The following is a 60,948-nucleotide window of genomic DNA, read 5'->3' as shown; positions in this document are numbered from 1 at the left end:
AACCGTGAGGAATTGTGTCTGATGGATGAACTGGATCTTATGCACTTCTATCCCCGGTAACAGCCTAGTGGGTGAATCCATGGCCGTAGGGACTACCTCGGTGTATATGTGTCGTATATCCATGCCTTTCATCAGTTTTTCCATCCAATTTTATGTCATGTGCCCAAAAATGACTAGATCCAAATCTCAGGTGGACCACACTAAAGAAAATAGTAGTCATCAAACATTAAAAACCTTTCATGAGCTTTTTGGATATGCTACTGATATTTGGGTTTCCCTTTCATCCAGGTTTGTATAACCTTATCAACAGGTTAGATAGAAAATAAACATGACGGTGGAACTTAAGAAGATTTTAATGATAGGCATTGTTTTCTGTGGTTTATTTCGCTTGAGATTTAGACCAGCTTCATTTTTTCCCGGGATCTTGCCCTAAAATGAGCTGTAAAAGTGTGGATATACAACACATACATAGACTCTTTCCTGAATTGTTATCAGGGACTCACCTAATCCACGCCCATTCCCCTAAGGCGCTGATTAAATACTGACAATGTCAGTAGCTAACTCGCTATTGAAGTGACGTCACCAAGCTCTGTGGACCTCACCATGATGCATGTGTTGTATTCATGCCATCCAACCATTCGTAAGATCATTTTATTGTTCACTCCCCAAGTATAGGGTTGTGATGTAGTAATAAACTCGGTAAGACCGAGGTCGAATCCACAGGGACTGATACCTGTACGTTATCTGAAACCAAGTAGAACTAGAACTAGACTAAGATGTGATCTAAACCAAATAGAATTTAAGCAATAATTGTGGAAGAATTATCTAAGACTTTAAGGAATTCAGAGAAAGGGAACTAGGGATTCAGAGGATCCACTTGTAGAGATCAGGGAGATCGTATGCCAGGATCACAAATTATGGAAATTTACTGAACTGCCATTGATATAGGTTTCAAGAGATGAAAGGTGTATGAATTAGAATGGATTCCATCACCAAACCATGCCCAGGAGACAAAGCAAACAACAGAATTAATCTAATTATCAATCAATCAACATGCCATGAAGGTCAGGAAGGTACTGTCATCCTACCATGCCCATGGGACAATGATGAACAACAGGGCTTCCTGACTTCATAAATATAAAAAAGAGGAAAGGAATATTCAAAGCCATTGCACGCCCATTGTAATTTCAGTCACAATATGCCATTAAAAACTAAGAAAAATATTCCTTTAATAATCAACTATATCAACTTCAGTTTAGAAATTTAAATTAAAGGCATAAAGTAAGTTCTCCCATCTCGCTACAAGCTTCACCTCTTAGCCCTAGCTAAGAGGATTAGCCGCACATGAATGGGCTGGATCCAAAACAAATACAATAGAAAGAAAAGAATAGAAAAGAGAAAAAAAAACAAAAATTACTTTCCTAGCTCCCTGTCGAACATCCCACGTTGAAGCCTTCCAAAACGAGCCCTCCTGTTGCCTCTCTCTCTCTATCTGACGTCCCCTATTCAAGCATGACCTCTTCTCCACGTTTGAAACTCTTTTTATAGCTTTTGGAGTGGTGGAAATCGGATTTGGGAAGCTATCGCACGCGCAGCGAAAGCCTTTTCGCAGCCAAGTTCGGGGCTTCATAACTCTCGCGTTCCTTGCATTATTTCTGTAAAATCTGTGTCTCTTGGAAGTGTTTTGGCTGGTCTACACGATGGACGGTTCAGATCTACCATATGATCAAAGATGGTGGGCCACAACTGCCTGGAAAGTCTGATTTCGCGGACGTGCGTAGCCTTTCGCACGTCCGGCGCTGACGTGATCGGTGGGCCCCACAGAGGTATTTTCTGGAAAATCCACCCCGTCCATTGGATTCAGGACGAAATTTCGGTCAAGAATGGGTGGTTTTGAACGTCCATTGACGCGGCCCAGAGAAGAAATCACCCCAAAAATCGTTTTGAACGTCGCAGGACCGCCTGTTTGTGACCTCTGTATCGCGCACGTGTGCTCGCATGGGTCCAAAAGTTCAGTAAGGTTTTGTAGTAGTCGAGGCCCTCTACACGATGGACGGTTTGGATTGTCCGTACGCATGCTCTGTGGGGCCCACTAGCGTCCGTAAAAACGGACAGCGTCCGTCCATTTTACGTGAAACGGCAGTTGCCGTATTTGAGAAGGAGACTCGCTGTACGTGGATTCGGTGCGGCTCGCGACAGTTGTGTACTTTATGTACACGCTGTATATATGGGGCCCACTGTAATGTATATGCAAGATCTGATTCATCCATTTGTTTCCTCATCTTATTTAAACCGCCCAGACCAAAGTTGAGACAGTTCCAGATATCAGGTGGGCCCAGAATCAACGGTTTATGGGCTGATCTGTCAGTTGGGGCACTTTCATAGTGATCCGATGGCTGAAATTTGATATGTACGGTTAATTTATGGCCCTCAGGCCATGTATGAAGTTTTGAGCCAATCAGATGGCGAGAACTATGTGATCTTGCATTTTCACCAATTTTGGGCCTCTTTAACGTGAATAACTTGATTTTCTCGGATCCCTGGTGTGTAATTCCATCGATCTTGGTCCCCTGGAGTCCGTCCCTTGCCTTGGGTGTCATCAGAGCGTCAAATCCATGGTTTAAGCATCCTTTTTCAGTTCATGCTTGTAAATACACTCTGCATCACAAACACGATTAAATCAGGCTATTAAACGGTATCAATGATTGTAAATCTATGCAATAACTGGGTCTGATATGCAATATTTGACCCTCAACACAACCCCCAACCAGCATTTTGCTAGTCCCGAGCAAAATATGCGAAAAATAAGTTGAGAATTACAGAACAATTTTTATAAACTCGAGTGATTTTTGTAGAATAATCCAGATATGAGAATTCTCAGATTCATGAATGTTGGATATTACTTTCTCTTAGACTCAAGCACACGGTAAACTTCATAATCAATTTCAAGGTATTATTCCATTAATTAGAAAAATTCTAATCATTGAGATCTATGAGCATACAGTGTAATCTCAGCTTATCATCATTAAAATTCACTTCTCTGTTTCAGGATATCATTGGTAACCAATAAGAAGATTCATGATAACCAAAACTTGCCTCACAATCATCTTTTCATTCCTTCACTTTTGATTTTTCCATCAAAAGTAACGCCAAGAAGGGGAATCAAATCCTCACCTACAGGGAGCAAACCTATGATGAAGACTGTACACCCAATTTTTTTTTCATATTATTCATAAGGAATTAAATCTACACCTATAGGGAGCAAACCTATGGTGTAGACCATTCGCCCAATCCTTTCAATTTCTCGGGTTGGTTCCTTTCAAGCTTAGTGATCACCAAGTTAATCCTTCAATATCAAACTGAAACCTTAACGTGAAAGCGAGATGTGACATGTGAGATCATAACTCAATCAATGTTTACAACTTCTAATTTTGGATTAACAATTCAAACTTAACTATAATCCAAGCGTCTTAAATTACCAACATTACGTATCTTGAAATTCCAAGTGCCCTAGATGGCCGTCAAAAAGCCCTTCGAATTCACAAGAAAGTCCAGAAAAATTTTAAAAATTTCATAATTTTTGTTCAAGACTAAGAAAATGCTGATTAGGAAACCTAATCTCCCACCCCCAACCTAAAATCTACATTGTCCTCAATGTAAAAAAAAATAAGCATGCAATGCACATGGGACAACAAAAATATAAGAGGAGTGATGGAAAGATAGTACCTGGACGAAAGAATCAAGAGGTTTTCGATCGCAGCATGGAATCCGGTCAGCACGAGAGAGAAAGTGACACAAAACTAACAAAAATAAAATCCTACCTATACCACTTTCGCAGGTGCTCTCGATTACATTTAGCGCATGCAACAAGCCTTTAAACCCCTAGGTTACCCCTAGTGGACGAGTTGTAGTCTCGTGAGGGTTTGCAGTAATGTTACCCACAAACATTAGGAAAATGAAATAAGTTGAAAAGCTGGGTTGCCTCCCAGGAGCGCTAAGTTTACCGTCTTCAGTCAGACAAAAGCAACTACCATAATCCTATGAAAGCGATAAACCTACCTATACCTCCATCGGACTAGGAGATCAGTCCTGGATCAGTCAGAGGCATGGACATGTCCTCTAAATCAAATTTCTCGACAAATGGCTTTAAACGATGTCCATTTACTTTAAACTCCTTGCCATTGTCGGGATCTCTTATCTCCGGCCCCATGAGGATAAGCGAAAACAATGTAAGGGCCGGTCCAACGAGATCAAAGTTTACCGGAAAGAGATGTAATCGAGAATTATACAAAAGGACTTTATCGGGCGTGAATGATTTTCGTAAATATGTTGATCATGAAACGCTTCATCTTGTCCTTGTAAATTCTCGAATTTCGTACGCATTTTGGATTTCTTCAAGTTCATTCAATTGAAGTTTGCGTAGCGAGCAGCGTTGTCCATTGAAATTAAGATTTTTGACCGCCCAGTACGCTAGCTCCACAGGAAGTGACAAGCTTTCCCATAGACAAGTCTAAAGGGAGACATTCCAATAGGAGTTTTAAAGGCAGTACGGTATGCCCATAAGGCATCGATCAATCGGATTGACCAATCCTTACGATCCGGGTTAACCGTTTTCTCCAGAATGTGTTTAATCTCCCTATTGGAAATCTCAGCTTGTCCACTTGTCTGTGGATGGTATGGGGTGCTCACCTTATGAGAGACACCTATTTCTTCATTAAGCTCTCGAATGGTCTATTACAAAAGTGTGAGCCCCCATCACTAATGATGGCTCGAGGCGTGAATCGAGAAAGGATGTTCTCTTTCAGAATTTAATGACCGTGCGATGGTTAGTTCGAAATGGAATCACTTCGACCCATTTAGTGACATAATCCACAGCGAGCAAAATATACTGATTTCCAAACGATTGGGGGAATGGTCCCATGAAATCGATGCCCCAGCAATCAAATGCTTCAATGATCAGAATGGGGTTTAAGGGCATCATATTTTGATGGGACAATGCTCTTAATTTCTGACAACGCTCACAAGCTTTGCAAAACTCATGAGTATCCCTGAACATAATGGGCTAGTAAAAGCTACACTACAAAATCTTGGTCGTAGTCTTTTTAGCAGAAAAGTGACCATCACAAGCCTGTGAGTGACAGAAGGAGATGACACTTTGGTGTTGATTTTCTGGCACGCATCTCCTTAAGATTTGGTCTGGGCAATATTTAAACAAATAAGGATCATCCCAGAAGATTTGTGCACCTCGATGAAAATTTTCTTCTTATCTTGCGCAGTCCAATGTCTTGGTGTGAAACCAAGGTGAATGGGAGACTCTAAACAGTTGTTCATCAGGGAACATATCATTGATATGGGTCGCCTCAAGGGAATCAGAGGTAATAAGGCGAGAAAGGTGATCGGCCACTACGTTCTCTACTCCCTTTTTATCTTTAATTTCCAAATCAAATTCTTAAAGTAGAAGGATCGTATCAATCGGGGCTTAGAATCATTCTTAGAAAGAAGATACTTAAGTGCCGCATGATCTGTGTAGATAATGATCTTGGATCCGATCAAGTAGGACCTAAATTTGTCCAAGGCGAACACTACCTAAGAGTTCCTTTTCCGTAGTCGAGTAGTTCACCCGGGCAGGATAAAGTTCTACTCGCGTAATGAATGACGTAGGGCTTCTTCTCTTTCTGGCCTAAGACCGCCCCAAGAGCATAATCGGAGCGGCGCACATAAGCTCAAAAGGAGGGCTCCAATCGGGTGGCATGATAGGTGCACTGGTTAACGTGCCCTTAAGCTTGGTGAAAGCTTCCGGGCATTGCTCCACTCGGACGGAGCATCCTTTTGAAGAAGATTACATAAAGGACGAGAGAGAAGACTAAAGTCCTTTATGACTCGCCTGTAAAATCCTGCGTGTCCTAAAAAGGATCGCACGTCTCTGCTGTTCTTGGGTGGAGGTAGGTTAGAGATAAGATCTATTTTTGCCTTATCTACCTCGATTCCTTTGCGAGATGATATGCCCAAGGACAATTCCCTTCGAACCATGAAATGGCACTTCTCCCAATTAGTACCAAGTTCTTCTCTTCACATCTTTTCAACAGCACACATTTAAGACTTTCCAAGCACTTGATGAGCAACCCTAAAGAGAAATCGTCCATGAAGACCTCTAAATATTGCCCCACCATGTCGAAAAATACTAAGCATACATCGATGAGTGGGGGGGCATTACATAGTCCGAATGGCATCCTTCGATAGGCAAAGGTGCCGTAGGGACATGTAAATGTGGTCTTTCCTGTTAGGGGCTATCTCTATCCGGTTGTAGCCCGACCGTCAAGAAAACTATAATAGGAATGACCAGCTAACCTTCCAGGATCTGATCAATGAATGGTAAGGGAAAGTGGTCTTTCCTGTGACGGTATTCAACTTCCGTAGTCAATGCACATTCTCCAACCGATAGTGACTCTAGTTGGCACGAGTTCTTTATTAGCATTGCGATGGTGATTTTGGACTTCTTAGGGACCACTTGAGTTGGACTCACCCAGACTATCGATATAGGGTATATAATACCCACTTCCAATAGTTTAAGAACCTCGGTTTTAACCACTTCCTTCATGTTTGGATTTAGTCTACCCGAGCGGTTTTGCATTATCCTCAAGATATATGTGGTGAGTACAAATCGAGGATCGATTCCTTGAGGTCCGCTATCGTCCATCCGGGCTCCTTTATGCTCAATGAGAGTAGATATAAGCATACTCTCCTTTTCTTGCTCAGGGTGGAGTTCACCACCGGGTATGTCTCATCTTGACCCAAATAGCATATTTCAAATCAGGGCAAAGGTTTTAGGTCAAGGGGCTTGAGGTTAGACGGTAGAGGCACTACATCTTTGTGGTAATTCTTCAAATTATGGCCTCCATCGGTTAACTTCACGTACCGGTGCAGCAAGGCGCACGGCTCCCTAATCATGTCATCATCAAAATCATGGGAGTGGGCCGGGCACGTCTCTAGATGGTCGGAGGATAAGTCAGAGGTGTCGTATCTTCCACAAAGAGTCAATCATGTTAATGTCGGAAATCGTCATCATCCTCCGAGTTGCCCGTTATTAAAAAAATGTTTGACTCCAATGTCAAATTTCCAAAAGACATAGTCATGATACCATTCCTACAATTGATAATTGCATTTGATGTGGCAAGGAATGAGCGACCAAGAATGACAGGGATCTGAGTGCTCATGTTATTGATGGGTTCAGTGTCCAGGATGATAAAGTCTACAGGGTAGTAAAATCTATCAACTTGGAACAACACATCCTCAATATCCCTCTTGGTACACGAACAGAGCGATCAGCAAGTTGTAGTGTGGTTAGGGTGGGTTTTAATTCACCTAAACCTAACTGTTTGTATACCGAGTAGGGAATCAGATTGACGCCCGCTCCTAAGTCAAGAAGTGCGTGATCAATTCGATGGTTCCCGATTACACATGATATGGTTGGGCTCCCGGGATCCTTTTCTGTGGCACGTCTTGCTTAGGATGGCACTCACTTTCTTACGAAGATTTTCTTTTGAATAATTTTCCGCCGCTTGGTCGTGCATAAGTCTTTAGGAATTTGGCATATGAAGGTATTCGTTTAACGCATCAAGTGGAGGAATGTTGACTTTCACTGTTTCAACACCTCTAGGATATCCCGAGAGTTAAGAGAGGTTTTGGTGAAACCAACCGTTGGGGAATGGAGCAACCGGCTTCTCTAGAAGTTGGTTCCACATTTTGTGGGACATCACCGGATCCATCATTGTTGTCCTCTTTTGGTTCTTGAGGCTTTTCGGGCCTAAAAGAGTTTTATCAATGATCTTCCCACTCCTAAGAGTGGTGATGGATTTAGCATGTCCCATCTGATTTGAAGAGCTTGGATCATTATTCTCGTACTGCGGTTTAGGATTGGGGAGAGGTTGTGCAGGAAGCATCCCCTTTTCTATAACCGTCATACGAGAATCTATCTTTGGCATAAAATCTGTACCCGCATTGCTTGAGCCGGCTCTTGTATGGGATTTTGAACCGGTTCCTCTTGAGGTTTCACTTGATTTGGATTTTGATTGAAGAAACCTGGAGGAGTCGCCGTTTGTCCATTCCTCCAACTAAAGTTTGGATGATTTTTCCAACCAGGATTGTATGTGTGGAGTTAGGTCCAGTAAAAGGTCTTTGATAGTTATTTACGGCATTGGCTTGTTCATTCAACACTCCTCGGAAGGCAGGTATTGTAGGACAGTTTTCAGTTGTGTGAATGTTGCAATCACAGATGCCGCAAACAATTTCATTGACCTTATCCTTCTTTCCTTCCATGGCCTCAACTTTCCTTATGAGCGTAGTCACTTTACACTTGAGATCATCCTCTTCTTTCAAGAGGTATAATCCACCTTTCTCCTTTAATTGAGTCGGCCTAGACGTGGTGTTCGACTTTGGGATAGTCCCAAGATTGTGTTTTTTCAGTCAAACTGTCGAGGTAGTCCCATACCTCGTCGATATCTTTATTAATGAACTCTCCATTACACATTGTCTCGACCATTTGGCGCATGGAAGATGTCAGTCCATCATAGAAAAAATTTGTAATGCGCCACGTTTCAAATCCGTGTTGTGGGCATGAACTGACTAAATCTTTGAACCTTTCCCAACATTGAAAGAATGTTTCATCTTCCTTTTGGGCAAAGTTCATGATCGCTTTTCTGTGGGTAATCGTTTTATGATGTGGGTAGAATTTTTTTATGAAGTCCCTCTGCATGTCGGTCCATGTGCCAATGGATCTAGGACGTAGTGAATGTAACCACGTCTTAGCTTTCTCTTTTAAGGAAAAAGGAAAGAGTTTCAGCCTAATTGTATCCTCAGATACATTAGGAAAACATAATGTAGCTATTATCTCATCGAACTCTTTCAAATGTAAATATGGACTTTCGGATTCAAGTCCATGGAATTTGGGAAGGAGTTGGATAACTCCGGGCTTGATGTCCATTTGTCCTGTGTTTTCAGGAAAAATCATGCATGAGGGCATACTCACTCCCGCCGGTTGTAGAAAATCTCGTAAAGTACGAGGCGGGGTGCCTGTTGCACCTCATTCTCATCTTGGGTATCCTCCACCCTGGGTGGAAGTGGAGGAGGTTGGTCTTCAGCCATAACTTCAATTAACTCCGGGGATTTCGAGTGGTGTCTAGTCCTGCGATGGATAGTCAACCCCTCAACCAATCCTCCTTCGCTCAAGAGACCGAGTGTTAGCACGGGCCCACTTGGGCATGAAAACACTCACCCTCGATTAAAAACCTAATCCTAAGAAAGGAAAAGAAAATCTAGAAAAAGAGAGAGTTGGAAAGAAATTACCAAATTGGACTCCTAAGTTAAAAACCCGCAAAATAAAACAAAAATAAGTTAGATTCCTAAAAAGAGAAGAAAAATAACAAGAATTAATTTCTAAAAGGAGGTATTCTTAAAAGAAAGTGGAAATTTCTAAAGTAAATTAGGAAAGATCTAACTAGAAAGTAGATTATTAAAAGAGAACTGAAAGATAGGAAGTAGGGAAAGAGCTTACCAAATTAGAGATTTCTATCTTAAAGGCCTACAAAATAAGAAGGTTAGTTTCTAAACAAGAATCCTAAAAATAAATGAGGAAACAAATTAGATTTTAAAAAGAGTTAAAAATAGAAAGTGAAAAACAAAAGAGAAAAGTTTCGAAAATTAGAGGATTTTTCTAGAAAGGGAAATAACTACCCTAGTTTCTAAAAATAAACTGCTTCCTAAAAATAGAAAAAAAAAGAAGAAGACTAGAATTAAAATTTTCAAAATTTAAACCCTAATTCTAAAAGGTAGAAAGAGAGAGAGATTAGGAAGGAATTACCAATTTAGAACTTATGTCAGGATCCTACAAAACAGGAAAACAGGTTAAGTTCTAAAAATAAAATAAAAACTTCTATCCTAAAGTAAGTAAAATCCTAATCCTAACCTAATTCTAAAACTAATTAATTTCAGAAAAAAATCCCCCGGCAACGGCGCAAAAACTTGTTCACTCCCAAGTATAGGGTTGTGATGTAGTAATAAACTCCGGTAAGACCGAGGTCGAATCCACAGGGACCGATACCTGTACGTTATCTGAAACTAAATAGAACTGTAACTAGACTAAGATGTGATCTAAACCAAATAGAATTTAAGCAATAATTGTGGAAGAATTATCTAAGACTTTAAGGAATTCAGAGAAAGGGAACTAGGGATTCAGAGGATCCACTTGTAGAGATCAGGGAGATATGCCAGGATCACAAATTATGGAAATTTACTGAATTGCCATTGATATAGGTTTCAAGAGATGAAAGGTGTATGAATTAGAATGGATTCCATCACCAAACCATGCCCAGGAGACAAAGCAAACAAAAGAATTAATCTAATTACCAATCAATCAACATGCCATGAAAGTCAGGAAGGGTTACCATCATCTAACCATGCCCAGGAGATGATGAACAACAGGGCTTCCTGACTTCATAAATATAAAAAAGAGGAAAGGAATATTCAAAGCCATTGCACGCCCATTGTAATTTCAGTCACAATATGCCATTAAAAACTAAGAAAAATATTCCTTTAATAATCAACTATATCAACTTCAGTTTAGAAATTTAAATTAAAGGCATAAAGTAGGTTCTCCCATCTCGCTACAAGCTTCACCTCTTAGACCTAGCTAAGAGGATTAGCCGCACATGAATGGGCTGGATCCAAAACAAATACAATAGAAAGAAAAGAATAGAAAAGAGAAAAAAAACAAAAATTACTTTCCTAGCTCCCTGTCGAACATCCCACGTTGAAGCCTTCCAAAACGAGCCCTCCTCTCTCTCTCTATCTGACGTCCCCTATTCAAGCATGACCTCTTCTCCACGTTTGAAACTCTTTTTATAGCTTTTGGAGTGGTGGAAATCGGATTTGGGAAGCTATCGCACGCGCAGCGAAAGCCTTTTCGCAGCCAAGTTCGGGGCTTCATAACTCTCGCGTTCCTTGCATTATTTCTGTAAAATCTGCGTCTCTTGGAAGTGTTTTGGCTGGTCTACACGATGGACGGTTCAGATCTACCATATGATCAAAGATGGTGGGCCACAACTGCCTGGAAAGTCTGATTTCGCGAACGTGCGTAGCCTTTCGCACGTCCGGCGCTGACGTGATCGGTGGGCCCCACAGAGGTATTTTCTGGAAAATCCACCCCGTCCATTGGATTCAGGACGAAATTTCGGTCAAGAATGGGTGGTTTTGAACGTCCATTGACGCGGCCCAGAGAAGAAATCACCCCAAAAATCGTTTTGAACGTCGCAGGACCGCCTGTTTGTGACCTCTGTATCGCGCACGTGTGCTCGCATGGGTCCAAAAGTTCAGCAAGGTTTTGTAGTAGTCGAGGCCCTCTACACGATGGACGGTTTGGATTGTCCGTACGCATGCTCTGTGGGGCCCACTAGCGTCCGTAAAAACGGACAGCGTCCGTCCGTTTTACGTGAAACGGCAGTTGCCGTATTTGAGAAGGAGACTCGCTGTACGTGGATTCGGTGCGGCTCGCGACAGTTGTGTACTTTATGTACACGCTGTATATATGGGGCCCACTGTAATGTATATGCAAGATCTGATTCATCCATTTGTTTCCTCATCTTATTTAAACCGCCCAGACCAAAGTTGAGACAGTTCCAGATATCAGGTGGGCCCAGAATCAACGGTTTATGGGCTGATCTGTCAGTTGGGGCACTTTCATAGTGATCCGAGGGCTGAAATTTGATATGTACGGTTAATTTATGGCCCTCAGGCCATGTATGAAGTTTTGAGCCAATCAGATGGCGAGAACTATGTGATCTTGCATTTTCACCAATTTTGGGCCTCTTTAACGTGAATAACTTGATTTTCTCGGATCCCTGGTGTGTAATTCCATCGATCTTGGTCCCCTGGAGTCCGTCCCTTGCCTTGGGTGTCATCAGAGCGTCAAATCCATGGTTTAAGTTCCCTTTTTCAGTTCATGCTTGTAAATACACTCTGCATCACAAACACGATTAAATCAGGCTATTAAACGGTATCAATGATTGTAAATCTATGCAATAACTGGGTCTGATATGCAATATTTGACCCTCAACATTTATGTCATTAGAAGAAAAATGGTATATATCTAAAGTTCAAGTGGACCCACCATAAAAAACCGTGGGATCAGTCACACACACCGTTAAAACATTTATAGGGCTGACCATGATGTATTTTTTAGATCCAACCTATTCATAAATTAACATAGAGATAGATGAAGTGAAAACAAAAATATAAGCTTAATTGGAAACTTCTGTGCCCCTAAGAAGTTTTGAAGGTGGATGTCACTGTCTCCACTGTTTTCTAGGGTGAGTTCCAATTGAACTTTATATCTATCTCATTATTTTTATCATGCCATAAAACAATCTCTCGAAATTGATAGACGGTGTGGATATAACACATGCATCATGGTGGGGCTCATCGAAATTGATGAACGGTATGGATATAACACATGCATCATGGTGAGGCCCACGGAGCTTGGTAACGTCACGTCATTAGCGATTTTGGTATCTAGTCCGCGCCCCCTTCTCGCAGAAATTGCATGGGCTGATAAGGGCGCGTGCATCCACACAATTATTATTGCTACTTTCAAAGCATCCGCTCGTACCTTCGGACTCGGATTTCCTGCAAAAGCCTTGAAAGGAAGTTCCTGCGCTGGGGAACTTAGGTGGGGTCCACTGTAATGTTCGTGAGAAATCTACCCCGTCCACCCTGTATTTTATATCATTTTAGGAGATCAGATAAAAAATGAACTGGATCCAATATTCAAGTGGGATGAAAACATGAGGATTGAAAGTACACAGTTTAAACATGCGTAGGGCTACAGAAGTTTTGAATCAGGCTAATATTAATATTAGTATTTTCCGTTCATCCCAGTAGGAATGACGTTACGAACAATATTAATATTAGTATTTCCCTACCCACCTTTTCCTTTAGTGCGGCCCACTTGAGTCTTGGATCCTTCTAACTTTTAATTTTGACTACTAAAATGATCTCAAAAAACGGATGAACGGAGTAGATTTCTTTTTAAAAAATCACCATGACCCCACCTAGGTTTCCAGCGAAGGAACTTGGCTTTCGCAGGAAATCCGCTTCCGTGCCTTAGATGGAATTATTGGTATATGACCATTCCACAGTAGGCCCACCAGACGAAAGTTCCAGAATTGGAATCATCGGGAAAAGTGCCGGAGAAGGCGTACCAGTCACGATGGCAATCGTCTCGTGTATTTCAATAACGCTATTATATATTCCTCTCCTTTTCGGGTAACTGTAAAAGCACGTCCAAAGAGAGACGCTTCGTTTTGTAAGCTATCTATCTTTATAACCTGATTGCGATATAAAACAAGGAAATGATGTGACCCACCCACCTGATTTTGCTTGATAACCTATATTTACTGGCCACCAATTGGACCGGTGGGATTAGAGTCCATTTCAAAAACTCAATAATCCAACATGACTCCATGTCCAGCCTACTCAGGTTGACTTCATGGCTCCATGAGTCTTTATGTACGGCCAAATCAGGTCAGGTTGATGTTAACCACCACCAAAACGACAAACCTCCTGGGACGGATGAAACGTATGAAGTTAGGATATTAAACCAGTGGACCATGACATGCCAACATGCTAAGCAGCCAATGGCCCTGACAGCCCATTCAATGGTGGCACTCACTCTAGTATCTTTCTTGTAACGTGATGGCTGGGCTAGGATTGCCTAAGCAATATTTTTAAGTCACGACTACTTTCATGTTAGAAAAGTTTCTTTTGGATACACCGAAAATAAAAAATAAAAAAAAATAAAAATTATCACTAGGCTGGTTGAATCACGTATAAAATACGCTATCCTTAAAGTGTGATTCGCCTTCTTATCAACTGCTGATGGGTTATAGGCGAATTACTTCCAAGACAAGACAAGCCTTATATGGATCCAGCGTGTAGCAATCACGATAGGTCTACTATGAAACAATTTAACGCAGTACATTTATTCTGGCAGACTTAGACGATGGAGATGATAACAGTATTTTAAAATGAATCTATGGACTGTATCTGATTTGATGGGAGAAATGGTGTGTTGAGATGATGAAATCGGACTGGAATGGTCCAGTTTATATATGCCTCAGGTTTAGACCCGTTGCTCTGTGGTATTCAATGGTCCAGAACGTTTGAAAAACGTTTCTGGCTGTTGTTCATTAATCTCAGACGTTTCTGGTCATTAGATCTGTAGATCTGACCGTTGGATCATCCTGGTCCGTCCGTTTTCGGACCGTTGTGGCTTTTAAGTTAGCCATCCGTTTAAGAAACGGCTAGACGTTTCGGATTTAAGATCTGACCGTTCTCAGTCACCTATAAAACCCAGACTCATTTTCAACATTTCAGATTCACACTGCCTAAGGCTCTGACCAGACCCATCGCACCGCGATCGCACCGTCTCGCGCCGGTTCGCTTAAGGTCGCGAGGGAGCGATCACTCTGCGACACGATGCGCACGTGCGAAGTGCAAAGTGCGTCATCTAGCGCCACTACAGCCACACTGCCCACGCCCATGCCCACGCTCACGTCCGTGCCCGAGCCCGAGCGCGAGCGCACGCGCGTGCATGCGTGTTCCAATGCTTCGTACTGGAACACGCAACCCGTGTTTCATCTCCTCCAAAAAGCTCCAAGTAAGAATACTCTTTTCAACATCTCATATAAACCACAAAACTATTCTTTGTATTTTCGATGTGTGACAAAGCACACACACCGCACTTTTTAATTAAAAAATTCAAAAAAGTATTTTGGTGAGAAAATTCTGAAATTTTGAAAATTTTGAATTTTCATTTTTATTATTTTTAAAACCACTGATTTTCAACAATCTCCCACTAATTTTTTAAAATAATGAAAACTCTGCCAGAATAATAACAGTTATTATGCATAAAGAAAGATATCTTGCAATTTAAATCTTTCCTTAGTGTAAGCATTTTAAAGTTATTTCAAAATTTCTAGTTGCCGCAGCATTGAACCAGTTATTCATTTATGATATAACCGAAAATACTACACACATAATAGCTTATGCGTTAGGTGTTCCTTTATAATCTCGCTTAGCACTTTTAATGGCTATGTGCTTATCCTGTTTTATGAACGATCCCGAGATAACTCTAAGTCTCATGAGAAGCGACACCACTTCTACATTCACATAAGTGAAATCCTTCTAGTGTTTTCGTTTAAAAACACTTGTCCTGTTTGACTGGATTTCATTAAGAGTTTAATACTCATCCCTCTTTATAACGGCCAGCACTATCATTCTGGATGAGGTTATCAATTTATTTAGTGCTGAACTTTTCACTTATCAGTGAATTGTTGTTACCCATTAAACCCAATATTTAGAGATTTTCTAATTTAGGGTTGGATTTCTTTCATTGGTGAAACTTTAAGTAAAAAGTTTTAACCCCCATCCCTCTAGATGTTGTCCTTACTACCTCTCTCTTAGAGGTTTAGTAAAAGGATCAGCCAAGTTATTACTTGACTTTACATATGAGATCGCAATGATTCAATCTGAATTAATTGTCTTATATAGTCATGTTGCAAACTTATGTGCCTGGACTTTCCATTATAGGTACTGCTATAGGCTCTTGCTAGAGTAGCTTCACTATCACAATGAAGTGAAACAACCGGTATAGGCTTCGTATAAAATGAGATTTCTAAAAGAAGATCCATTAACCACTCAGCCTCTTTGCCTGTAGCAGCTAAAGCTATGAACTCAGATTTCATAGTTGAGTGCGTTATGCAAGTTTGTTTCTTGGATTCCCAAGATACAGCTGCACCTCCTAGGGTAAATATCCACCATGTAGTGGACTTATTGTCCCGTGTACTTGATATCCAACTTGCATCGGTATATCTTTCCAACACTGCTGAAAATTCTGAGTAAAATAGCCCTAGTTCTTTGGTTTCTTTAAGATAACCTAGAACTCTACTAATTGCTTTCCAGTATTCAACACTTGGATTACTTATAAACCTACTTAATTTACTCACAGCGTATGCTATATCTAGTTTTGTACATTGCATTGCATACATAAGACTACCTATAGCACTAGCATACTCTAATTGTGCAACTGCTCTTCCACTGTTTTCTTTTAATTTGATACTTGGATCAAACGGGGTCTTTGCCTCTTTAATTTTCAAGTGATTAAACTTATTTATTATTTTCTCAATATAATGAGACTAGCACAATGCAAAACCCCCACTATGTTTTTTTAACTTTGATACCTAATATGGTATCCACTTGTCCAAGATCTTTCATTTTAAAAACTGAAGAGAGAAACTTTTTGGTTTCAATTACACCTTCTATTTTATTACTGATTATTAACATATCATCTACATACAAGCATATGATTACAACATAATCATTACATACTTTTGAATATATGCATTTATCAGCAATATTGTGTTCAAAACTATAAGACAGAACTTTAGAATCAAATTTATCATGCCACTGTTTTGGTGCTTACTTTAATTCATACAAATATTTAACAAGTCTACATACTTTTCTTTCATTTCCTGGTAGAACAAACCCTTCTGGTTGCTCCATGTAAACCTCCTCATCGAGATCACCATTTAGGAATGTTGTTTTCACGTTCATTTGATGGATATGAAGATGATGTATGGATGCAAGAGCGAATAAGATCTTAATCGATGTTATTCGAGCTACTGGTGAATAAGTGTCAAAATAATCAATTCCTTCTTTCTGTCGAAAACCTTTAGCAACTAATCTTGCTTTAAAAGTTTGAATTGTACCATCTGTGTGATATATTTTTTTTTTAAATACCCACTTATAACCTATTAGTTTAGAACCTGGAGGTAGATCTATCAATTCTCATGTTTGGTTAGATATTATAGAATCCATTTCATCATTAATGGCTTCTTTCCAAAAAGCAGAGTCTCTTGAAGACATAGCTTCACTAAAGGTTTTAGGTTCATCTTCTATAGTCAAAACCATAGGTATTTTCCTAATCACCTTCTCTCTATCACCCTCAACTAGATGAAAAGAGAGTCGTTGAGAGTTTATTTGATCAGGATCAAGACTCTTTTCTACTCTTGCTCTTTGACTCCTACGAGGTTCACTAGGAGTTTTCTCTTCTATTTGTGTTTCTTTTATATTTTCATTAGGAGATTGAATCTTAGTATTCTTTTTCTCCGTGAATACAGACTTCTCAAAGAAATCTACATCTCTAGACTCTATTATTTCATTACTACTAGTATTCTTGAACAAATCCACTCAATAGATATCAACGAGGAAGGGGGAGAGGCTTCTTTAAAGGACATTGTTAGTCGTGGGAAGTTGGAAGCGGAGTACTCTTTAAGTTCCTTAAAGAGGAGGAAAATGAAGTAGAGGCAGCTGTCACAGGCTTTGTGGCTGAAAGAAGGTAACAAAAAAATAAGAGATTTTTTCACATTGTTGCCTCAACAATAGCAAGTTGCAATCAAATTTCATGGCTAGTGGTTGAAGGCAATACGTTAAAGAAGAAGGACGATATTTATGATGCGCACGTGCGAAGTGCAAAGTACACCATCTAGTGCCACTACAGCCACACTGCCTCACTGCCCACACCCAGACCCACGCCCGTGCCCGTGCCCGAGCCTGAGCGCGAGTGCGCGCGCGTGCGTGCGTGTGTTCCAGTGCGAACACTAGAACACGCAACCCGTGTTTCATCTCCTCTAAAAAGCTCCAAGTAAGAATACTCTTCTCAACATCTCATATAAAACACAAAACTATTCTTTGCATTTTCGATGTGGGACAAAGCACACACCGCACTTTTTAATTAAAAAATTCAAAAAAGTATTTTGGCGGGAAAATCCTGAAATTTTGAAAATTTTGAATTTTCATTTTTATTATTTTTAAAACCACTGATTTTCAACATTTCACTCTCGGCAAAGTTGCCACTACTTTCATGACTCAAACACAGGACATGATGTTGGCTCTACATGAATTGTTAATTAAGAACATAACCAATACGCTAAGGGCCTCAGTGGTATTAAGTTGTAATAAATGGGATTGCATTACTAATCCTGCTTTGAAATTGTGAATGGCATGTTTGGAAGGAGTGTGAGATGGGATTAAAATTAACTTTATAGGCTTTAAAAAATGAGCCATGTGTTGGAAAGTGTGAGATGGGATTACTAATCCCATGGATGATGGATTTTTACTTTATCCAAGTGTAATTTGAAAGTAAATTTCAAGATTTCTTTTTTAATGCATACATTCCAAACATAGTATTAGAAAACATAAGATACACCCAAATCAGGAATAATACCTTACACATGCATTTATTGTAACTTTTATAATTTCATCCACCTTAATCCCACCTAATGCAGTTGGCCAAACAAGCCCTAAAAGCCTTACGACTGATATAACATGCAGAGTAATTCGACAATTAAATCATTGCGATAATAACAATTCTTTACGACTGATATAACATGCAGAGTAATTTGACAATTAAATCATTGGGATAATAAAAATTGACGCCAAGGCTTGATCTAAGAAAATGGTGCATTAAACTTAAGTCTATCCTAAAAAACATATTCTATATAGACTTTTTAATCATTTATATATAGGCATACTATAATAAATATTCCATCTTCACCATTCTTCGTTGCTTAAAAAGATTTTCGAAAGCTAAATTTATATGACCATAATAAGCTAAAGGTGTCTGCTTTAGTCCATACCATGTCTTTCTTCTTGTTGTTTTTTTTCTTTAAAATAAAAAAAAAAACTTAAATACTTTTTTCTCACTAGTCACTTTCATAAAACCAAGAGGTTAGTCAACATGCACATGCTCTTAGGGTTTACCATGTAAACACAAATTTCACATATAATTAGAAAAATATGTCAAGAGTTTTAAGTGGCCAATTGAAAAATCATTATTATAGTATCCTGTGTAGCTATTGGTGCAAATATATTGTAATATGCGATTACTACTTTTGCTTATAGCACTTTGTCATTGGTAGCCCTTCGTGCCTTTTCACTTCTCCTTCTGCATTCAACTTTGTTTTGTAGACTCATTTTAGACTCATTTTACATTGATAGATTTATGCTTATTTGGAAGTTTTGTTAACTCTAAGGTTTTGTTCTTTTCGATGGCTTTAATTTCTTCCTACATACCTTTTTGCCACTTTTCTTTGCAAACAATATCTTCGAATTTATAGGATCAGTATCTAAAAACAAAGAAAACTAAGTTTCAAAGTATCATCTTCACAATCATTATAAATTCTTTTTTAACCAAGTTAATTATTTTGTGATATATACGTTTTAGAATATTTGAAGAAGTAGAATTGGTGTTTGGAGATAATTGTGAAGTCGAAGAAGAGCATGATGACTTGAACTTGAAGATTTTATGAGATTTGAAGAACAAGACCCACCATACATAGGATATTGACTGCCCTCTTCACTTTTTTTGACTTCATTAATATTGATTTGTACAAGCCTTTTTGTATTTAGAGTCCATTTAAAGGCATTTTTTTCATTAAAGATGACAATCCCGTGAGAATTATATTCTTAAATATTGGATTATAAAGCTCATACGCCTTTGTATTTTCAATATTTGCGTCAGCGGTATAATAGGTGTCTATCAGATTCGTGTTGGCGCTGGTTGTCCAAAATGATCTCGAGCTGGAACGGATGGATGTGAAGACTGCACTTCTGCATGGAAAATTGGAAGTGTTGTTATTCATGAAGCAACCAGAGCGGTTCGAAGTTAAAAGGGCAGAGAACAAGGTTTACAGGAGATTGTTGTACGACCTATCGCCTAGGCAGTGGTATATAAATTTGATTATTCATGGTGAGTCAGAAAATTTCTAGGAGTGAATACGATCACTATATCTATTGCAAGACACTGAGTGATGGCACGCTCATTATCCTGGTATTGTATGTTGATGACATGTAGATCGCCAATCATGACATGTCTAAAATTAATGTACTAAAGACTCGGTCAACAAGGACATTCATGATGAAGGATCTGAGGCTACAAAGATAGTTCTCGGCATTGATATTCATAAAAACCGAAAGAGGAATAGATTTTGGTTATCACAGGTAGAATACCTTGAGTAGGTATTGATCAAGTATGCGATGGACCAGGCAAAGCCGGTGAGCATTCCCTACGCGGCTCACTTCAAGTTTTCTTCAGGACAATGTCCCAAAACAGATGAGAAAAAGCAGGATATGTTTCATTAGCCTTATTCGAATGCGGTTGGTAGTGCATGACATGATCTGTATTAGACCAGTTATTTCACAGGCAATCGGTGTTATGAGCAAATACCCCGGTAAACAACATTGGGAGGCGATGAGATGGTTACTTCGATACATTCGAGGTACAGAAGACTACGTCTTAACTTTTGAGAAGACGGAAGCAAAGTTAGTAGGATATGTGGATTCAGACTACGTAAGCAGTGTCGATTTCAGAAAGTCAACTTCAGGTTACTCGTTTGTACTAGCGGGTGAAGCAATTAGTTGGATATCGAAGCTTCAGTCCGTGGTGGCTTTTTCTACGACCGAAGCAGAATATATGGCAGTAACGGAAGCGTTTAAGGTAGGTATTTGGTTAAAAGGTATGATAAATAATTTGGGTCTTCAGCAGGAGGTCGTGCCAGTTAATTGTGATAGTGAGAACGCTATCAATTTAGCTAAAAATTTTTTTATCACTCACGTACTAAACATATTGATGTTCGTCACTATTTTATCCGACAGGTGCTTGAAGAAGGAGGCGTAACTCTTGAGAAGATTTATATCAGCGTGAATTCCGCAGACATGCTCACCAAGGTTATTCTTACAGAGAAGTTCAAGTTCGGTGCAACTTCTCTGGGCTTGGCAATGGCGTAAAAGAAGGACAGAGTGGCGCAAGAAGCATTAATTGAAGCTATGATGTGATGCAGAGATAAGAGAAGAGGTCAAGAAGCTATATGTTTGAAGATTGAAGACATGATGGAGATTGTTGTTAAAAGATGCCTTAAATCTGAAAAAGTTCAACTAGCCTAAGAAAGTTCAGCTCGAATTCTAGCAACAAATTATATTAGAATTTCCAAGATCCTCGACCTGTCGAAGATAAGCTTCTACTCATTGAAGGTTATGCAGACAGCACGCGGATTGCGTAAATTTAAGGCTGTTTTCGGACTATTCCAAGTCAACGTAAAAGTAGGGTTTCCTAAACTATAAATAGGAGTTCTTAGGGCCTTCTAAGACATGTTAAGGTTTTCTAAAGGTATTCCAAAGGGTTTCTAAAAGGCTTATAGGGTTTTCAAAGGGTATAGCAAGGGTGAGATTCAAGGCTGTTCAAATCGGGTAAGTCCTCTCTCTTTGTAATTTATGCTTTCATAGTGGATTTCTGTCGCTTTGTGCCGGGGTTTTTTTTCGAAAGGATTTTTCATGTTAAATCCTTGTGTTTACTTGGTGCTCTTAAATTGCTATCCTAGATTCATCTCTGTGTGATTCCGCAGAACAAATCCTAACAACGAGTACCTTGACACACTCTTGATTTGGTTCTTTTGCCCAAACTCCTGAGCATGAGTGTTGCTACAGAACATATGATGCACTGAATCATAAGAGGACACACTAATTATGTTTAGGCCCAGTTAAAGGCATCCAACAATAAGTACAAGGAGAGGGTTGATATGCATCGACATTTGAAGGTATTTAATGTAGGAAATAACGTGATTGATTATCTACACAGAGAGATTTCCGACAAAGACGTATAATAAGCTAAAGAACAAGAAAATTGGATCAGTACCCATCCTTCGTAAGATTAATAACAATGCTTATGTTGTTAATCTTCCTGAAGATATAGAGATCTCACGCACGCTCGACATAGCGGACCTGTACAAGTATCATGAACCGAATCCGACGAATAACTCGAGGATAAGTTCTTTTGAGATGTAGGGGACTAATGTAGAATGGCTCACGAACTTTTTCATGGATAAAATTGACCAAAGAAAAGAAGCCAAGAAGGATCGAACACACTCCGCATAGTTTGATTGGTCGACAAATCTAGTCAACAGGTTGAAATTTTGCCTGAAATTCCAAATTGCTTGCTGGCTAATTTCTACTAGTTTATACTGGTTGATGGATCTTGTTGAAAAGTTGAAATCCAACTTAATAGGTCAACAAATCGGGTCGACAAGTTGAAAATAACATAATTTCCGGTTTAAATCATTAAACACTTTTTGGTTGTTTCAACTTGTCGACGACAGGTTGACGGACGCGAAAAATTTGCATGATTTTCTAAATTTGTTTCCTAATTTGATTAAAACTCTTTGATTACGTTTTTATAGTTTTTTTAAGAGTTATTTAAAGGGGGCTAAACTCGTTTTTATGAGGATCATTCATCCAATAAATCAATTCCTTATAATTTTTCTCTCTCTCTCTCTGTCTCTGTCTCTCTCTCTCTCTCTCTCTCTCGGATTCACAAAAGCTTTTGTGGATTCAAGAGAGCCTAGTGAATTCAAGGTAATTATCAATCGAGGAGGACTATGATCGACCTCGTCACGTCCTTCCTTGCGTCAAAGTATTTTTCTTAATTTCGTGTTATGAGGAGGGGCATTTTCATTATTTATGTAAAATAACACACTTAAACTTAAATCTAACATAATTTAGAAAAATCTATTGATGCGGTGGCTTAATGAATAGTTATTTTAACTATGTATTAGAATGTAAGTATCAAACTTCCAGGGAGTATTATATAAAAACTGAAAAGAAAAAGAAGAAGATAATCCCTTATCATGGTATAACTGGAAGAGGTTTGCTATCAAGAATTCAATGGACCAGCATACTTCTCATGATCCAAATTAACTGTTTATGGGATGGGCCTCACCATGGATGGTCATGATGCCCAATAAAATCACAATTTAGATATTTCGATCATCGTACAAAGTTTGAAGGAGATGGTCCATATTCAAACTAGTACGAGAGCCAAATGATTAAAGGGATGAAAAAAGTTCTTTAAATTTTTTTTGTTTTTATCATCCCCACCCTTGGTGAGGCCCATCATGGATGGCGATGCCCAAAAACAATAGCATAATTTAAATATTTCAACCTTTTCCTTATACCAAGTTTGAGGAGATGGTCCATATTGGAATTATAAGAGCCAAATGATAAAAGGGTTGAGAATTTCATTTATGAGTTCTTAAATCTTTTATGTTATCCCATCTTTGGTGAAGACTATCATGCGAATGGTTTGGACTAGTGAAGGATGGTGCAAGGCCCAAAGGCGAAAGTAAAATGTATTCTAGCAAACCTTGCAATAAAATACAAAATAGTAATGCTTTTCAAACATGTCAAAAGCAGTGGCAAGGTATCAGGACTCTGTGGCCCACCATGATGTATGTGTTTTACTCATACTGTTCATCTGTTTATTGGTGCAAGGAAAGAAATAGAAGAGAAAGGAATTCCAAGCGATCCAATTGAAGTCGAACTTAGGTGGGGCCATATATAATGATGTTTGTGAGAAGTTGACCGGTCCATCTTTACTAGCTCATGTGTTAGGACATTAGCTCAATAATGGGGCATATTTAAAACTCAAGCGGGCCACACCACATGAAACAGTGGAGATTGAATACCTATCATTGAAACATTCGTAGGGTTCACTGTGATATTTTTATGTCATCAAACCATTTTTAAGGTCATTCCCATTGAGATGAACTGAAAGCACAAAAATATTAGCTTGATTAAAAACTTTTATGACCCACGAATATTTCAACGGTGTTCAATCTCCATTTTTTCGTGTGGTATGGTCCACTTTGAGTTTTCAATACACATCATTTTTGGGCTCATCTCCTAATATGAGTAGCAAAATTGATGAGCAGAGTGGATTTCTCACAAATATCATGGTAGCCCCACCTGGCAATCCAAGTGGCAAAATTGCATATTAGTAACTCACGACGTGTTAAGTAAACTCTGTGGGGCACACCATGATGTATGTATCTTATCCATGTCGTCCATCTATTTTCCAGCTCATTTTAGGGTATGAGCCCAAAATTGAAGCATGTTCAAAGCTCCACTATACCACAACACGGGAAACAATGGAGATAAGGATGACCATCGGTAAAATTCACCTTCCTAGGGCTCACGGTGATGTTTATTTTTCATCCAATCCATTCACAAGGTCACATAGGCATGCGATGAAGGAAAACACAAATATCAGCTTGATCCAAAACTTGTGTGGGCCCTAAGAAGTTTTTAAGGGCAAGCATTCAATTTCAACCCTGTGGTGTGGTCCACTTGTGCCGGATGCAGATTGCCTAATAGTGCTCTGTGGGCCCTACCATGATATATGTGTTTTATCTACGCCATCCATTTATTTTTCTAGATTATTTTAGGTTAGGAATGAGCCCAAAAATGAGACAATCCAAACCTTATGCGGGTCACTGATGTATAGCGGGCTGCGGACAGTTTCATGGCCAAGATGGATCAGAAAAGGCCTGGTCGATGACGGAAGTGATCCGGATTGTCAGACCTTAAATCAGACATATCTTGCAATCTGGAATGAGTTATCGAACGTAAAATATATGATTTTAGGGTAGGATAAGCTACTTTAGCCACCCAACCCTACTTATGCCAAGTTGTGCAAGCCAAATTTGTGAAATACCATCGGATTTATGTTCATTTTTCTATTTTAATTATGTTTTTACTATAAATAGTAAGTTTTAGTTTATTATAACTCTTCAACCGTTGGGCACAACTCGGCAATGCAAAAAGTGCTTAGAATGATTAGGAGAACAGCCTAGTGAAGTCAAACAGGACACTTACTATTTATCCAACTTCGATAACTAAACTATGCGGGAAATTGATTGGCTACTCAACCAACCACTAGCCATTTTGGTGCTCTATGGGCCCCACCATGATGTATGTGTTTCATCCATGCCGTCCACCCATTCTTTCACATCATTTTATGGTATGACTCCAAAAATTAGGTTGATCCAAATCTCAAGTGGACCGCACAGTGTTGATTGAACTCCCACCATTAAAAACTTCTTTGGGGCCATGAAAGTTTTGGATCAAGCTTATATATATATATATTTTCCCTTCATCCGAGTCTTTATGACCTAATCAACAGGTTAGATGTCAAATAAACATTACAGTGGTCCCTAGGAGGTTTTTAATGGTGGACATTCAATCAATACTGTTTTCCCATGGTGTGGTACACCTGAGATATATATATATATATATACACACCTCAATTTTTGGATCAAAATCTAAAATTATCTTTCAAAATGGATGGACGGCGTGGATAAAACACATACATGATGATCGGGTCCACATTACACCGACCAATAGCCACCTGGCCGGTGGCAGCGTCACTAGCCAAACCGCGTCCGTGGGTGCGCGCCTCCCTGGTATTTCCGATGTACAAGTAACGATCATCAAAGGTGATCAGAACCGTTGACGTGGTGGATCAGAGAATCCAAGTTTATTCAAGGACTCTGGTAATATCCAAATCGTTCCATCGATTGTATGAAAGTGGATGCACGATATTTTTAAAAAATGAAAAGAACGGTAGAATTTCAGTGGAACAATTTGTAGTGAGCTGATATTTGTCTTTTCCCTTCATCTAGGTCCGTGTGACCTTATTAACGGCTTGAATGGCAAATAGACGGTAAGGTAGGCCTTAGGATATTTTTAACGGTGGGTGTTTAATTAATACCGTTTCCTTTGACGTGGTCTACTTGAGACTTGAATTTGCTTCAATTTTTTGGCTAATGCCCTGAAATGATATAGAAAAAAGATGAACGGTGTTAATATAAAACACATGCATCAAGGTGGGCCCCAGAGTTACGGATCCAGGGACGTCGGTAGTACCTCGGATCCACCGAATCCGCATAGGATATAGACAGGTGACGTGGTGACGAGTCACATAAGATGAAGTGAGACAGCAGCATTCCATACAGGCTGGGCCCACATTCAAGCGATCCAGACCGTCAATCCGGTGAACCCCACCGTGAATGGTCATTACCAGCATGGAAATTCCTCGTCCAAAAAATAAGACCACTGCTAGCGAAAAATGGACGATCATAAAGAAAACAAAAAGGAAAAATGTCCCCTGAATGAATTTTGGAGAATCGGATGAAGGGTTCATGACCATTCCTCAATAAAGTGGGTCCCACCAGTGGACGATTTGGATCACTCAGATGTGGGTCCCACCTGTAATGGATGCCTAACAGTGAGGTAAGCGTCCCGACCATCAGAACCAAACCACGTGAGTGGCATGAGACAACTGCAGAATACTTAAAATTATCCTTCCCTCCAAAATAAGGGCAATCCATTGATGTAGCTGACGTGGGAGAGCCGTGTAACGACCGTTAATCAACGTCTCTTCTCTATCCTGAAATCATCGATGCAGAGCACTAATGTCTATATATGGCTGTCTTCTTCAACCTCTTTTTCTTAAGACATCTCAAACACTATCTATAAATTGTGTCTTTTTAAATCTGTTTTTTTATTAAAATTCATCTCCCTCTACCCATTTTCTCTTCTTGGGTTCATAACCATTAACACAATAACATCTCTCTCTTTCTACTTGTTATGAAAATTTGAATTTTGGTGAGAAATATAATATATTAGAGAGAGAAGCCATGTTTCTAAGGCGCCTCTGCCGCCGTGATACAATAAAATTTTCGGAGAAGCTTCTTGATAGATATCGATTTCCCGAGGTCTGTTTCAATATTCTTCGTGAAGAGTTGTTTCTTATTTTCTTTCATGGCACTTGCTAGTTTTCATCTTGATCGTGGGTTGTGTTCGAGAAGAATTTTGATTTGATTTTGACGGATCATTGGGATTAATTAGCCTGGATTGGATTTAAATGATTTGGGTGTGTTCACTTCTGTTTTCTTGTTGTGTATGTTGAGATTGCTGAAAATATATTGTTCTAAACATTTAGAATTCAGTATCGATCCCTTCGCCATTTGATGACATTCATGTTAATCATGGTTATTTCTCTATGAGACCCAAATTTTTTATACGGTGGTGATTGAAGGATTCATCTCACTTGAAGCATAAACAGATTTTTTTTTTTTTTTTCTTTGTTAGTATTGTTTTAGCCTCCCCTGTTTTCAATACTACCGTATCTTATGGAAAATTAGTCAAAATTTTGGAAATGGAGAGATACACAGGACTTGTATTTTTATGCATCCATATTGAATTTAAGTAGTTTTGGAAGATTCTCTTATTTCTATATATTGGAGAAGAGAAACGCCAATGCTACTCTCCAACATGTGCCAATTTGGTATCTGTGTTACAGATCCAGGCTATTCATCAGGTGGGCCCCACCAAGTATCATTGCACGGCAATTAGATGAGAAAAGTAGATGGTTAGGAAGAATTCATCAGCATTTCATATTTGATGCATACACGTGGTCCACTTGATGGCCGGAACGCCCTGATATTCAGGTGCCTGCAATTTGGGAGCAGTCTGCCAAAAAACAATTTGGGACGATAATCAACACACATGCAGCTTATTCTAACTATGAATTGCATTTCATCTCGATATATCACATTGCAAGCCAAAATTCTCATGATGGGTAATTTGAATTTACATTCATATGCATTGTCGATGTTCTTTTTGTTTTGCCTTTTAGGTAGTTGACATTGGTAGGCCATAGTACGAGTGAGCAATGATCTTCAAGAGAAGAAATTGAGATGAAATGTTTGGTTTTCAATTGAAAAAGAAACGTGTTGATTTTCTGTCTGTATATTTGCAGTTTGGAAACTACCATTTCTATACATCTCGAGCTGCATCTTCGTCACAACAAATTGCATCAGATATTTACAGGTGACCGTGAAATAATAGAAAGTCCACAATAACTTGTATAGATGGAAGGGCATTGCAGATTAGGTATTTTGAATATATATTCTTAAGCTGTGTTTGGATGCACTAATGAATCGAATTTCAGAAATTATTTGAACATAGTGGAAATGACGATTGACAATTGCATTCATAATGAGGAAGTAACCATCAAATTGCAGTAAATTTCCTTTCAACTCTAAATCAAAAGTAATTTCTTGTAATGTTCAGCCCGTTCCCTATATATGAATACTGAAAAATGTAATTACAATGCAGTCATTTCCACGTAATTGAACTAATTATCACATTTCGATTAAATAGTGTATCCAAACATGCCTTATCCACTATTCCATTTATAATCTTCCCAAAAAGATAGAATTGGAAGCATTAAGGATTGGCCTATCCATCTATTTGCTTTGAATCCTTTGTTTGGTTCCTTCACGGACTAGGATTGAGAGTCCATGTACCACCCTCAATCCCCAAGAGTAGGGATTAACAACTCCCCTCAAAAAGCCATTATTGCAGAATCCAGCTTAGAACAATCCTCTCCCTTCCACCCCCACCCTTCCCTCCCAGCGCGGAAATGCCTCCTTTGTCTCTGACGTCCATCCAGTCTCCATCCAACCATGGTCTGATTACTAACCATAGACAACTTTTTTTTTATTTTTTTATTTTTAATTGTTTATTTTATCCTACCATGGGGCCCATTTGATCATTCCTCTTTCTTATAGACCTGACAACCAAAAGCTAAATTTACGAATTTCATGATTTGTGACTCCTAATACAAGATGTCTAACCAAACACAAGAAAGGACAATGTAGGAGTCACCAATTCAGGATTGACCACTCTCAGGATTCGTAACTCCCCCAGGACAGGAAGTCCCAAAATCCAAATGCCCCTAAGATTTGATTAAGCTGAAATGAGATTTTTGTGGAGTATTTTGTGTATCGCAGCCATGTTATCTGACATCAAATATGTAATGAAACTAATTACATTGGTGGGGAATGATAGGAGTGATGAAGACGAAGCAAATGTCAATTGGGAGGAGCTTGGATTTGGTATTGTGCCTACCGATTACATGTACGTCATGAAATGTTCTAAAGAAGACAGATTTTCAGAAGGGAAACTCAATCGCTTTGGAAACATTGAGATGAGCCCATCTGCCGGAGTATTGAATTATGGACAGGTTAGTTGAGCTTTAATCATGACATTAGAAATTTGAAATGTTAATGGTTAATTTCTTTCGCTGGAGACTTACTAATTTCCCTTGTTTATAGTTTTGCAATCTAGAATTGTTTTTCATTCATAAAGATTAGCAGTGAATTCTAGCATTTAACTGTCAGATTTGTGTTTTCCTTGTCCTAGTTCTATTCATTTCGACATTGGATTCTAGCAGTGGATTTGCATGTACCCAAATCAAAATCCGAATGAAGTTTCTGGCAGAATGGATTACCATCCATTCTGCTGTGAGTTTGGGGAGGGACAGGTGAAGGTGACCAGTGATCCCTAGTCTTTTGGATTGGTATGGGTGCACTCTGCATATCCATATATATAGAAGCAACCCAAAGACTTCGAAACCTATCCTAACTCTTCTTACTCTCTGACATGGATTAGACTTGTTCTAAGTAGAAACAAGAAACTCCTAACCATGCTCTAACTACAAGAAAAAAAAAAAACATTAAAAAACATATACGAACTAAAAATTCTAATTTGGCCCAACGGCCTGACCCGTTTGATGGATGCGTGAGAGTCCATGATGGTTCTCAACACTGTTAATGTAGGTTTTTGCACCTTGTTAATTTCCTATACTAAGAGAGTACTACTGATCACTGAGCCATAAAAATATAAAACAGAACATGCTATTTTTTAAAATTCAAATAGGGACTCTTTGAAGGACTAAAAGCATACAAGAGAGAAGATGGGTGCCTTGCACTCTTCCGCCCAGAAGAAAATGCACTCCGAATGCAGAAGGGAGCTGAGAGAATGTGCATGCCATCACCCTCTGTAGAGCAATTTGTCGATGCCGTGAAGCAAACTGTCTTGGCCAACAAACGCTGGGTACTTGCATTTCATTCTCACTTACTAAAATTTTGAAAGAATCCTGCCCATGGGTCTCAATCAATAATCATGTTTCCTTGGTTGAATTTAAACAGGTGCCTCCTCCTGGAAAAGGGTCGCTGTATGTCAGGCCTCTGCTTATAGGAAGTGGACCTGTTTTGGGCTTGGCTCCAGCACCGGAATACACATTCCTGATATATGCTTCACCTGTTGGCACCTATTTCAAGGTGGGCGGGTTCTGTTTATTCTGCTTGAATTTTGTTTCGCAGTTCTAAATGCGCATGTATAGGTAGGTGCCACTTCTTTAGAATTGCAGCTGGATGGTGTGATAAAATCCAATATGATGGGCAATATAATGAATGGGCCATGGTCCAAAAATTTCATTGATTGCTGATCATGACGTTACAATGGTGGCATTCAAATGGATGGATGAAAACATTGAAATAATCTGTACTAAGTTGGAGAAACATTTTTTTATTGGTGGGATAAAATGTCCAGATGGTGTATCATTGGACTAGAGTCTATCCAGGACTGTCCAACAGTTGGCCAATTAGGTTAATCTGACCATGCAGCCATGTGGGTACTTCCAGTGATTAATTTCTGAACAAAACTTAGTCTCTAAGGCAACCAGAACTCCTTTATGGGCTTGTAGAATTTTTGTTCTTCAGTTCATTGAGAAGTGTTGAATTATCCTTGTTTTTTCATCCAATGCAAATAATGTTTTCAGACAACTATTTGATGCAGAATCTTTTTTTGGGTCAGCATCCCTTACAGGTTGGCCCAACTTTCAGAGATCCAGACCATTCATCTAATGGAACACACTGTAGATGGGAAACTTTAAAATGCATTTAAGTCTAACCATAATTATTCACGTATGCCTAGTGACATCATTTTCTTTCGTATCAATGTATGCGTTTGTTTTGAAAATGTTTCAATATCTAACTAAAATAAGCTTTTCCCCTGTTTTGTAGAAATGAAGTTCCATTATGTCTGTGATATATTAATTTTGCATTTTAAAACAACTTCCTCAGGCAACAAGGATGTACAAGTCTCTTTCTAGCATTTTATATTTCTCTTTGGGGCAATTACCAAAATGGCAATGTGTAATCTTGAGATATCATCCATAATAAACTTCAAGTTTGTTTGTTTTTGTGTTTTTTTTTTTCTCTGGATAGTGATATTACCATGTGCCCCTCAATACTTCCAGTGCTTTTGGATTTTTATTTACAGGGGTGTCTCTGCTTTTAATCAAAACACTTTGATAATTGGTTCTTCTTCTCTTTCCAGGAGGGTTTATCACCCATTAACTTGTTCGTGGATGATGAATTTCATCGAGCCACTCCAGGCGGGACTGGAGGCGTGAAAACTATTAGCAATTATGCACCCGTAAGAAAAACCTTTGTTCATTGTTGCGATCTCATTCTACATCGTAGATATAAAAGAGAAATGAAAGCAAACAACTAGTTCTATGGTACAGATAGTGATTTCACCTTAAAATTTGAAAATATCATTGAGAAATCCTTTTCAATTTGAAGGTGCAATCACTAGTGGTACCAAACTAGTTGTAAGCATTCTTCAATATAAAATAAAAAATCATCGTCTCATGTCACAGTACTCGTTAGTAGCTAATATATTTCAGAATGAACTCATTTTAATTAGGGTACTAGTGCTCCTTATTGAGAGATCCCATGTAAATTAGCCACATGGCATGACAGACGGTTCTTCAAGTGGGTTCCTCAGTGGATTGGCCACCATAGAAATTTTTTGCTGATTGGATGGTCTGAACCATCTGATCAGTGATTTACAAATGGAGTGTATCAAAGAACATTGCAGTGGTCAGTGTCGAAATGGGAAAGGCCAGCTAATCAGATGGTGATTGTCAAAACTTTGAAATTTGCAGCAAGTAGTCCATCCATGGTCCAACTTACCCGATGAATGGTCTGGATCATGATCCATGCTGAGAGTGGCCAATTTGAGTGCAGCGAATGATCTAAAGAAATTTGTGCGCTTTGCTCCAGTCAGCATTCCTCTTTTCTGGTTACTCTAATAAAACCATACTTTCCTTTAAACATATTACATGCTTGGATGGGTATCATATCTTCTTCTTTATTGTTGATCTTTGGATCACTCCCATTTTCTATTGAATCTTGTAGAATAGTTACATGCAAATAAAATAGAGGGACTCTTGACTGGAGAAAAACACAACAATTTAGGTATGAATGATAATACAGCATTTTGTGTGCAAGACACAATATTTTGAAGTGTTCTAAAAAGCTAGATTAGTCCAGACATTATGCCTTTTCTTTTATTGTATCTAGGTTTTGAAGGCACAGGCTCTAGCAAAGAGCAAAGGGTTTTCTGATGTTTTATACCTCGATTCAATAAACAAGAGAAATCTTGAGGAGGCCTCTTCATGTAATGTTTTCATCGTGAAGGTATGTATATTGCATAGTTGGTTTCCAATTCAAACTTCATGAAAATTTCAATTTATAAGTATGGGTTCATACCAATTGGGATAATCAAAAAAATGCGGTCCCAATTTTAGATTGAACATAGCCCAATAATTACAGTCAGAGACGTTCTTAACTATCCAATTGGTGGCCATCCATGGGCAGTAAAAAAGAAATGGCCAGTGGCCTAACTACATGCAACAGGCAAAACCAAGCAAGATTGTCTGATTATTGTTATTTTTTATGGCTCCACAAAATTTGGATGGTCCCTATTCATGGTCATGTATCGCACCTCAAATGGCTAAGTGGCCATAGCGAACTGTGTCAAAGTCACAATGTTGTCTAGTGGTCTAGCCCATGAAAGCGCCAGCTTTCGCTTTTAGAAATGTTCCTTCAATGGCTCATATTCAAACATTCCTCATGCATGTACTTTTCTACAACTTGCAGAATGACGTTATATCAACTCCCACTATTGAAGGAACTATTCTACCAGGAATTACCCGAAAAAGCATCATTGAGATTTGTCCTCATTATGGCTACCAGGTAAACTACTCATCGAATAGAAACGGTTTTTTTTTTCTTCTTCCTCTTCTTCTTCTTCTTCTTCTCTCTCTCTCTCTCTCTCTCTCTCTCTCTCTCTCTCTCACACACACACACACACACACACACACACACACACACACACTTTGATTCCCATCAAATCTACTCATGCAATGTTGTATTGGTCATGCGGTATATGATGACCGAACCATTCGTCTGTTGGACCCCATTATTGATTAGCTAGACCAACACTTGCACCATTCTGATGATCGCATCCAATGGATGTAAGTCCTACATTCAGACAGGATTTTTCTGACCAGTGTGATTTTTAGGCCATGGTCCATCCATTGTGGGGCCAGCTGATGAGCGGTAAAAATCTTGTGTGCACCACATGTGAACATGGAAGCTTGCAGGGCAATTGTGAGTGATGTTTGAGTTTGATACTACCGCTTCTCTTTCCACTTTTAAAATGTAAGCTTAGTTTAGGGTGTTTGGATGCTCAATTTAAGTGATTGCATTAGCTCATTTCAGCGAAAGAGGAAATACCAATCCAGTGCTAATGCCATGATTCTGGGTCCAACTTGAAATGCATGGAATTACAAATGGTGGTTTGTTTGCCATCGTGAATTGAAGTGGAAACACACCCACTTCTGTCATTTCATCTTTACAAATCAATCTCTTTGTAATTCATTTTAATTGAGCATACATACACGCCTTTAGTTAATGATCATGAATTTCATTTGGATAGACAATCATCGAGTTTCTTCCATGGAGTTCATCTTGACGGTTATGGGTTTCTCACAGCAATATTCTAAATTGTTTCCTAAAATCATTCAGATTCAGGAGCGTCCTGTATCAGTAGAAGAATTGATGGATGCCGACGAAGTTTTCTGCACAGGAACTGCAGTGGTTATCGCTCCTGTTGGCAGTATAATGTATCATGGTAAAAGGTAAATAGAAGAACTGATTGTGTTCTACATGTAGTGCATTGTTTGCGCCCTTAACATGTATTTTTCTCTTACAACTTTTGAGAGTTGGAATGATAGGCTTTGTTTGGATGCGAAGGGAACTGATTTTTGAACATCCTGACATCTCCTGATATTTACAATCAGGAAGTACCCCACAAATCGCAGCTCGGTTCCCTTTAAATCCAACTTGAAAGTACCATAATTTCCATTCAAAGTGCAGATAATCTTCATATGAATGATAAGGAAATCACAATTATCAGCTGTGAACATATTGCGATAAGCAATCTGGGCCCTCCAAAATCCTACATAAGACCAACAAATCAAGCTGAACAATAAAAAAATCTCATTATTTTCATTTGATGCTTCCCCAAAACAGTGTCTGGATGACCTGGATTTACGAATTGGAGTGCGGCATTAGTATGATTATTTCCTCTTTACCAGATTAATAACTGCAATTCAAGTTGACAGTGCATCCAAATGCACCCTTTCTGACCTTATCTATACACTTCTTGGAGATTGATTCCTTCACCCTCCTTGACTGATTTGTATACACTTGTTTTTCATTTTGAGTATTGAATTAGAAACAAAATGGTAATTGGGCTATGCAAATCAATCAGGGCAGCAGTCGATATGATCATGATAGTCCCATGAATTATACAAAATAGCAAATGGGTTTGGAGTAATTGGGTTTTAGGAATTGAAATAAAAAAGGATAAATGGGTTATTATGGGAAATGGGTTTTGAATATTGAAATAGTACAAAGGGTAAAAAGTTTATACTGTCATGATCGTCCCATGAATCAATATGGTCATGATCATTGGAAGTCATACCACGCATACTAAAATCCAATCTGTGAATGAGAGATTGAAGATTAAATCTTTGAGGATTCATATATCTTTATGTTCTCTTCAGTTGATAACCTACGGTTAAAACCATTAAATAGCCACTTCAAATTACAAATGTAGGATACTAGAAGATTACTGTAGTGCATAAGTGATGTGCAACATTTCCTATGTTGGTCATACTACATTTTCTTGATCTGCATTTTGGTATCATTAACAATGAATGTGTTTGTGCATGTTTGTGCAGGGTTGAATACAGAAGTGGAGTGGAGACAGTGTCCCAGAAATTGTACTCAGCCCTTACAAGTATTCAAATGGGTCTTGTGGAGGACAAGATGGGTTGGACAGTTGAGATCGACTGAGCTCTTCCTACTTTGTACATAGAAGTAAAAGAAAAGAGGGGAAAAAGAAAAGTACATAAAACTGCTCTGTTTCCCCTCCAATCCTCGTCAATACATTGTGTTGTAAGTTAGCCATGTAATGATTTCATTTTAGGCTCCAAGCCTAAAATCTCGTTAGCTGATCACATCGCCATTACTTGCTTATTTTCATTGTATACATATGAATTAAAGTAAATAATGTTATGAGGGGTTCTATACCGTGTGGAATCATCGCCGAGTTAGGTGCTTGATGATCAAGATCAAAACTTATGTGGGCCCAATATGGGGTAAAAAATTGCAATACAAATCAAAGGATCCTATTAGAATTTTGTTTTAGGTTTGATTTTCTTGTTGATTTTTTTTTTTTCCAATTGGGTTGGCCTCACTGGTAGCTTGATTGGACTAATTTTTGGTGTCGGTTTCTTTTTTTTTTTTTTTTTTTGAAATACCACTCTTTTTGGCCTAATAGAAAATCAGCCAAACATATTTTAGTATGTAACCACCAACATTTTAAGGAGTTATTTTATTTTACCACTTTGAATCGAATGCAAGTAATGACCATTTCTGAAAATGACCAAAATAGCTAAAGAAATGATAATCATACATGGAGAATCTAGAAGATCGTAAATACATAAATAATGATATAGATTGATCTAAGATGGTGGATAATAGTCTAGACTGTTTAACAGTACGTGCTTACCAATTTAGAGGAATGAAAAATATGCGGATATGTATTTAAACCATTAAAAAGTATGGGGATAGCAATTTGGATCACTTCCAAGACAACAGACAATGATATAAACCAATTAAGAGTAGATGGACGGCAATTTTGACCATTCCAAGATGGTGAGCATCAATTTAGATTTATCATTCCATCAATATATGCAAAGGTATAGAGTTGGGCACGGGACGACTCGACTCTGCGAACTCAACTCGTCCGACTCGTTTGGATTCGACTCAATTCGAATCGAATGGGTGAGTTGATTCGAACCAAGTTGACTTCATCCAATTTGAACTCAAACCGAGTCGAGTTCGAGTCACCCAATAACTCTACTCGACCCAAAATCTAACTCGGTATTGACTCGACTCGATCCAAAACTCAACTTGTACATATATATTTAAAAAAAAAAAAACTCAGATTCGACATTTCAGATCTAAGATGTTGTGTAGCTAATGGAGAGGCTACAATTCTGGCAAGTGCATTTAGGTTTTGAGTTGTGATTTCAGCCACCCACTACACTGGACTTGACCCGGTGCTGATTTGACCTAACTTGATACTTGTGACCAAGTCGTACTCGGTCCGGATTAGTCCAGGGCAGACTCGGACTCGGATCAGGTCAGGCATGATGGGGTCGAGTTCGGGTCAAGCCTATTTCAAAACCTAATTGAATCGGGTCTGCCCTAACTCGGTCTGACTCAACTCAACGCCCAGCTACACAAAGGAATAGCCACTTTTTAGGGGTATTCTTGTCATCTTCAGAAACAAGTGAACAACCATCATTTGTATTTAGCATAAAGTAGTAAAATAAAGAAACCCCTTAAAAGGAAATTTAATGGTTCCATCTAATTATGATAAAAAGTACTGGCATGTCATTAAAAAAAAAAAAAATCAATTTTATTTTGTTCTTATATACTTCAATTAATTTCACTAGTGAGAATTTTGTGCTCTCATTTTCGTCCCAGATAAAGAAGGATTGCATCCTGTTAAACGTTAACTACAACATTTTCTCATGAATCCGTACGCAAAAAAGGATTCATGTAGCCAAGCCCAATTAGTTGGTAAGGCTTAGACAATGTTTTTATAGGCTTCTACCATGGGCTTGTTTGGATGCCAATACAAAAATATTGTAATGCATTTTTCTTTTGATGGGCGCGGGTGGAAGCATACCATTGGCCATAATTAAATATGAGATTGTGGCCCTCTAAACTATCCAATGGGCACGAAATTTTATCCATTTGTTTTCTGTGACGATCAGTCTTTTGAACGGTTCAGATTTTGAAAACATTTAATATTTTAATAAGTGGCGATCAGGCAAGCCAACCCATTTTTTGAAACACGCACAACTACAACAGTGGCAATGGGTCGGGCTGTGGCTAAACTGGGCCCTGGTGCTCTGAGCCCTGGACCTGGTCCTAAGCGGGCTACAGGGCGAGGTCATGCTAGGGCCAGAACCTTTAATAATAATTTTTTTTTTTTTTTTGAGAGAAGAAAAAAGGTGGGTCTTATATGGGTACACATTCCTAGCCGTCCATCAGTCGGATCCAATAGCATGGATGCCTGGCCAGCTGAAAAATCATGCCGATTCACAAATTAAGTGGGCCACAACTTTGAAAAAAAAAAGACCAAGATTTTCTTAGCAGTCCATTTGTTTCTAATACTGTGGCCCACCTTTTGAATGGGCGAGACTGACTCTTGGGCTTAGCCATCTGCGTGGCGGACACATCGAGATAGATCGACAGACGGGATCTTACGCATGTGTGCAACGTGGTTCATGTGTTCCAGGGCCATCGTTGGCCCACACTTCCGAGTCTGAGTTGCCAGAAATGGACTTTTTAGTAATTTTCTCTAGGAAATTTCCAGCCGTCCAGGTTGGGAAACGATGACATTCAAGTAGTATGTGTGAATTTCTACATAGAGCGGTTCATTTCCTGCCAGCGAGTCAACTGACCCTAGCATGAAGATCATTTCTTAGGTGGGCCACACATGTATGCTGAGTCAAGACGTTTCCTTTTCTATAAATGACAAAAACTCCACCTATGATCCCCTCTACTTTCCAAATATTCATTTCCCCAGGAAAGAAGGAACTTTCATTAGGCTGGCGGAACATTTTTCCATGTAGATCTTTACGCCCAGCTCATCTCACGGCCAACCCAGCATGTGTTGCTATATGAACCAAGGTGATGTAGAGCGGGTCGTGGACACTTTCATGGCTAAGATGGGCCAGAGAAGGCCTGATCGGAGGTGGAAGTGATCAGGACCGTTAGAACCTTAAAACAGTCTATCTCACAAACTAAAAAGGGTTTTTCGATGTATCATATATGATTTTGGGGTAGGCTATGCCGGGTTTTCCATGCTGGATTTGTGAGATTCCATCGTATCAATGGTCTAAAGTCCATTTTATTTTCATTTTTACTATAAATATTAAGTTTTAATTTGATCATAACTTTGGATCAGTTGGGTTTTAGTAGTCATGCCCAACATGAAAAGGGCTTAGAAAAATTAAGAGAATAACATAGGTAGGCCAAAATTGGACACTTACTAGTTTTTGGCCCAAAACCATGAAGTCAAATCATAACCATTTATAAATAGTAAGTCACATTTTTATAGAGTTTTATTCAGAAACTTCTTCTTATATTTGATATCACTATTTAAAGGATTGTAAATATAATTAATTAATTTATTTCCAAATTTATTAGAATTTATTTATATTTTCCTTTGTGGATTCGAAGAATCTCCGTGAGAGTACATAGAAGCTCTATGACCTCATCATATCCATTCCTATGTCACAAGGTGTCTGAGCAATGGGGGATCTAAACCATCCATCCATTTGCACTAAAAGTGGACGGAAAATGGTCCAAAGATCACTAAAATCGACTATCCTTACCAACCAGGATTGATATGATGATGATCTTCCCATGAATTATACAAAATAGTAGATGGGTAAGGAGTAATTGGGTTTTGGGAATTGAAATACAAAAGGATAAATGGGTTTTGATTATTGAAATAGTACAAAATGGTAAATGGGTTATACGGTCATGATCGTCCCATGAATCAATATGGTCATGATAATTTGAAGTAATATCACACATACTAAAATCCAATAAGTGAGAGAGAGATTGGGGATTAAATCTTTGAGGATTTCATCTACCATTATGTTCTCTTCCATAGATAACCCATAGTTAAAACCATTAAATAGCCGCTTCAAATTACAAATGTAGGATGCCAGAATACTACCGTAGGTTCGTCCATAGTGCATGCATGATGTCCAACATTTCCCATGTTGGCCATACTACATTTTCTTGATATGCATTTTGGTATCATTAGCAATGCATGTTTTTGTGCAGGGAAGTGGATTCGAGACACTGTCCCAGAAATTGTATTCAGCCCTTAACAAGCATTCAAATGGATCTTGTGGAGGACAAGATGGGTTGGACGGTTGAGATCGACTGAGCTCATCCTACTTTGTACATAGAAGTAAAAGAAAGAATAGAAAAAAAGAAAAAGTAAATATAGATATTTGATCTGATTAGAATTTTCTTTAGGTTTGATTTTTTTTTTTTTCCCAATTGGGTGGGCCTCACTCCCAGCTTGATTGGACTATTTTGTGTGTTGTTTTTATTTTATATTATTTTATTATTATTATTTTTTTGGTCGAATGCAAGTAACAAATATTAACCTATTTCCGAAAATGACTAAAATAATTAAAGAAGTGGTAATCATGTGGGGGGGATTTGGACACTCATAAATGCATGGATAATGATCTAAACCAATCTGAGATGACGGATGGTCGTCTATACTGTTCAACACTGTGATTACCGACTTAGACTATTGAGAAATGTGGGTAGGTATTTAAACCGTTGAAAAGTATGTGGACGGTGATCTGAACCATTCCAAGGCAGCAGATACCGATCATACTATTTAAGAGTAGGCGTACGGAAATTTTGACCCTTCCAAGATGGTGATCATCGATTTGGATTGATCCTTCTATCAATATATGCAAATGTATGACCACTTTTTTAGAGTATTTTTGTTATCTTTTAAAACAAGGCGAACAATTATTATTTGGATTTAGTATAAAGTATAAAATAAAGAATACCCTTAAAATGTGACGATGACATCAAAAGAAATTTTAGTGGTTTCTGGGGTAAAAAGAAGTGAGATTTCAACATAAAAATAAAAAATCAATTTTATTTTATTATTATAGATTTCAATTAGTTTTATTAGTGAAGATTTTGTTCTCTCATTTCCGGTCCAGGCACAGATGGTAAAAGAGGAATACATCCTTTCTTTTGGGTCCGATTCTATGGTTGGACAGTAGGCTGACAATGTTTCAATATTAAGTTGATGGGTTTGAGTGCCCACGCGGTGTGAGTGTGCGCATGAGTGTATGTTAAAATAAAAATAAAGAATAAAAAATAAAGAGTAGGATTCATGTAGCCAACTTCAAATTCAAAGCTTAGAAAATGTTTTTATAGGCTCCTACCAAGGGCTTGTTTGGATGCCACTAAAATGTGTTTTAACGCATTTTTTCTCTCGATGGGCACATGGAGGAAGCATTCCAATGGCTAGAATTAAATATGAGGTTGTGGCCCACTAAATTATCCAATGGGCATGAAATTTCGTCCATGTGTTTTCTGTGATGATCGGTCTCATGAAATATTTGGATTTTTTTAAAAAAAATAAAATAAATAAAATACATGTGTGAGTGGCTGCCAAGCAAGCTAACCCCATTTTTTGAAAACACACATACACATATGCGCGCGCAGACAAATGAACACACAAAGGAGCTTGGCATCCATGCTCTTCATTTTTACTGTTTTAACCCGACTGCAGAACTGAAACAGTTGAAATGGGCTGGACTGTGATCAAACTGGGCCCAGGTACTTGAACCCTGGTCCTGGCCCCAATTGGGCTTGAGTGGGCGAGATCTGCATGGCGGACAAATCGGGATAGATTGATAGCTAGACTGGAACTTACTCATGTGTGCAACATGGTTCATGTTTTCCAGAGCCATCGTTAGCCCACACATCGGAGTCCGAGTTGCCAGGCCCATTTCCATCCCTAAGCAGTTGAATCGGTTTTCCCTCCCAAATTTCCACGACTTTTTGGGCAAGCAAAGTCCACAATAGGCACTCTTTGGTAATTTTCTCTACTAAATTTCTAGCCGCCCACGATCCCATTCAAGTAGCGTATGTGAACTTCCACATGGAACGGTTCACTTCCTGCCAGCGAGTCAACTGACCCCAGCATGAAGATCATTTCTTAGGTGGACCACACCTGAATGCTGAGTCAAGACGTTTCCCATACTATAATAGACTAGAATCCACCTTTGTACCCCTCTACTTTCCGAATATGTATGTCCCCCATGAAAGAAGCATCTTTCATTGGGTTGGCAGTGCATTTTCTATGGTTCAAAGCAAAGATAGATAGATCATGAGGCCCAGCTCATCTCACGTGCCAACACAGCATGTGTTGCTATATGAACCAACGAGTCTGAACAATGGTGGATCTGAACCACCCATCCTTTCTGCACTAAAGTGGATGGAAAATGGTCCAAAGATCACCAAAATTGACTATCGTTACAATCCAAATGGTGGCGCACTCAGAAGGATGATTGAAAATATTACTACTTGACGATCCACATCCAACTAAAAAGAATAAACAAGGAGAACTGATCACATACAGAAAATATGTAGGATCCACCATGAAGGGTGGACCACACCTGTATATTGATTAAGACCATCAATTATCATTGATTCCAATGCTGTGGCCCACCTAATGATCGGAACGTCTTTATTTTTCTCCCAGGTGATCTTTATGGTGGGGCCTACCGTTTTCATGGTCCTGATACCATACACGAACAGAATGTCGGCAGGAAAGATGGTCACACAGCAAAAGTTGTGATACATTGCCTGCATGTGTCAGGTCTCAATCAAATCACAACCATCCAAAGTGGGTCCCACTTTGAGGTCCGTATCTTCTAATGCGTAGCGTCTCATGTGGAGATGCATGAAGTACTAGTGTATTCGACGGTGTAACAGCGACATCTAAGCTGGGAAGAGTGTCCCGGGGACATGAACCGAGTTCCATGTATCAATCAATCTCAATCATGTACTGATTTGGGTCTTCCTCTCTCAAACCGACTCTTCACCAAACAATTGAAAAGCTAGCTTTGAAGGCATTTCATAGTCTTCCAAACGTTGGAAAGCAGGTGTCCGTCCATTTGTCGACAGATTTATGGATTTCTACTAACTTGGTGGGCCCACATCAACGACTCAAATCAGAACCATTCGTGGGTGCATGTGAGTAATGCTTGTATTATAGTGGATAAGCCATCATAGCTGTAAAAGGCTACTGCTAATGAAAGTACGACGAAAAAGCTTATAAAAGCTAATGTGGTGCACGTATCGCATCATTCACGTTGTGTTTGTTTTGTCATTGAGACGTGTGTGGTCTGTGACTGCACTTGTGATAAAGGGGCCTTGACTTTCTTTGTGGCGTGTAACGACCATCAGCGACTCCCTGCGTCGACGGCGATGATTGATTGATGAAAAACAGCTGTGGGCACGTTTAGGTTAGGATTTGGGAACTTTTATTGTCTTATGGCTGTCCAAGTCTCTATCAAGGAGAAACCCAGCTGTGGCTATTTGCTATTGGAGCCACACGAAATAGTAATGTTCCAATGTCGCATTTGGGTGTGAGATCCTGTCCATTCATCATGTGGGCCTTATTTTCGGTCCCAGATACATACATGCTCTGGCCTTCCAGATCGACGATCGATATCTCTACACATGGGGTAGATTTGGATGGGACTCGGATTGCGTGGTGTAGCACACAGCACTGATGTGGGTATGGTGTTGTTTGAAAACCTTTGTGGGCCCTACCAAGATGTATGTGTTTAATCCACGCGGTCCATCCATTTTACCAGCTCATTTTATGCAATCAAGCAAAAAAATGAGGCAGATTGAATTCTCAGGTGGACCACGCATAGGAAACACTGGTGATTGAACGTCCACCATTAAAACTTCTTGAGGGCTACAGAAGTTTTGGATCAAGCTGATATTTGTGTTTTCAATTAATCAAGATCCGTATGACCTATTCGATGGATTGGATAGCAAACAAACATTACAGTGGGACTCAGGAAGTTTTTAATGGTTGGAATTTAATCACCACTGTTTTCTGTGGTGCAGTCCCCCTGATATTTGGATCTGTCTCATTTTTGGCTCATGCCATAAAATGAGCTGAAAAAAATGGATGAACGTCCTGGATTAAAAAACGTAAATTATGGTGGGGCCCTAAAGATTTTTCAGCACCGCTATGTGTTACACTACCCAATCGGAATCCATTTGGATGGATTTAGGATAGCACAGCGTACAACACAGCATGGATGTCACTGCCGTGTGACGCTAGAAAAGCTCCTGCAGGCCCATTATGATGTATATGTTTTATCCACCGGGTCCTTCCATTTTGGCAGCTCATTTGAGAACATGAGCCCAAAAACAAGGCACATCTAATTCTCCGGTGGTGGATTGAGTGAAAGATACATGGTTTCAGAGTTCTTGGTATCGATTCCCTAGTGGGGGTGGCTAACAGTGAAGTGAAGTGTGAACTGACAGTGGGTGTACTAACAAGCTAACTAAAGGGGAAAAAAAAAAACAGGACCCAAAAAAACAAGGCACGTCCAAATCTCAGGTGGATCACGTCACAGGGAATAGTAGGTGAATGTCACAGAGACCTGTTGTAATGCATATTTGCCCTCCAACCTGTTGTAATGTCACAGAGACTGGGTGAAGGGAAAACACACATATCAGCTTCATCCAAACTTTTATAGTCCCAACAAGTATTAAATGGTAGCCTTTCCATCACCACTATTTGCTATGGTGTGGTCCACCTAGATTTGGATGAGCCTCATTTTTAGGCTCATGCCCTAAAATGACATGGCCAAATGAATGGACAGCGTGGATAAAACACATGAATCATGGTGAGGCCTATAGAGCACGTACCAACATCGGTGCTGTGTGCACTATACTGCAATCAGAATCCATTCTATTTGGATGGCTAAGCTGGTGTGGATAAGACATTTCCAAGTGTTCCATGAAAGTGTTATTGCAAAGTAGTTTGAATGTAGTTGCTCCTGTTCAAGGTGGTTTATGTCAACACCAGAACAGAAAAGCCTCGATGAAAGTTGCTTTGATCTGTATCGATTCGAAGATTGTAAAATTATTATTTTCAAACGTTGAGGCCCACCCAAAGAAAATGGGTGGAGAGAGAGACATGTGAAAGGTAAGAAAACGTGGAAGAGAGGGTGGAAAATAACGTTGGATGAATAAGATGGTTTTAGATGGTGGCCTACCAAGTCGACCATTTCCTTCTCTCCGTGTTGAAAAAGGCCTTAGTCCACTTTTTGGTTTTTTTAGAAAAAGCTTCAATACTCTGGCAGGGAGGTATGGATGATAAGCATGCACTTACAAATCGCATACATGACTTAGAAGTAAATTAAACTAAACTGTCCAAGTTATGGGTCACAGTTTAGATATATCATGACCAAAAAATTAGTCAGATTGGATTATTTAAGCATTGGATTGGTGGACATATATTGGACGGTTAGAAATTTAAAAATATTTCCAATGGTCCTAGATCAAAAAACAAGTGTGGACAAATTAGAAGTTAGGATTGGTCAACCAATCTTATTTTTAGGATTACCACTTAGGGATAGTGGGTTCCACAATTAGTTCAGGTTCGCTTGAGTTAATGAATGCGACGTGTATAATTTTTAAGTTCCTGCGTATGAAGTATCCTACACTTTCTAAGTATCATATGATTACCCTTTTTTTACGTCTTAAAATAATACAGAAGCATATGGCGGGAAAAATCAAACACCTTTATCTATAGTGCTGTAATAAAAGCAAAAGAGGACTTCATTGACTTTTAACCTTCTCCCTCTTTCTTTACATACGACCGTTCAACGGTAGAGAATGTTGGAGATGTGGAGTTTATTTCCCTTGTATTGACTGTGTATAATATTAAAAGGGAGTTGATTTGATACTCCGACTGAGTATGACGCTTGATATGCAGGAACGTAGAAATTAATGATATACGTGACATATATTTAACTCAAATTAAACTGACTAAGTTGTGTAACTACCTGGCTAGAGCTACAGTTCAATACACAAATTAGTTGAACGGTCCCGACCTCTGATTTGTGGATAATTTTTTTTTTTAGAAATAAGGCTGTTGGATATTTTCAATTTTAACTGTCCGATAAATGCCCAGTAATCTAATAGTTGGATAATTTAATAGAGGTAATTTTTAGCTCATGATACATCTAAAAAGGAAAGCGGATTGGCTGGTGTACCACAAATCAGCTATATATCTGTGGTGTAAATACGTGTCGTGTGAAGACGAGCGCCAACGCTCTCAAGTTGTAATTCAAAGGAGATCAAAGTTACATGGGCCCACTATGATGTATTTATTATATCCATACCGTTCATCCATTTTTAGAGATAATTTTAGAGTACTAGAAAAAAAATGAATCATATCAAAATCTCAAATGGACCGCACCAAAAATATCAGCGAGGATAATGATTTTCACCGTTAAAAATTTTCGTAGGGCTCACCACAGCGTTTATTTTCCATCCAATCTGTTAATAAGGTCACAAATACATGGATTAAGAGGAAAAAAAATTCATATTGACCCAAAACTTCCGGGACCCCCAAAAGGGTTTCAATGGTAGACATTCAATCCCCCACTGCTTGTTTCAGTGTGGTCCAATTGATCTTTATATCTGTCTTATTTTTCGGCTCAAGCCTTAAGACAAGCTCTCCAAATGGATGGACGGTTTAGATATAACACATACATCATGATGGGACCCACAGAACTTGCTGACGTCAATACATCAGCTATATAGCTGGTGTGTGGTACACCAGCCAATCATTGATTTGATACTCTGACTGAGTATGGTGCTTGATATGCAGGAACTTACATATGATATACGTGACATATATTTAACTCAAATTAAACCGAATAAGTTGTGTAACTATCTTGCTAGAGCTACAGTTCAAAACACAAATTAGTTGAACGGTCTGGATCTCTGATTTGTGGATAGTTATTGTTTGAAATAAGGCCGTTGGATATTTCCATTTTTAGCTGCCCAATAAATGCGCAGTAATCTAATAGTCGGATAATTGATAGAGATAATTTTTAGCTCATGACACATCTAAAAAGGTGCCTGTAATTTGGACTGTTTATTTTGAATTACTTGTACACCATGTATGCAGTTTCTCAAGTAATTTCTAAGTGGCTGTGCATCATCCATCACCACTTGCTAGAGTATCAAATTATTTCTCCATGTAATAAATGAAGACGGCAGTTCCACGTTGGTAGAATAAGCTTATTCTACAATGTGGTATGTGGGATCCATCATGATGGGAAAATGACATCTAATCTGTTCATCATGTCCGTCTCATCATGTTTTCCTTTGATTCCAAAAATCATTCCGATCCAATATTCAAACGGACCACGCCATGTAAAATCATGCCTAGAACCTCTAAAGTCATGGGGTGTGGTCTAAGTTCTTGAATGGCCTTATACTTTTTTATATATATATTCATCTTGGCGGGGTACATCTTCTGAACGGATTCGAGTATCATATAAAAAATATGGTGGGCCGCAAACACAATCTCGAATATTTTAACGGTTGGCATCCATATTCCAACTGCTTCCTGTTGTGTACCCCACCTATATTTTGCATCCGGAAGATTTCTGTGATATGGGATGAAGTCTAAGAGCCACATCTTATGGACGTACGTTTTATATGTCATGCAAACGTTAAGTGGGGCCCACACACCACGTTGCAGGACAAGCTTATTCTACAAACGTTGGAGGAGAGGAACCGGTCTCATCACAGACTATCACGGTTTATAAATGTAGGATTGGGAATAGTCAAATTGGTGATGCCAGCGGCGTGACACTCGAGCTTGTCTTGGTCTCCGTAGCTCCGCTCAATAAAAAGCATCCAAAGCCGTTATAGCGGCGTTATGGCAGACGCCACCCACTGTTACTGTTATTTCCGTCATAATGGTCGTTACTTCTGCTAACGTTGAAACACTATTGACTGGTGGATTCAGCGGTTTTTCATAGTAAGGATTATGATATGAACTACTGATGGCTGATGCCCTAGTCTATACAAGTGGGGTTCATGTTTTGACGATCTAGACTGTTTATCTGATGGGCCCTACCTTGGATGGGGGATTCAAAAAAAGTCTCACGGTTTAGAGTGTGCCTTAGCCTTCCATCTATGGACTATGCATGGACAGTTAAAACAGAGAAATGCGGATCCTAAAGAGTTCTGGCTAATCCCCACTGTGGGTCCAATAAAATGGACGGTCTGGGACCCATGCATATAGGATATGAGCTGGGTCAAATGACCCAAACCAACCCACAACCTAAAAAAAAATAAAAATAAAAATAATAATAAGTATAAATTATACATGCAATCTTGTGATTATGTATGTATGCATTCACTAATCGGGTCAGGTCTTGAGTCCTATGTTGCATTCTTTAACCTGAGTTGGGGTGTGTTGGGTCAGGTTGGGCTGGGCCTTTATGAATTTTTAGTGGTTGGGTCAGTAAAAGGGCAATGAGTCACAAGCTATGTTTGGGCCATAGTTCTTTGCCCTAAGCTAGTTGGGCATGTGAGAATTTTTTTAACGGACCTAAACCAACCCATCACCGTTGCAACTTCTACTCATCGCATACCTATATAATGGATGGTTACAACCCGTTAGAAAATGAACAATGTCGGTTGAAGAAGAGTTAACTAAACTGCAATGTTTATATGTGGTTACATTTATGGCAATTTGGACCATCTAATTTGTTAGCCAGCTTTGATAGTGCATATATGTAGCAAAATATTATACTAATATTAATATCTAACCATCTCATTTCGTGTTCGTGTGTGTGTGTGTAATCTGATCATCCATCCATTTCTTATTTACATGGCAAGAGTTGAAAAAGAGAGATCGCGTGCTTCCTTTGTAATAAACCTTGAATTCATTGAGGAAAACAAATCATAGACTTAAATGAAATTGATAATATTGAGTTTTTCTCTGTAATACAGTTGATATGACATATATAAGTCTTAGAGTCTTAATTCACCTACCTCTCTTTATCCATAATTGTAAATCTATTTGAGTTAATAAATTTATTAAAAACAAAAAAAATATCAAACCTATTCATCCTCATTATCTATCCATAGATAACTTAAATAAAGCTTTGAAATAGGATTTGATTCTTGAAGTTGTGAAGTTAAAAATAATAAAATTTGACTTCAAACTGAAGTTTTATCCTTAAACGGTATATTTTATGAAATGTATTGAGATAATTAACAAAGCAAGCAGTAGCTTTGTCATTAATTAGCTATACAATGATATCTTATAATGACGATTGTGATAACTGTTCACAAAGTTAAAACCCATCAAAAGATATAATACGTGTTATATAAGTTTTTGCCTTAGATTGGACCACCGGCCTGACTTCATTGATCCTATTATGCTATACAGCTGCCCTTGACCTGTTCTACATGGGTCATCCACCACTTTCGTGGTTGGGATTTCTAGACCTTTGAATTTTTTGTCATTCTCCATCTATAATGAGCAAAATTTTTTTGTGAATGGGATTTATTTTAATCTGTTTCACTAGTAGGGTAGATGAGTTGTTACCATTTCACTATTCCTGTTTGGTAGTGTCCATTATTAGACAGTATTACTCCAACTCAGTATCTTATGCTATAGGCTAGCATGTTACACATAGACTCTGACTTTTGGGTGGTAGTCTTTTTCATGGCCAATGAGCCTTTCCATAGATGCGGCATGCCTGACCAATTGGGTTCAGGATCTGGTCATGACCCCTCCGGTACCAACCTTGGTGCTTTTAAAGCTCAGTTGGCTCCACCATAATGTATGTGTTTTATCCATGTAATCCATTGATTTTGCCACCTCAATTGAGGGTTGAACCTAAATGAAAAAGGTTGAGGATGGTTTACAGTGTGTGTTACTTGAGGAGCGAAGAGAACACACTTTTTCTGTTGGGAACACAACAAGCTCTAAAATAACTTGTTGGGCATGAAAGTGACTTCAAATAGAATCACACAATGCAATAAGGAAAGAAAAATTCATGCAACTATAAAGAACACGGATTTTACATGGAAAACCCTTGTGGAAGAAATTAACCACGACACCAAGTAATGAACAATCCACTATTTTTAGAAAGTTACAAAAGATAGAACAACTTACAAATGTATAACGTCCTGAATTTTCTCTATTTTGAATTGCCAAAAAAAAATTCTTAATTTTTATATATATATATATATATATATATATATATATATATATATATATATATATATATATATACATATATATATATATATTAATATTAATATTATAACTAGCCTACGTCATCACTTACTGACCTTTGATGGTCGAAGTGAGCCTATATGTGGGTGGTACTGATTAAGAACCGTACAAATAAAATTAATCAACTGTAAAAAGCCAACAAATTTGACCGATCACTTAAATATCGAGTTTAGTCTCGTGATTTGTTCGTATAGGGTTCAAGTCTATCCGACCTATCACTAAGTGATCAAGGCAACCACAAATAAATAAAGATCTACATAAAGCCGAGACAACTATGGGTCGAATCTTAATTAATAAACCAAATCGACCTAGTTACCCATTTAGCCTAAGAACCAATAATTTAGATTGATCATGACCGAATCTTTATTTCGTTAATTGCGAATAAGCCACACTATGAACATAGTTAATCCAAACTCTAATAATTGCGCATAAGAAATCTTGATACCTACTTCATTTCAGAAATGCCCTGATTATCCGAACAAGCTTTACACTGCTCGTTAGCGAACCACTAGTTCTGTATTATTGGGTTTGACGCCCATCGCGAGTGACAAACCAAGAAAGTTCTTAGAATGACTCGACTTGGGCCAGAAGCCAAGTGTCTGTAACATGCGAATCCCCTATACTGAAATCTGAAACTTAAGTAAAATACACATTCCCCTCTTTTGCGAAGTTTTGGCTTTCCGATCGTTAAATCGCAACCAAACTCGATGTATGAGTTAAGGATATTTTTCTGCTTATATCCATATAACTGTGGCCCCGATCGATCAATGACGACTGTCCATTGCAAGTAGGACCCCCGTGGTCGATTGAGGCATCCGACCTCTGCTCAATTTGGAGCAATCGCCAATCCTATGATGGAGTATCTGCCTTATGGCGCGGATGAGCCAACGGGCCCCTGAAGAAAACCTATGGGTCAAAATTCAGCACATTAAGGGCATGTATGTTAGAAAATGGGCCCCCAAGGCCATTTAAACATAAAATCTAGACTATTTAAGGCCTAAAATTTTACTTTCTCACTCTTATCTGAATTTTTAATTGTAAAGGAATGAGGGAGAGGGAAAAAGAGAAGGTGGGAGCTCTTTAGGGAGTTGGTTTGGGGGTTTTCCTAGCTGTCGCTACCCACGTCAGAGCCTGCAACTCCGCCTCGCCATAGGGAATGACCTAGCAACAATAAAAAGGTAATCTTCTAGCTCCCTTCAAAAATCTGAGACATGTGGGCTGTTACATGCGCCCTTACGAGCTAACCTATTTGACATAGGGCGTCAATCCGTCAATTGTTTGGCCAGTGTCCTAGGAGCGGCACTAGAGAATCGTTGGACCACCCCTAGGTACGGACCATTACCTCTAAGTTCTCAATTATCAAACCTATATCATAAATAATGATTGTATAGTGAAATTAAGAATTGCATGTTAAACAATGAGTAATTCTTAGGTATAATACCCTCCATGACTTGTGAATTTTGCTTAGAATAGTTGATCATTGATTGCATGCTAGAATAGACTGGATTCATTGAAATTCTATGCACATATGCTCTACATTTCCCCCTTGATACATGTCCATAACTATCTGGTTGTTGTAAATTATGCGATAATTGAATAATGCACTTACATGTCTATTTGTTTGCCCATATTAGCTACAATATCCTGAAATATTGATGAGCTTGGTTGCCTATTCTTGAATAAAATTGTTTGTGACATGTTATATAATTTTAGTCTATTGCTAATTGGGTTGGACAACAAATCAGAAAAATTCACAAGGGCAGTCCTACTGGATCGGTTGCCCTGGGCCAATCCGACTTATTTAGGCCGAGGACGGACAACTGATAGTAGTTGGGCTACACGGGATGCTTGCATCCAGTGCCGATTGCGCCGTAGTTCACCTGAGTAAGTCGAACTAGTCCACCAGTTGGCCAACCATGTATGTTCACCATGTATGACCACACTTGTTTGAACCTGGGACACCCCACGCCCTTGGAACACCCACTTACAATCGTCAGTGACATGATCCATAAGTCTCAAGAGCCGAGTATGGTCGTATGAGACACTATGCTCGAGTTGTCGGCATACATTGGGGTGACGAGCCTCCTTATAGTGAGCGCGAGCAATCCAGTTTACAAACCCGCCTTTTGTATGAGTGTAGCTGGGAGTAACAAACCTAAACAGATCAATGATTGTAGGCACAAGGCTGTTATGGCCGTGCTAGGCCTCGAGATTGGATTAGGGCGTTTATTTGTGGGAGTGCCTCAGTTTTTCCAATCTTGTTGGACAAACGTACATAACTAAACCTTTGGCTAACATGATCATTGTCGCATTGTATTAGTTAGGTTGGCGACTCAATAGTTGAAGTCGCATTGAGAGAGTGTTGGTCATATGCGAACGTGTAAATGGAGTCGCTTGAGGGAGTGTTGGATGACAAGGGTAAGCATCATATCATAATAACATACATGTGCATTAACAAAAGTTTTTAGGGACTGTATGCTTAAATTGCTTTTCATTAATTGTGCATGTGGATTTGATAACTTGTGTAACTTGATGTTAATGGAACTACTGAGTTGATCACTTACTCCCAGTACTCTGGAACAGTTTTTTAAAATACAAACCAGACCCTATCTTAGAGGCAGGTATCACAGAGTCTGACATGCTAGATGAGGCGTCCAGAGACTCGGAGGAGCTCTCATATTTCCAGCTCCTAGGCGGGCCTCTGTAGTTGCCCTAGGGCCAGCGATGTGACCGTAGGGTAGGGACATTTTGTACATCTTTTGGATTATATGTATTTTGCTGGGATGCAGTCCCATACACTACGCGTATACACACCATTTTTTTAGTCATGCTCTAATTTAGTTAGTTGATTTCAATTTACGCCACATGAACCATTTAATTTTTCAAATGTTCATAAACCAATCAACTGAAACCCAAATTAGTTAAATCCGCAAAGCATAAGTGGCACCAGGAAATTCAAGAGTCGAACATTACTCGACCCTCGAAATCCGGGGCATTTAAGAATGTGAAAACCTTACCTTTCTCCCTCTCAAAATCCTTGTGTCTCAAGCTCTCACGATCTCATTAACCCAGATTACATAACCCTCGTATATTATTAAAAACAAAACTGTGCACTTAACACAGAAGTTGTGCGAACCGTTGATTGAACTGTTGATCGAATTGAGTTCAATCGATGACCCATCGATTGAATCGACACTCTCTGTTGATTGAATCGAAAATATCCAAAAGTGTCCAGAGAGTAAACTTTTATTTTCAAATTTTCTCAATCGAATTGACAAGACTGTTGATTGAATAAAAAATCTTGTTTTAACAACAAATTTAATGCACCTAATCAGCATCGATCTTCAATATTATGCTATTATGGTAAGATTGTTGGATCCTCTTTTCATTTTGCCTGTTAGCCCATTGCGGTGACCTTCCCGGGGTCTGAAAAATGGAGCTCGAAAGCTACTTTATCAAAATAGAAGATAGAGGCAAGTAAGGAGCCGAGTCACCCCGAGACTGGCTGACAAAAATTGGAAGTGGCTAACTGTTAGCTGGCCCGCTAGGTTGCACCAAATGCCAAACCTAATTCCTTTTCTACCCAATATCATTAAATTTGGGATGTATTTTGATAGTATATGGGCAATCCATTTAGGTTGGTCCAACATAAAGTAAGCACAAAAGTCAGTATAACCCCTCCGACCCTTACTAAGAAAGCAGACAATGTTCAAAAGGCTCAATAGATCACCATAGGATACAACTTGTCCACATTCTATAAATGATCAAGCAAAATGAGTTTTATGAACAATTGAGGTCAATGAGTTTGAGGTAGATCTAGCAAGTTTGATGGCAAATAAACAATACAATGGGCCCTAGGAAGCTCTTTTTAGTAGTGGGCATTCAATCACCACCATTTCCATTTGAGATTTTGATCCACCTCATTTTAAGGCTCGTGTTCTAAAATGAGCTAGTAAAATGGATGGACAACATGGTTAAAACACATAAACCATGGTGGAGCCCGTAACTTTTCCGGCACCCATGTTGGATATTTCAATCATTTGATCATAGAAAGGTCACATTGACTATTCATGTTCAAAGCTAAAGAGCCCAATTATCAAAGGATTGAGATATAATCCAATTGAAAGCGTTGCTAAACAGTGTTATCTAATCATATAAGGGGTTGGATTAAAACGGTCCACATTCAAAGGCTAAAGTCATACTGCAATAAGTAGGCATGTATTCCATTAAACATATGGTCCAAACTCCACTACAACATTATAACAGCCGTCATAACGGCCTGCTCCAAATAGGCACGGATTGGGTGCCACCCCCACCACCCCCACCAGGATGGGAGTGGATTAGGTGAGACCCTGGATCTACCAAGGTGGGTGGGACCCCTCATTGTGGAGCTTACTGTGATGTATGTGACTAAATCCGCGCCATCCATCTGTACTGAAAGCTCATTTTCGGACATGATCCAAAAAAAGAAACAGTTTCAAATTCCAGATGGATCATATATAGCACAAAAATAGTAATGATTGACCATTAAAAACATAATTTGGGCCACAAAAGCTCTAGATCAAGATGATATTTGTGTGACCTTTTCATCTAGGTGTTTATGACCTTATCAACAAGTTGCATGGTAAATAAACATTCTGATGGAATCCATGAAGTTTTTAATGGTGGGGATTCATTCATGATTGTTTTATGTCGCGTGGTTCACGTAGTAATTGATTCAGCTTAATTTTTGGGATCACGCTCTAAAATAAGCTTTGAAAATGGTTGGACGGTGTGGATTTAAGGCACATACATCACTTTGAACCCCATACTAGGGTCCCATGCCTTAGTGGATCTGGGTCTCACTTAATTCACTCCCCAACAGGACCTAGCTAGAGATGGATGGTCCTTTCAGGGAATCTGTGGGGCCCACTATGATGTATATGTTTTATCCAAGCCGTTTATCCATTTTGACATATCATTTCAAGACATGAGCCTTAAAAAAAAGGCAATTGAAGGCTAGGGATTGAATTCCCACCGTTGAAAACTTCTTAGGGCCCAGTGTGATGTTTATTTGCCATGCATCCAACATATTTAAAGGTCACATATTCCGTACTCGCTCATGTGGCCTAGGCGGGTATGCCACATATGTGTAGACGTGGATTCTGATACATATACCGGACCTCCGCCCGATGCAACGTTCTCGATCAACCTGTAAAGATTTTTCAATCCTTTGTGCCTTTATGTAAGGGCATACCTTTCAAGGTTGAAGTCTAGCTTTTGGCGTGACATCTAGTACTCAGAGTGTATTCGCATGCTCATTATGGTGAGCCTTGTAAAAAAATAAGGTGGATGTCTCTCTCCTGAATGTTTCCACCGATATTGCTCACTTGAATCATAGGTCAACATGTATTTTTTGCTTGGGGGCCCAAAATAGGATTACACATTTAATGGTTGGAGTGGATTTCACATATGTATCACGATGGCCTGGTAAAAGATGAAAGGGTTGTGTTCATCTTGTGCCTATTTCTTCCTAGTAATTAAGTTGGGAGCAGTTTATGTGCAGCCATGGCCTCACCCTACACGGTGGGGCCCTGACCGTGGGGTCTACCTTGTTGTATTTATTATATATCCATGAAGCACATTTGTTTTGTCAACGCATTTTTGTGCGTGAGTCCAAGAAAAAAGGAAATCCATATATGAGTTAGGAAGTTTGTAATGATGGTTGTTTAATTACCATTGTTTATCACATGGTGTGGTCTATTGAGAAACTGATTACTTTTGTTTTTCACACACACTCACACCCTCCCACACATGCACCACAATTGATACCCTGGGACCCATGACCTCTCCGTTGAAACTCACGTGAGTCTACCTTGATTTTTAGGCTCTTTTTCCAAAAAGAGCTGGCAAAACAGATAGACAGGGTGGATATATAATACATTCATGAAGGTGAGTCCCACGTATAAGGCCAGGGCGGCACCTACTCCGTTCATATGGTATCACTACTTGGGACTTCAATTATGTGACGTAGAACAGGTCCATACCAAGTTGATGTGGCAATTTTATGGCCCTACCATGATGTATGTCTTATATTCGCACACTTAGGACATGAGCCCAAAAGCAAAGTGGATGCAAAACTCAAGCAGACCACACCACACAAAGCAGTACGGATTGAATGCCTACCATTACAAACTTCTGGTGGACTATATAAGAGTTTTTGTATCAAGCCAATATTTGTGTTCTCTCTTCATCCAAGTCAATGTGACCTTATAAACAAGTTGGATGGCAAACAAACATCATGGTGGACCCTATGAAGGTTTTAATGGTGGATATTGAATGTCCACTATGATGTGGTGCACTTGAGATTTAGATCTACTTCATTTTTAGGACATTGCACTAAAACTAAAATTATCTGTGAAAACCAATGAACGGCATGGATATACAACACATAGATAAAGGTGAGCCCCACAGCCAGTGAAACACACTTTTGTGATGTTACCAAGGTAATGATCCACTCTCCACTCTCCTTGGGGCGCGGATTAGGTACTTCCCCCGCCTGTTCCCAGCTGGGGACAGGTGAAAGCTATAAGGGCCACTGAGGGTCCACCCCAATGTTTAAATTTTATCCACACGTTTCATCCATTTTTACATATCATTTTAAATTATGAAGGCAAAAATGGAGAATATCAAAGGCTTAAATGGACCACAAGGTGGGGATTATAATCCTACCATTGAAAAAATCTTGGGGACTAAAGAAGTTTTGGATCAAGATGATATTTGTTTTTCAATTTACCCAAGTGTATATGACCGTATCAATAGGTTGGATGGCAAATAAAAAACACGGTGGACCCTAAGAAAGTTTCAACGGTGGGCATCCTTGAAACCGCTGCTTCCTGTGGTGTGGTCCAATTGAGTGTTGGATCCGTCTTATTTCTTATTCAGTACTCTAAAATGACATGGAAAAATGGATGGACGGTTTGGATAAAATTAAAACATCAGGGTGGGCCCTTAGTGCCCCTTAGAGCCTTCATCTATCCCAAGCTCGGGGGGGGGGGGGGGGGAAGCCCACCCTTTATTTTTGAAAGGGGGCTTACCGTGGTGTGTGTGTGTGTGTGTGTGTGTGAGAGAGAGAGAGAGAGAGAGGGAGAGAGAGAGAGTAATGCTCACACACAACTAGTTAGACGGTCTAACTAGTTGCCGATTTGAGTGCTAATTAATGCTAATAAATAATGATGATGAGAAAGTTATTTTGAAGAGTAAACAAATTGTTAGCCTGGGTGGGCCCACCATGGCATTAATGAGAAATCCACTCAAACCATTAGGTGAGTCACACCACGTTAGACCTAAATACCGGAAGTAATCCCCATCTGTAGGTTAGGTGGACCACACTATTGGAAATAGTGTACAATGAATGCTCACCCTCCAAACAGTTTCCCTTGGTATAGTTCACTTGAGTCACAGATCGGTTTTCTTTTTTATTTCATAGACCATCATGGGATTATACATGTAATGATTGGAGTAAATCATACATACATATCAATATATATATATCCCATAGATCATATATACATATCAATATATATCCCATAAAAAATAAGGTTAAGTGTACATTCGCAATCCGTAAGTTCATCCCTAAGTTACCGTAAAAGTGATACGTTTCCAAGAGAAATAGTCGTTTAGTTTAATCAGTTGGGCTATAATCCACTATTAAGCGTATGATAAATTTTAAAGTATTAAGTGCATATAAAATCCAACCCTTTCAACAGTTTAGCCCCAACATGAGGATCATTTATTACAATGATTATTAGTATTTACCTATCAAGTGGACCACACCATATAAAACAATAAGTATACATTGGTAACTGATGACCATACAATTGGATATTAACGAGTTATGAAAAAAGGTGATTCTTATGATGCTTAACCTATTAGAGGGTTTAGATGTCATATAAACATGAAAGGTTAGAAGTTACTAGTGGTTGGACCTTGATGTATAGTCCAAACCGTTGGACGTAAAACTTAAAAAAACGAGACTTAGATTTGGCAGTGTCCATTAATACCACACTAGAGGTGCTCTGTGGCCCATTATAATGCAAGTGTTTTGTCCACGCAGTCCATCCAATTTTCCATATCATAGTGGGACATGGTCCTAAAAATGAACCAGATTTAAACTCCAAGTGGACCACACCATAAGAAATAGTATTGATTGATAGCTCACCATTGAAAACTTTATAAGGCCCACTACGATGTTTATTTTCCATCCAACCTGTTGATTAGGTCTTGCAAACCTGGATGAAAGGAAACACAAACATCGGCATGATTTTAGATGATAAATAAAAAAGAGAATAAGGTCCATGCATCATGGTGATCCATTTATGCCTTAGATTTGCCTAGTTTTGATTCATGCCTTAAAATAATATAACAAAATAGATGATCGGCTTGGATAAAATCTAAAGATCATGGTGGGTCCTGCATAACTCTCTCTAGGCAAAGGACTAACTTGATTCGTTTTCATACATATGATGGATAGAGTATTAAACAAGAAAAAAAAAAACATTAAATGAAGAGGAGAAATATTTACAAAAAAAATGGGATGAGTAAAGAAGATGTACACATGTGATATATTCGAATGATGCACCACATATCTTGGAAATCTAGTCCGTTAATTTTCTTTACCAAGTCAGACTCGGATCGGGTCAAATAAATCAAGTATCGGATCTGTCCGAGTCCAGTGACCTAGACTCGGTCTCAGATCGGATCGATTTCGGGTCCACCTATTAAAATTTCGGATCTGATCGGGTTAGGCTAAATCCGGTCCGACCCGGACCGTTGCCCAGCTCTACTTATATTCGCAGACTTAGGACATGAGCCCAAAAGCAAAGTGGATGCAAAACCCAAGTAGACCACACCACACAAAGCAGTAGGGATTGAATGCCTACCATTACAAACTTCTGGTGGACTATATAAGAGTTTTTGTATCAAGCCAATATTTGTGTTCTCTCTTCATCCAAGTCAGTGTGACCTTATAAACAAGTTGGATGACAAACAAACATCATGGTGGACCCTATGAAGGTTTTAATGGTGGATATTGAATGCCCACTATGATGTGGTGCACTTGAGATTTAGATCTACTTCATTTTTAGGACCTTGCCCTAAAATAATCTGTGAAAACCAATGAACGGCATGGATATACAACACATAGATAAAGGTGAGCCCCATAGCCGGTGAAACACACTTTTGTGATGTTACCAAGGTAATGATCCACTCTCCACTCTCCTTGGGGCGCGGATTAGGTACTTCCCCCGCCTGTTCCTAGCTGGGGACAGGTGAAAGCTATAAGGGCCACTGAGGGTCCACCCCAATGTTTAAAATTTATCCACACGTTTCATCCATTTTTACATATCATTTTAAATTATGAAGGCAAAAATGGAGAATATCAAAGGCTTAAATGGACCACAAGGTGGGCATTATAATCCTACCATTGAAAAAATCTTGCGGACTACAAAAGTTTTGGATCAAGATGATATTTGTTTTTCAATTTACCCAAGTGTATATGACCATATCAACAGGTTGGATGGCAGATAAAAAACACGGTGGACCCTAAGAAAGTTTCAACGGTGGGCATCCTTAGAACCGCTGCTTCTTGTGGTGTGGTTCAATTGAGTGTTGGATCTGTCTTATTTCTTATTCAGTACTCTAAAATGATATGGAAAAATGGATGGACGGTTTGGATAAAATTAAAACATCAGGGTGGGCCCTCAGTGCCCCTTAGAGCCTTCGTCTGTCTCGAGCTCGGGGGGGGAGTACCTAATCTGTGCCCTGGTAACGTTCTTATTGGAACGGATATGTACCATATGGAAGCCCACCCTTTATTTTTAAAAGGGGGCTTACCGTGGTGAGAGAGAGAGAGAGAGAGAGAGAGAGAGAGAGAGAGAGAAATGCTCATACACAACTAGTTAGACGGTCCAACTAATTGCCGATTTGAGTGCTAATTAATGCTAATAAATAGTGATGATGAGAAAGTTATTTTGAAGAGTAAACAAATTGTTAGCCTGGGTGGGCCCACCATAGCATTAATGGGAAATCCACTCAAACCATTAGGTGAGTCACACCATGTTAGACCTAAATACCGGAAGTAATCCCCATCTGTAGGTTAGGTGGACCACACTATTGGAAATAGTGTACAATGAATGCTCACCCTCCAAACGGTTTCCCTTGGTATAGTTCACTTGAGTCACAGATCGATTTTCTTTTTTATCTCATAGACCATCATGGGATTATACATGTAATGATTGGAGTAAATCATACATACATATCAATATATATCCCATAGATCATACATACATATCAATATATATCCCATAAAAAATAAGGTTAAGTGTACATCCGCAATTCGTAAGTTCATCCCTAAGTTACCGTAAAAGTGATACGTTTCCAAGAGAAATAGTCGTTTAGTTTAATTAGTTGGGCTATAATCCACAATTAAGCGTATGATAAATTTTAAAGTATTAAGTGCATATAAAATCCAACCCTTTCAACAGTTTAGCCCTAACATGAGGATCATTCATTACAATGATTGTTAGTATTTACCTATCAAGTGGTCCACACCATATAAAACAATAAGTATACGTTGGTAACTGATGACCATACAATTGGATATTAACGAGTTATGGAAAAAGGTGATTCTTATGATGCTGTTCACTCCCCAAGTATAGGATTGTGATGTAGTAATAAACTCGGTAAGACCGAGGTCAAATCCACAAGGACTGAAACTTGTACGTGGTCTGAAACCAAGTAGAACTAGAACTAGACTAAGATGTGATCTAAACCAAATAGAATTTAAGGAGTAATTGTCGAGTAATTATCTAATAACTTAAGGAATTCAAAGGAAGGAAACTAGGGATTCAGAGGATCCACTTGTAGAGATCAGGGAGATCTTATGCCTGCACCAAGAATCATGGAAATCAAACTGAACTTACTTGATTTAGTCTTCACGAGGTGAGAGGTATGTGAATTAGAAGGGATTCCATCATCAACTATGCCCAGGAGACAAAGCAAACAACAGAATTAAACTGATTACCAACCAATCAACAATACATAAAAGTTAGGAAGGATACCGCCATCCGACCATGCCCATGAGACGATGGTAAACAACAGGGCTTCCTGACGTCATAAACATTAAAAGGAGGAAGAAATACTCAAAACCATCGCAGTTCTATTGTAATTTCAGTCACAACAAACCATTAAAAATAACTGAAAGTATTCCTTTTAAGTTAAACAAAAATCAACATCAGTCGGTCTAAACAATAAGCACGAGCAAGGTCTCTCCCATCTGACTACAAGCTTCACCTCTTAGCCCTAGCTAAGAGATTTAGCCCAACATGATTAGACTAGATCTCATAATAATTAAAAAAAAAACAAATAAAAACCTTAACAAAAACAATACTCTATTTTCTTGTTAGCGGCTACCTCCAAGCTCACGTGTAGCCACCCACGTTCACGTCCAAAACTCCTTTCTTTCCAGCCACGGCTCCCCCCATCTCTCTCCCTATTCTCATTCCTTTATAGGCAGGGAGCTCGTTCTGCGGTATCAGTCGTCCGGAACAGCTGCTGCGGAACCTTTACGCAGCAAAGAATGCCGTTTTCAGAAACTTGCTCTGGCTGGCGTTCTTGCGCACCAGAATAGCAATTTCCCCTGATTCGTTCACCCACCCTGCAACGTATAGATGTTCCACCCATACTGATGTG

General features: G+C 39.0%; 1 protein-coding gene and 1 non-coding gene across 5 annotated transcripts; both read left to right on the top strand.

Annotated features, from left to right (window-relative positions):
• The first annotated feature begins 8,597 nt into the window (after nt 1–8,597).
• Nucleotides 8,598–8,704, top strand: LOC131230157 (small nucleolar RNA R71). The gene has a single exon (XR_009163880.1). It is a non-coding gene; the product is annotated as a small nucleolar RNA R71 (small nucleolar RNA).
• Nucleotides 8,705–26,335: 17,631 nt separating this feature from the next.
• LOC131228976 (branched-chain amino acid aminotransferase 2, chloroplastic-like) lies at nt 26,336–35,299 on the top strand. Of its 4 annotated transcripts, XM_058224821.1 has the most exons (10): nt 26,341–26,714; nt 27,761–27,831; nt 28,855–29,029; nt 29,725–29,901; nt 29,997–30,128; nt 31,189–31,287; nt 32,220–32,336; nt 32,799–32,894; nt 33,729–33,841; nt 34,949–35,299. In XM_058224821.1, the coding sequence occupies exons 1-10, from the start codon at nt 26,637–26,639 to the stop codon at nt 35,061–35,063; spliced, it is 1,173 nt and encodes a 390-aa protein (XP_058080804.1). In that variant the 5' UTR covers nt 26,341–26,636; the 3' UTR covers nt 35,064–35,299. The 4 variants fall into 4 exon arrangements, with proteins under 4 accessions (XP_058080807.1, XP_058080805.1, XP_058080804.1 ...); XM_058224822.1 differs by lacking the exon at nt 29,997–30,128 and having other exon boundaries at nt 26,338–26,714; XM_058224823.1 differs by lacking the exon at nt 27,761–27,831.
• Nucleotides 35,300–60,948: the final 25,649 nt, after the last annotated feature.

The sequence above is a fragment of the Magnolia sinica genome, chromosome 16, assembly GCF_029962835.1.
Source record: "Magnolia sinica isolate HGM2019 chromosome 16, MsV1, whole genome shotgun sequence".
Lineage (NCBI taxonomy): Eukaryota > Viridiplantae > Streptophyta > Magnoliopsida > Magnoliales > Magnoliaceae > Magnolia > Magnolia sinica.
Note: the sequence above shows the minus strand (reverse complement) of the source record. Positions and strands in the feature narration are given on the sequence as shown.

Excerpts from the sequence above, each read along its gene's own strand:
- LOC131228976 (XM_058224821.1), top strand. The coding sequence starts at position 26,637 with ATGTTTCTAAGGCGCCTCTGCCGCCGTGATACAATAAAATTTTCGGAG. Across the intron at positions 27,832-28,854 it reads ATTGCATCAGATATTTACAG|GAGTGATGAAGACGAAGCAA; the intron begins GTGACCGTGAAA and ends GGGGAATGATAG. Across the intron at positions 31,288-32,219 it reads CTATTAGCAATTATGCACCC|GTTTTGAAGGCACAGGCTCT; the intron begins GTAAGAAAAACC and ends TATTGTATCTAG.